At 50.0% G+C, this 52,532-nt stretch overlaps 5 protein-coding genes and 1 non-coding gene across 25 annotated transcripts; 1 reads left to right on the top strand and 5 right to left on the bottom strand.

Moving 5' to 3' along the window:
- Positions 1 to 599: 599 nt before the first annotated feature.
- On the bottom strand, positions 600 to 16,245 carry Dennd4b (DENN/MADD domain containing 4B). 5 transcript variants are annotated; one of them, XM_006501355.4, is made up of 28 exons: positions 16,227 to 16,245; positions 13,513 to 13,852; positions 12,770 to 13,022; positions 12,448 to 12,517; positions 12,108 to 12,277; positions 11,787 to 12,031; positions 11,144 to 11,210; positions 10,994 to 11,052; positions 10,674 to 10,818; positions 10,261 to 10,436; positions 10,031 to 10,131; positions 9,483 to 9,698; positions 8,864 to 9,009; positions 8,411 to 8,550; positions 8,202 to 8,328; positions 7,255 to 7,461; positions 6,848 to 6,976; positions 5,621 to 5,819; positions 4,875 to 5,042; positions 3,997 to 4,385; positions 3,722 to 3,844; positions 3,361 to 3,530; positions 3,136 to 3,277; positions 2,718 to 2,954; positions 1,979 to 2,105; positions 1,722 to 1,887; positions 1,581 to 1,645; positions 600 to 1,488 (listed from the first exon to the last, which is right to left on the bottom strand). In XM_006501355.4, the coding sequence occupies exons 2-28, from the start codon at positions 13,827 to 13,829 to the stop codon at positions 1,343 to 1,345; spliced, it is 4,500 nt and encodes a 1,499-aa protein (XP_006501418.1). In that variant the 5' UTR covers positions 13,830 to 13,852; positions 16,227 to 16,245; the 3' UTR covers positions 600 to 1,342. The 5 variants fall into 5 exon arrangements, 4 of the variants coding, with proteins under 4 accessions (XP_006501418.1, NP_001343412.1, NP_958809.3 ...); NM_001356483.1 differs by lacking the exon at positions 16,227 to 16,245 and adding an exon at positions 15,704 to 16,030; NM_201407.4 differs by lacking the exon at positions 16,227 to 16,245 and adding an exon at positions 14,599 to 14,751.
- On the bottom strand, positions 11,053 to 11,116 carry Mir7012 (microRNA 7012). The gene has a single exon (NR_105979.1). It is a non-coding gene; the product is annotated as a microRNA 7012 (primary transcript).
- Positions 16,246 to 17,139: 894 nt separating the features above from the next.
- On the bottom strand, positions 17,140 to 27,407 carry Crtc2 (CREB regulated transcription coactivator 2). 8 transcript variants are annotated; one of them, XR_001783761.1, is made up of 15 exons: positions 26,707 to 27,097; positions 24,047 to 24,148; positions 23,854 to 23,970; positions 22,739 to 22,800; positions 22,043 to 22,111; positions 21,773 to 21,879; positions 21,653 to 21,682; positions 21,438 to 21,502; positions 21,262 to 21,311; positions 20,895 to 21,139; positions 20,162 to 20,568; positions 18,551 to 18,814; positions 18,285 to 18,428; positions 17,908 to 18,094; positions 17,140 to 17,785 (listed from the first exon to the last, which is right to left on the bottom strand). XR_001783761.1 is itself a non-coding variant. In NM_028881.3 (14 exons), exons 1-14 carry the CDS (start codon positions 26,857 to 26,859, stop codon positions 17,565 to 17,567), a joined length of 2,079 nt encoding a protein of 692 aa, NP_083157.1. In that variant the 5' UTR covers positions 26,860 to 27,407; the 3' UTR covers positions 17,140 to 17,564. The 8 variants fall into 8 exon arrangements, 4 of the variants coding, with proteins under 4 accessions (NP_083157.1, XP_006502216.1, XP_006502215.1 ...); XR_375593.1 differs by having other exon boundaries at positions 18,285 to 18,351; NR_151631.1 differs by lacking the exon at positions 20,162 to 20,568 and having other exon boundaries at positions 18,285 to 18,351; positions 26,707 to 27,407.
- A 244-nt stretch (positions 27,408 to 27,651) lies between these two features.
- On the bottom strand, positions 27,652 to 33,075 carry Slc39a1 (solute carrier family 39 (zinc transporter), member 1). Of its 2 annotated transcripts, none has more exons than XM_006501560.4 (4): positions 33,006 to 33,075; positions 32,102 to 32,333; positions 31,809 to 31,939; positions 27,652 to 29,579 (listed from the first exon to the last, which is right to left on the bottom strand). In XM_006501560.4, the coding sequence occupies exons 2-4, from the start codon at positions 32,286 to 32,288 to the stop codon at positions 28,923 to 28,925; spliced, it is 975 nt and encodes a 324-aa protein (XP_006501623.1). In that variant the 5' UTR covers positions 32,289 to 32,333; positions 33,006 to 33,075; the 3' UTR covers positions 27,652 to 28,922. The 2 variants fall into 2 exon arrangements, with proteins under 2 accessions (XP_006501623.1, NP_038929.2); NM_013901.2 differs by having other exon boundaries at positions 27,653 to 29,579; positions 32,102 to 32,319; positions 33,006 to 33,073.
- Positions 33,076 to 36,682: 3,607 nt separating this feature from the next.
- Creb3l4 (cAMP responsive element binding protein 3-like 4) lies at positions 36,683 to 43,767 on the top strand. Of its 8 annotated transcripts, none has more exons than XM_017319808.2 (10): positions 36,683 to 36,832; positions 38,429 to 38,543; positions 38,820 to 39,054; positions 39,212 to 39,333; positions 42,286 to 42,381; positions 42,514 to 42,620; positions 42,714 to 42,782; positions 42,869 to 42,953; positions 43,119 to 43,215; positions 43,344 to 43,719. In XM_017319808.2, exons 2-10 carry the CDS (start codon positions 38,433 to 38,435, stop codon positions 43,532 to 43,534), a joined length of 1,113 nt encoding a protein of 370 aa, XP_017175297.1. In that variant the 5' UTR covers positions 36,683 to 36,832; positions 38,429 to 38,432; the 3' UTR covers positions 43,535 to 43,719. The 8 variants fall into 8 exon arrangements, with proteins under 8 accessions (XP_017175297.1, XP_006502374.4, XP_006502373.4 ...); XM_006502311.4 differs by lacking the exon at positions 36,683 to 36,832 and adding an exon at positions 37,742 to 37,959 and having other exon boundaries at positions 38,429 to 38,528; XM_006502310.4 differs by lacking the exon at positions 36,683 to 36,832 and adding an exon at positions 37,742 to 37,959.
- Positions 43,768 to 45,424: 1,657 nt separating this feature from the next.
- Jtb (jumping translocation breakpoint) lies at positions 45,425 to 49,668 on the bottom strand. Its single transcript, NM_206924.2, has 5 exons — positions 49,225 to 49,668; positions 49,033 to 49,070; positions 48,754 to 48,836; positions 47,263 to 47,342; positions 45,425 to 45,882 (listed from the first exon to the last, which is right to left on the bottom strand). The coding sequence occupies exons 1-5, from the start codon at positions 49,305 to 49,307 to the stop codon at positions 45,726 to 45,728; spliced, it is 441 nt and encodes a 146-aa protein (NP_996807.1). The 5' UTR covers positions 49,308 to 49,668; the 3' UTR covers positions 45,425 to 45,725.
- Positions 49,669 to 52,532: the final 2,864 nt, after the last annotated feature.

Raw genomic sequence — 52,532 nt, 5'->3', positions numbered from 1 at the left:
TACATGTAGTGCATATGTATACTCTAAACACACACACACACACACACACACACACACACACACACCACATATATACACATAAAATAGTCTAAAAAATAAAATAAAGAAAAAATGATGCCCATCTTCCTGGCATTCACACGTAGCAAGTTTAGCCCACAGTGAGGTACACTGGAGCTAGACTGACTAGAGAGCTGGGATGATCGCCATGCTTCTGAGATACAGAAGGGCCGCAGACAGCAACCAGTGAGGAGGGCTGTCATCTCCGTGAAGGTACTAAAGAAGCGGGGTCAGGGAGGGAACAGGAGGCAAGGAAATAAGGCAAAGATGAGCTCAGGGCCCCCAGAGAATGGAGCCTTTGTGTGGGGTACAGATGAGGGACAAGGGGGTGATTGTGTCGGAGGGCCGGAAGTGCCATGCAGACTGGCACTGCCATAGCCGGCACTGGCTTCATCCTTCTGCTCAGAGAACTCCCGATATATCAAGTGGCCAGGAAAAGTAGGGTATACCTGATGGTTATAAAACGTGGAAAGGCAGAAAAGAGAATGTGCAGCCAGGAAAAGTAAGGTGTCACCCCAAATCCAGAGAACAGGAGGCAGAAGAAAAAAAAGACAGAAGCAGCTTTTACTATATTTACATCCAAAAAAACTTTGCAGAGAACAATCCTTATTGCACAGGTCAAGGCCATGGATGGGAGAGGTGTTCCCCAAGGTGGAGTGGACAAGAGGATCAGGACTAGAAGAGGCACCAGTTCTTCCTAAGGGAAGCTTGGGACTCCTCTGGGTCCCAGAGCATGGCTCTCAAGGTGCTACAAATCTAATTCCCTTCTTTCTCACGCTCCTTGAGACTCCCATAAGTATAGGAGCTGTGGCCTCAGAATAAATAACTAAATAGAATACAACACTAAGATTGCCTTGGGCTCCTTTAGCAATGTCAGGGAAGAGACGTGGGGAATGAAATTCCTCCCTTCCACTCAGGGCAAAGGCTCAGGAGCTCTGAGTTTTTCCAGTTGTTTTTTAAAACAAAAACTTCTAAGTCTACCAGGGCACTGCGGATCTGAGGACACCCTGGAAAGGAGACCCTGGAATGGGATGGAGAAAGACGGAGTTGTGTCAACTTCCCTAGCTCTCCCCCACATCAGCATGAACAAACAGGGCAGGGTGGAGATAGGAGAATTGTGACTTTGGGTAACAGTGAGTCCCTCTTTCTACTATTCCCACTTGGAGCCTAGGCTGAACATCCTGTTCCCAATTCCTCTGTGAAGGGAACAGGGAGTCAGGCTATGTCTAGAATCCACTCTTCCGCACCTCTCCACTCAAGGCTGGAGAGGGGAGCTTAAGGGTCCCTAGCATTCCAGAGGTGCTCCAAAACACTTTCGGCAGTCGATGGCCTTGGGAGTGGGCATCTGTGCCCGCCGCTGCCTCAGTTCCTCCTTGCCCATGCTGCTGGCCAGCTTGTTAAAGGCAGACTTGTACTTCTTGTCGAAGGCCACTAGGATAGAGGATGGAAACCGATGCATTAGGACCTCCTTTCATACCTGGTCTCAAATCCCTTATCTCCTCAGTACCTGACTGTACCCTTACCTATATCCACGTGGTCCTTGCCCAGAGCAGCCATGGTCAGGAATAAGATCTCACGGTAGATTCCCCTGTAGTAGACATAGGAGGGGGTCAAAGAAAGGTACAAAGGACATGTCAAGGGTCACCTAGATGAGAGCGTCCTACCTCTGTAGGTGCAGGCCGGTGGGAGGGGGCCCTAGCGTCTCCAGCAGAAGCCCAACAGCTTTATGAACCTCGTTGAGTCCGACGTGGCGCAGCACTGACTCCAGTAATGCCAAGCTAAGACATGAGGGTACTGGGCCTGGCCACACCACCCGCTGTGGGATCTGGCCTGGATGAAAAGAAGGAAGGGTCACCAGGGTCACCAAACTCTTTAGGTGAGGAGCCTAGCCCATGAGCTCCTACATCAAGTACCAACTCACTGTGGACCCTCCAGAGCACGTAGAGAGGTGGGCAGCTGTTGGGATCAGGGGTCAGGACATCCCACAGCAGATGCACATGCACAGAAGCTGGATCAGGGGTTAGCCATGGAGATGGTCCCTGGGAGAGCTGAGATAGGAAGCAAGGTCAGAATGATGAGAGGTGGAGAACGAGAAACAGACACATATGACTGGAGATAATAAAGGAAAAAAGGGAAAGAACTTACTTTTGCCGTTACTGTTATTTGAGACAAGGTCTCACTATGTAGTTTTGGAAGACCGGAACTCACTAAACAGACTAGGCAGGCCTTGAACTCATAGAGATCTACCCGAATGCCTCCTCTTGGGTGTTGGGATTAAAGACAAAAGCCACCATGTTCCAAGGGAAAGAAATTCTTATCTCCCAGGTCTTATGAGTAAGGACTTTGTTTCACTTTGTTATATGCCTAGCACCTGAAACCTAATATGTATGCAGCAAATATTGGTGGAATAAACAGAAAAACGTAAGCCATTTTCTAGGTACTAGTCACTATATCAAGTACCTGTCCTGTTAGATCACTGCTTGTGCTATTTGACAGATGATAAAATGGAGGGTCAGAGTTGTAAGTGTGCTGACAAAATGGCCAAGCACAAGGGACTCCACAGCCTGTGCTCTGCCACACTGCCAAGGACAGAGACAAGACTAGGAGACAAGGAGCTGAGAGAAGCAGTAGGGAGACAAGGACTACGTCAGGGCACTGACCTGGCTGGGTGGGGGCCCATTACAGGAGGCCAACACCAGGCCTGGTAGAACACTAGGCAGGCGTAGCCGTTGGAAATACCACAGGAGGTTCCAGAAGATGATAGGGTGGGCAGCAGGCAGTTCAGGTAACGCCAGCACCTCGCTGCCCTCATTCTCTACCAGGGACTCCAGTTCCTTACGCAGCACCAGAGGGCTCAGGTACGCCCATGCCCCATTCTCAACTCGCCGGGAAGCACTCTGCAGACATAGGAGGAGAGCAGACAGAGTACATACTAAAGGCCCACAACCAGGAACTTGCCTCTCAATACATCAGCGATGCCCCTTCTCCTCCATGCCCGTCTGCCCGGCACCCCTTTATCTCGCCCTTCAATAGATAACACATGCCCCACTGCTTCATGGTCCTCTTGCCCAGTCTTACCCCCATATGCCCATTGCAGAGCTGGGGCTGATCCAGGGCAAGGCAGAACCTCCGGTCACTGAGCACAGGGCCAGGGCCCCCAGGGGCAGGAGCATCTTTGCAGCCACTGGCGCCAGCAAGGGAAGACTTTGGACTAGGTGCACTGTAGGGAACAGCGGGGAGCGTCAGCTCTCTCGGAGCACCATCTGCCTATCCCTCCCATAACACTTGCCCTGCTCCAGGCACCTGGGTCGAGAATCAAGAGTCTGGACACTGAGCAGGGGCACAAAGTGACAGGCGCAGAAGGGACAAGTTGTATTAAGGTTAGAGTCATCCGGTGCCCAGCCAGCCATGATTTCCTCATCGTACACCAGGGAATCACAGGCATGACACAAGGAACAGCTAGACATCAGAATCTGTAGACAAGGAGACCCCAGGAAATGAGCCTCATTGGGTTCCAATGCCCCAAAGCCCATGCCCTTCCCTGTCCCTTCCACATCAAAACTCCAGCCAGGCCTACTTCCACCTCCCCCGCCCCCCTGTCTCCTGCCTTTCCAGGGAGATAAGGTGTGTGTTCCAGCACTACTGTGTAGAGAGGTATGCTCACTTCCAGAGAGGGTGGCTGGAAAGCCCCAGGGGTGTCACTGAGACGCTCTGAGGAACGGCGGAGACTCAGGCTGCTGAGGGAAGACTCTGAGATATCCCACTCACTGCCCAGAGAAGCAGAGCTCTGTCATTATAAAAGAAACCACAATCAGCCAGTTCCTCTCAATCTAAATGCTGGTTCCAGTTACTCTCAGAGTCACCTTTGGGGCATTCTCCCAGTCAGCAGCCCCCCCCCCAGCCCCCCATGATAAGGTATCTCCTCTCTTAACTGGCTACCTCAGAAGCAGTGGATCCGGGGCGTTCTCGGGGCCACAGAAGGCTATCCATGGGACTTCGGCGGGCCGCAGGAGGCAGGTCAGAGGGCAACTCAGGTGGGGGGATGCGGGAAGCAGAGGCGCGGCGGGAAGGGGTGAGCAGCTGTTGGAGGCGGGCACCCAGCCCTTTTCTGGGAGTGCCCACCTCCTCCTGACATCCACTAGTTTTGGAACCCCGCCCACTTATCCCTTCTAGGGCCTCAGTGGACTGGGCACTCAGGGCGGAGCCTGAGCCCCCAGGGCTGCCTCCAGGTGCCATTTCTTCCCCTGTCAGACTCAGGTCTGAGAGGCTTCCGTCCTGCCAAGGCACAGGTGATCCGCGGGGTTCCAGGACCCCCAAGGCCTCTATCACTGCAGGTCAAAAGAGAATTGAAAGATGGAGCCTGGCACTCTTGCAGCGGCTCCATTCCTGAGTAAACACAATTCTTGCAGCCAAACATCCTGCAGCATCAGTGACGGGACAGATGGCTCAGCAGTTAAGAGCACTGTCTTTCAGGGGACCTGGGTTCAACTCCTAGCACCCACGTGGCAACTCACAAACCAACTATAACTCCAGTTCCTAGGGATCTGATGCTTCCTTCCGGCTTCCATGGGCACCAGGCACACAAGCGGTGCACAGACATACATGCAAGCAAAACACTCATTTAAAATGCAAACTATATAAAGCCACAACCTCTACAATCACAACTCACCATAACATTTGGGCAAGTTTGCCTCGGAGCCTACAGGGCCACTAACGTGGAGCTAGCCTAACAGTGGCTCTAGTCCTCTCCTCTCTAGCTGAAAAGTTGTTAGGAAAACTCAGTGAGAAGAGGAGGGAGGTCAGATGAGGGTACTCACTGTGAGCCACACCAGCCTCCACCGTGGGCTGTGTCCCACGGGCACTGCCTAGGCTACCACTCTTGACCAGGCGCCCCATGGGTGAAGATGGTTCCCGTAGACTTCGCCCAGCCCAAGTAGTCTGGCGCTGAAGAGGGCGCGTTGGGGAGGGACGCTCCAGATAGGGCTCTGTAGAAAGCAGAGAAATTTGGCCGCAGACTGAAGCAGTCTCTTGGGTGGACCAGAGTTTTGGAAGGTTTCTCCCAAGTAGAACTCTACACCTCTGCTACCAAACACATGTGGTTTATCCACACACAGAAAGGCCCCTACAGTTTCCCAGTTCTCTTCCCATTGAAATCTAACTACTTCATCTAGCTCTGACTTTTAAAAAAATTTTTCTTTTGATACAAAGTCTCACTGAAAATTTTTCTTTTGATACAAAGTCTCACTATAGCCGGGAGTGGTGGCGCACGTCTTTAATCCCAGCACTCGGGAGGCAGAGGCAGGTGGATCTCCGAGTTCGAGGCCAGCCTGGTCTACAAAGTGAGTTCCAGGACAGCCAGGGCTATACAGAGAAACTCTGTCTCGAAAAACAAAAAAACAAAACAAAACAAAGTCTCACTATGTGTTCCAATCTGGCCTGGACCTCACTATATAGTACAAGGTATGTAACAATCAACCATCCTGTCTTAACTCCACAAGTGCTAGGGATGCAGGTGTGAACCATCATATCGGGAACCAAGGCTACCTTGCCAGTCCCTACCCACCTGTCTGAGAGCTGCCCGACTTTTGCTGCTCGGCCACCTGTTGCTTCTGCTGCTGCTGCTGCTGCTGCTGCTGCTGTTGCTGCCTTCGGTCCTTTAAGGGCTGGCGGAACTGAGCAGCCCCCAGGACAACATTCCGGAGCTTGGCCCAGCGTAGGCGTCCACCCGGAGTACCAGATGGCCATTTGCTTTCCAGCACTGCCTGCCAAACACAGGGACGGCCAGGATGGCCTAGTGATGCCTTTGCTGCCTGTCCTGAACCCCAAGGGCCACCTTTTTCTGCAGACTTGCTGTCTAGGACTGTCTGACCAGTGGCTCACCCAGAAACAAAAGCCGCAAAGAGACATGGTCAGTAGTAATGGGGAAAAGTATATTTAGACCATTCTACTTGTTTGTTTAAGTATTTATGTACTTATTTAGGCAGGGTCTCACTAAGTAGTCCTGGCTGGCCTGGAACTCACTATGTAGATCAGGCTGGACTTGAACTCAAGATAGCCTCCTGAGTGCTGGGATTAAAGTTGTGTATCATCATGCCCATGCCCAGCTAGACTCTATAAACTGAATAGCTTTGAAGAAATTACCTCAACTATTTGACTATTTAGGTTTTTTATCTGAAAAACAGAAGACAGTTTAGCATCACGGTTAAGAAGCTGAATTCTGAGCTGGGCTGGTGGCGCATGCCTTAAATCCCAGCACTCAGGAGGCAAAGGCAGGCAAATTTCTGAGTCCGAGGCCAGCCTGGTCCACAGAGTGAGTTCCAGGGCAGCCAGGGCTACAAAGAGAAACCCTGTCTCGAAAAACAAACAAACAAACAAACAAACAGCTGAATTCTGGATAAAAATTTGCTTATATTTTGACTCCTTAACATGCTTATGGGCAAATTTTTTAATTCTCTAGAACCTCAATTCCTGTAATATAGAAAATGACCATTTTATGCCCTGGGGCACTGTGGAGGTAAAGTTATTTAAAATGTATAATTAATCTGGAACAGTATGGCATGGAGTTTAAGGTTGTGGTAAATAAGAATCAAAATAGCTAAGTCTGAAAAAACAAAAACAAACAAAACCCTCAGTCTGTGCAAAGGCAACAAAGGATGACAATGGCTACAGGACCAGGTAGAATTGCAAGCCTAATCTCCAAGGAATGGGGACAGCAGCAGCTCTCAGAGTACCCTCCCCACACAGGCCGGAGTATACACTGCCATTCTACCTCTAATCCCCAGTTAAGTACCTTGTTGTAGTAACCGTAAGTGATGGTGTTGGGCACAATGCCTGCCCGTCGCATCTCTAGCATGACTCGCACAGACAGAACGGGCTGCCCATAGTGTGAGCAGAGCTGCATCAGCACGCGGTAACACACCTAGGCCAAGAGAGGCACAGGATGGAGGAGACCAAATCTCAGCAAGCATCTTCTTCCAGCCTTCCAATTCTCCCAGGACTCGCCCGCTCCCGGAAGTCTCCACTGTTTTCTCCTGCACGTGCCCATGCACTTTGCGATTGTTGATGGTGAAGCTACTTAACCCTGGGCTACCCACCCACTTTAACTGGTCTCCACCTCTCCCTTCTCACAGTCCCTCCAGTCGCATATCCTGGCTGGGATCGCAGGCGGGTATGAACACGCAGGGAGTGGGCGCCTACCTCATCAGGGAGCACCACCTTGCGGTTCTCCATTTCCCGTAACACGTGGTAGGCCGTATGTAATGCACGCACCCGGGAGGGTACGGAACGCACGTAGGCGGGCAGGCATAAGAACCACAGTCCGTAGCAGTGACCCAGCAGGCACCGGGCCCACAGCTCAGGCACAGTGGCTGACTTCTGTGCCATTCGCTGTGCAACCTTCATCTCCTAGGTGGGGTTAGAAACACACCAAGATAAGTATAATGCCGAGGCAGATCTTTTCTTATTTTGATATTTTTCTGAGATAGGGTCTTGTCATATACCCTAGGCTGAACTCAAACACTACATCTTGCCTCAGCCTCCTGATTACCGGTCAGTGTGGGAAGTAACGCTTTTCCCGAGAGAGGGTCTGTGTTCTAAGGAGGCAGGAGAACTGAGGCACAGCCGAAGCTACAACCCTCCCGGGAACGTCAGTAGGGCAAGCAGCCTGGCCCTGGAGCATGAGTGAACACCTTGCAAGATGTAGCCAGCTTCCATGTCCCCAGAATGCTCAGGGATGAAGATGAGGAGGAGGGCAAATGACATGCTAACAGAGGCTAATGTTTGTACAGCATTTTGTTGTTGTTTGTCTTTTTTGTTTTTGTTTTTTTTGTTTTTTTGTTTTTTGTTTTTGAGACAGGGACTCACTACGTAGCTCTGGCAGTCTTGGAACTCACTCTGTAGATCAGGCTGCCTCATAGAGATCCTCCTGCCTCTGCCTCCCGAGTGCTGGGATTAAAGGCATGTGCCACCAACACCTGGTTGTTCAGTATTTTATTTTATTTTATTTTATTTTATTTTATTTTATTTTATTGTTAATGTGCCAAGCTCCCAGCAGCTTTATGGGATAAGCACCATGGTTATCCTGATCTGACCATGAAGCAACCGCCCTTGTGTCAGGTTCTCCTCCAAGGCCCACCACCGGTTACCTGTTTGGTTCGGCGAGGTGCAGGACTGCTGGGAGCACTCCGGGATGGGCCTGGCACAGGGAGGGCCCCCTGTTGTTCCTGAGGAGACTCAAATAGCTCAGCCTTTAGCTCTGGAAACCCATCATAACTGGAGGGACAGAGACCGTGCAGACAGTTAGCACAGAGCTAAGCGTTGGACATTGGGGCAGGATGATAGAAGACCCTCTTACCAGTACTGAGGAGTAGACTCACTGCCTTCCAGTACTGGTGGTTCCTCTGGGGGTGTGATAAAGACAGTGAGCTCACTTCCTGATAGTTCCTCCAGCTCCACTAAGGGTGTTGGTTCGGGCTTCTCCTGCTCTGGGTGAACCTGGACCAGGACAGACGGTAAGAATAAGAGTTAAGATGATGAGCAAGGTAGGGAGCCAGGGTGCCCAGAAGATGGCTTCTCCCAGAGACACACAGTCATAGGAAAGGAGTCCTAGAGATCTATCTGGAGGTGCAGAGTCAGGAATGAAAGTAAACGTAAACGAACCATGTATGGCTGCACAGGTTGTACTGTGCCTGATTCCAGCCAATGCTGTCACCACTGACATACACAGTTAGTGGCCTGAGGGTAACAGAGACAAGTAGGAGGAACTCACTGGTCAGTTGGCACTCACAGAGGGGATATTGCCCATTACCTTGTCAACACAAGAGTCAAAGAATTCCAGGGCTGCGTGCCGGGCGGAGCCAAAAGAGCATTCCTCGATGAACTGTGAGAACATCTGTGTGTGCAGCAGCTGAGAGTACAGCTTGTGGCTTGAGCGTTCCCGGGACTTGAGGAAACCTGAGGGGGTAAGGATGGGTCAGGAACAGGGTTACCATGGTTACCACAGCTCTCTGCTCACAGCCATCTCCTCCCTGCACCGAGCTTTTAGCTCTTGCCATTTAGGATCTATGGCTCTCACAGCACTCCCATAGAACAATTTAGCTCTCCGGCACTATAGCTCCATGGAGTCCTTTGCGTTTGTCTGTTTCTATCTACTGCTGCAGACTGGGAATTATCCAATGGACACATCCCTCGTCAAGTTATACTCATGGCTGCTGCTCACTACCAGGGTGACTACGTTCATGTTATGCTAAGGGATCCCAGACAGTAGGACACATTCACCCACATACCCTTATTCCCTCCAAAACCAGAGTTGTGGAGGAGGAAGGAGCAATCTACTCCTCCCAGCCTTCCCATGGAGCCCTGCACCCCCCCCCCCCACACCCTCCCTCTGATCCTTTTGCAAACCAAAACAGAGCCTCTTTATTTACCCTGAAGGTAAAAAAGGTTGTCAACATCTCGAGACCCCTCAGAGGGGGCCTGCGTGAGAGGACGGAGGAAGTTCCGGTAACCTTTGAGCAGACAGGCCATGAAGCGCAGGAAGGCTCCCTGGACTTCCCGTTCCAGGCGAGTCCTGCGGCCACACACAGCCTCATAGTCTGTCAGCAGGAATTCCAGGGAGGCCTCTTCCTCTGGTCCAGTGTAAGCTGGGGAACAACATGTCTGAGAGTCAAAGGTAGCAATGGAGGGGCTTGTCTCACTCTGTTTTTCACACAAATGTCTCATCTTCACCACCAGCTTCTGACAGATCTTGCACCAGGGGTGGCCAAAAATTTATGGTTGGGTACCAGTTTCAAGGCTCTCCAGTGGGATGCTCAACCTCCTTGGTAAGCTCAGAAATGCTGCTTCCCCTACCCCTGCTCCTAGCTTCATTTTATTCCCAACTCAGCCACTTCAGAGAAGGTCTGTTGCCCCCTGGACCCTCCCTTCAAACTGCAGATTTGAGGCCAACAACCTCCCAAGCCCACCAGCTTCTCACTCTGGTCCAGCTGCTGGTACAGACTTGTCAGGGTGGCCAATAAAAGCTTGTATGGTCTTCGGGGCAGGGTCCTAGCGGAGAGGGGCTTCTTTTCCTCCTTTCTGAGAGATAACATACAGAGAAAGGATGTTGGGGCTCCTACCAAAAGCTCTATGAGCCAATAAAACCCCACACATCAGCCCTTGGATGTCCATTCTCCTCTAGCCCTCAGATGGTACTTAGCCTCTTACTGGAAGAGCGTGTTGGTATCAAGATCAACACAGATGACGTCAGCAGGTGGGTCATGCAGATCGAAATAACTGGAGTGGATACCCACAATGAAGGGCACGGGGGCACTCAGCACATCCGCCAGCACTAGCGGGCACAATGGGATGTAGGGACACTGCCAATGCAGAGGGAAGATCATCTGAAACATGAAGGAGTGAGAACTGGTGAGTATGGGGCACTGGCCTTGGGGAGGAGGGGCCTACTGAAAGAAGCCTTTGAGCTAATCTTGAAGAAAGATCCCGTGTCTGACAACTGTACCCAGGTGGAAACACCGAAGACCCTTTCCGTACGGAAGGAGGAGAGTCCAGATCTGGGTGAGGGGGCACCAGAAAAGACAGCAGTTCTGGAGAAGCAGACTAGATAATGTGACACTCACTGAGACAAGGGCCTCGCACACGCTGGTGAGCAGATCTGGCCGCAGCGAGTGGACCAGCAGTTTGTGCTCTGTGAGCACAGCCAGCAGCAATGTAATAGCCAGTTCTGGGCCCAGGTTCTGCAGCAGCTGCAAAAAGCTAGCACCACTGCAGGAAGCAGAAAAATAAAGGGTCACAAGAGACTCTTTCCCAGACACTGGACACAGACCACCAGGGCTAATCTGCAAAGATCTCGACAGCTAGAGTCATCTGAGGCCTATGCGTCTCCTATTATATCTCATGTTGTCAAAGCCTCCCCCAACCCCGCCATTGAGGCACATACCTGAGGGGCAGGGGTGAGGAGACAGGTTGACAGAGGAGCAGGTTGTCATAGGGAGACATCTGGGAGAGGAGCCACAGGTCAGGATGCTCATAGCTAGTCCCTGCCAACTCCTCTCCTTCCGTCCAGCCCAGCCCTAGGCTCACCTCTCACCTGCACTAGGATGCGTGGTCTCTGTGGGGATGGGAATGGGACGTTGTGAATGAAGTGGGAGATGTGCCTAGGGAGAGAGGAAAAGGGTGAGGTCGACTCTCCAATCCGTCCCCGGTCTTGTCACCCCACACAGTCTTATCACTTCTAGCCTCAAGACCCTCATTCCTCCCTAAAGCCCACCTCTTGACAGGGACCAGCTTTATACACAGGCCTTATGTGTATTAGAGAAGAGATCACTTTGCCTGAAATGGAGGCACATATCTACAACACAATGAAATCCAAGCCAGCCAGGGCTATATAGTGAGCCCTGCCTCAAAAGTAAGTAAGTACTCGAAAAACAAAACAAAACAAAAGTTAAAAAAAGTAAATAAATAAGTGAATGAAAGAATGAATGAATGGACAAATGAACGAACAAAATATATATCTGTTGGACATACACAGGTCTATCTAATTAACAAGTGCAGGCTAGATTCCAGGCTCTGCTTACCGCTAGCCAGAAGTTTAAATGGACAAACTATATAACCAGGTACTGCGTCACTGTCCCTTAGGTGCTCAGTGAAGCTCCCCCAATTCCATTCTAGTGTCTCCCATTTATCCTCTCTAGTGCATCATAACCCCCCAGTGTCAGGAGAGCCGTGCTCACGCTTCCAAGGGCAGACGATGGGGGCCTGAGACGGAGTATCGGTAAAGGAAGGTGAGGAAGGCTCGGAAGGCTGGGAAGGCAGGCCAGCGGGACAGCACAGCTATGGCTCGTCGGCTGCGCACAGCTCGGCCTCCCAGCGCCCGGCCCCGTTCCACGGCACTCATCAGGCCCAGTGCCCGTGCCTGCCTCTCTGACAGCCTGGCCCTCGGGAACGCTTCATAGAACTGCAAAGCAGCACCATACACCTGGTGGGGATATAGGGATAATCAGAGGGGCCCCCTCTGCATTATGTGGACCCCTTATCACACTCCACACACCCACCTTATCACCAGCAGCGCCTGTGAGCACAAAGGTGGAGAAGACAGGTACTGGGTACTTGGTCTGGGCAGGCCAGCACTCAATAGTGGCCCCCATGGGCAGACAGAAGACAGGGACTGACTCGGGCAGCGGAAACGCCTCATTGTCTTCCTCTGGGTAGCGGCCCAGCAGCTCTATACCCCAGCAGGATTAAGAGTACATATTAGAGCGAAAGGTCCATTTGATTCCAGGTAAAGAAACTCGAGTATCCCAAAGAAGGGCTAAGTGGCAAAGAGATGTAAGTTCTAGGGTCACTGAAGTTGCCAGAGGGTCAAAGGGTAGGACATAAAAAGAAGCCACTCACCTGCCTCATACACCAGTGTGTTGGCCTTGGCCAGGCCTACCTTGTAGCACAGGTACACTGCTGGGCCCCACTGTCCCCAGAAATGACAAGAGATAAGCAGACACATCACTAACATCGGTTTCTGGATTCATCTTCTCTCTACTTCCCTTTAGTTATCTTTTGTCTTCAAAGATGTTCCTAATTCCAGTCCTCCCACCAAGTCACTTCTGATCTGGCCTGGTGTCAATGGCCTCGGCCCCCAAATACCCTTTGTGCCGCCCCATGTCCATACCCTTACACTAGTTCTTCAGGTTTCAGCTCTCAATACCTCAGCACCACTCACCATGCCAGGGTTGAGGTTGCGGGGTAGCCGGCAGTAAGTATGAGGAGTACCCTCACCCTTGCTGGGCAGAACCAGGCAGAGGTCAGTGATGCCCAGGGCATGCAGCCCTGCCCCTTCTGCTGCCCGCCGATACATGAGGTAGGTGCGGGGGTGCCCGGGGCCTGGAGGGGCCAGATTGGCTGAGTGGCTATACGGTGTCGTGTCAAGCACTTGGAACCCAAGCTTGGGTCGTTCCTTCCCTTCATATAACACCCTGGCACAGAGGGTAGAGACATCAAGGGGTTAGGATAGAAAGAGTCTTGGATCCTGCTGGATCTTCCTACCTGGTCTCCTAAACCTGCCATGCTCTCTTAGCCTTGTCAAACCCTGGTAGTATAGCCCACCACTTCCTACTTAGGTCTGTGCTCTAGGATCCCTTCAGTCAGTAACCATCCCTTCAACCCATACCTTCCATAGCTCTCAAGAGTAAGCACTCAGAACCAACAGGCTCTGCAAAGTTCAAAGTTCCTCACACGGGTTACTTCATTTAATATTCTGAGCCAGCCAGAGAGGAGCCACTATCCTCATTTTGCAGATGAGGAAACGTTGACCGCAGCAAAGGCAGTGAGCCCATTCTCTTGACCTCTAGCCTATTCCGCTGTGGTCCCCACATTCCTCCTCTTGACCCATATCCCTACCTCTTCTAGCTCATTCAAAGGTCCCTCCCAGCTTCCTCTAGTGCCAGCGTGGATAGGGGTACGTACCCCAGCTCAACGAGGGGGGGCTTGTCACGCCCCCTGCGGTAGCAGATGACTGGTTGAGTTCCACCCAGGAGCCCAGCACTGAGCTCCAAGGGGTGGCCACCCGCAGAAGTCTGAATGCATGTATAGCCCTGGGGCACCTCCTCGCCCAGTGCCCTAGCGATGACTGCCACATCTGTAATAGGTTCAGCTGGCCGGGGAGGGCGCAGGGGCCCGGTAGGCTCGGGAACCCACTTCTCCTCAGGTATAGGCGCTCCATTTCCTGCAAGCCCAGCCACCACAAAGTAATCCACCAACCGGGGAGGCCGCTCCTCTGCCATGGCCTCTGCTTCACTCACTGCATCTGGAATGGTCAATCGAGGAAGAGATGGAGCAAGAGAGGATAATGTTCCCATGGCAACGATAGTGGACACCCCCCCTTCTTCTTCCTAGTTCTTCTAAGGAAAGGATAAATGATCAGCCAATCTTGAATTCTTCCACCTGTGACATCACCAAACTCTCATATTCCACCACAGCTCCTTAGAGACCACTAGGTCCTTCCTTCTTAGTGACATCAGCCCTTTTTTCCCAAAGAACCCAAACTCCACTCTACAACACACAACTGACATATTCCTCACCTATTCCTTTAAAGGCCTGCCTCTCCTTGCCCGCTACAATTACGTCTCAGAGAACACAGTATTTTCTGTAATGGCCTGCAATGACATCATTCACTCTGGCTACCACATTACACCAACTTTTGCTTTGTCAAAGGTCTCTGCTCTTGTAGCAACACCACAAGAACCTTCCGATGCAGCTAATGTTCTTAAAGCACCCATCCTTTCATTTCTAGAAGACTTTACAGATGCCTAGGAAGGCTTACAAAACCCAAGATTTAGCTTCTGCTCATCAGATTTCAAGTATCCTTTTTTTTCCCTAGCTTAACTTTACCTAGTTGGCCAAGCAACCAGGACTTTCCCATCTCCAGGATCCTTAGGTGTCTGTAGTTAGGCACAAAGGGACTGTAGGAGTCAGCTCCAGTCATGCCATGCCCGCGCCACCCAGCCCAAGACAGAATCGGGGCCACAACAGCCTATTGGTAACTTATCTCACCTGCCTCCATGGCCTGACCCTGGGGAGTGGAAGCCCCAAGAGTCCTGAGGTGCCCCAGGGTGCTGAAGGTGGGAAGAAGCCTGGCGGGTAGCTTGCAAGGGGCTAGAGGCTGAGAGAGTGCTTCAGAGGGGAAGGGAGGCTACTTCCTGAAATGGCTGCGAAGGGGAAGCTGTCGCTAGCTCAGCATAAGTCAGCCTATGGGTGTGTGGTATCGCTGGGGGGGCGGGGGGGATAGTACTGTTTAAGGTGCCAGCACAGCATCAGACCAACGCAGACCTCCCACTAAGGGTCCTGTGCAAGGCAGGGAAGCTTTTAGTGTCTCCAGGATGCACAGTCTATTTAACCTCCCGCTCTTCCTCAGAGAACTAGAGCCAAACCGACTGTCTTCTCAACCTGGCCTCTGGACACACATGCCCCAACTCAAGCTAAATTTAGCTTGAGCTTCTCTACATCTGAGAGGTGAAGCCAGGAGTCAGCGTCAGCCTCCTGATTTAACTCCAGGACACAGCTCACTCTCTCATCCACTGCAGGCCAATAGTAGTTCTGTGCTCCAGACAGTAGGCAAAAGCCGTTAGATGAGACCCTCTATAGGCAAGTGGGTGGTCCCGGATCAACAGGACTTGTGTGTCCAGGCCTTCCCTTATCCAGCCAGGGAAGAGTCCTATAGAATGCAGCCCCTTCTCCCTTGGGGGAAAACAACGGCACTGGAGCCACTTTGGGTCCCAACGCCCACATGCCGAATGACGGGAAGTCGGGGCTAGGGCAGAGGGCGCGGCGCGGGGGAGGTGGCTGAGCAAGAGGCCGGAGGGCCGAGAGAAGCGCGCGCGGGGACTGCCGAGGACGTGACGGCAGCAGCGCCAGCAGCCGCGTGACCCAGGCGGGAAGGAGGGGTGCTCTGGCTTGAGCGCCCGCGGGAGCTCCAGGTTGTAGGATGTCGAGCACAGCTAGCTAGCTCTGGGTTGCGCCCTCCCCTCCACTTTCACTTCTCTGGGAGGGAGGAAGCGGAACCAGATGCGCAGCGTAGAACAGCTGGGGACAGTCCCTGGAGCCGCCCGCCCTCCGCCCGCCCTAACCCGCCCGCCGCCCCGCCCGGTCCGGCCCCTACCTGCCTGCCCTGGGACTCCCCAGCCGGCCCGCTGGCGGGTGGCTCTGAGGGCGGGCTGGCGGGCCGGCGGGCGGCTGGGCTGCTATCCAGCCCCGGACATGGCGCACTCGACTTAGGAGCCGCTCGCGCCCGGGCTGAAGGAAGAAGCAGCAGCCGAGGGCGCCGGGCACGGTGGAAGAAGATCTGGGCGGTCCCAGCGTCCCCGCGCGCTGCGCCACGCGGGGACTGCTGCCACACCACACCGCTAGTTCCAGCCGCGCGGTCCTCCCGGCTCCCACGTTGCTGGGGACCCCAAGCTCTTCAACGCGCCCTGCTTTCTCCACTCATACCCGCCCCCCACCCCCCCAGGAGCCGCGGGCGCCTCCGCTATTCTGCCCCCCCCCACACACCCGGGCCTGCGGCCGTGACCCTGGCTAGCGCCGGCCCAACACCCTGCCGCCTGCAGTGCGACCCCTGGTGGCTGGGAGGGCCCCCTGCAACCAAGCGGATTCCCACCACCCGGAGGAAAAAGCAAGACACTGACCCCAGATGGCCCCGAAGTCAGAGTCGGTGCTCCTGTCCTGCCCTACCGTCAGATGTGGCCACTGTGCCACAGCGAAGGCCCTGAAGACCTAGACCTGGGAAACCCAGGTGACTCCCCACTTCCACGTTTAGAACCCACTGGCCAGAGCCAGAAACTCTCAGTTCTTCTTTCGAGAAATGACAAGAACATTGAAAAAGAGGAAGAAAGGCATGAAGCCGAATAGTGGAGGTGTAGCACTCCTTTCACTATGCTGGGTGAAGTCTAACAAAGCCTTCGTGGAACATGGTTGTCTCCCAAGGATCTATTGCGTTAAACCCAAATGGAGCAGTGAAATGGATGAATCGACATACAGTCCTCAGAACATGAGATTGCTTAGGTCCCCCAAACATAAACCAAGTAAGCCAGCTAGGCCTGCTTACTTCTCTCTAGAAGCATCAACACTGGCAATAGCCTCCTCCAGGAGAGGGGAGGATTTTCTAACAGAAACAACTGTGACTTGGGACAACAGCCTCTCCTTACCCAGGGCTTCAGAAGAGTAACTTGTCAGGCTAGTCACGGTGCCCCATCCCCTGATGCTGCAGCAGGCAGGGCCTTAAACAAACAAGGGCACATAAGGTGACTTCCTGCTGCCTCGGTGAAGTCTGTATAGGCTTTAGGATACATCCAGTTTGGGACCTAAATCTGAGAATGGTGCTTCCGCACAAGCACAAAAGTTCTGAGAGGATTAACGCACACCCGTAGCCCTAGCACTAAGGAAGCCAAGGTGCCAACGGGCACGTGTGACTTCTAGGTAGTCTGCCCTATGTAAGAGAAATCCTGTCAAAAAACAAACAAACAAAAATGCAACACAAAAGAACCTATGGCACCAAACCTCCTTAGGTCCCCAGCCATGTACCAAATAGCCAAGCACACAAAAGGTTTAATAGGATTTTTTATTAACATATAATATATTTAATAAAAAATAATATCCATTCTGGCTCTCTCTTCCATTGCAAGGGGAAGAGAAATAGGGAGGGGCTGGTAGTGCCCATCCCTTCTGGACAAGCCCTCTCTCCAAGATTTCCCTCTACACCTTGCTTCCCAACAGGCTCTGACCTCCAGACAGACGGTTTTCAAAGTTACAAGTGCTTTTAGGCCCTCCCTTGAATTCCCCCAAGCCCACCAGACATACAGCATTCAGGGGCCACCTGGCCAAGCCCCTTCCCTTTCCTCAGTTTTAGGATCCTTCATTCATATTAGAAAAAGGATCTGGGGGCAGAGAGTAGTCTCTACTGGCCAGGGGGAAGGGATGAAGACTGATGGGACAGGGCCATGAAGAAGGATGGCAGTGAGGTCCCCTCACTGTAGCCGATCACTACGGAATGAGTCCTCCACAGCAGGGTCAGGCAGCAGGGCACAGGGGTCACTCAGCATAGTTAGTCCTTCCAGGCCCAGTGGCTCCATGCGCAGCTCATCTTCTAGCCCCAGGCCCAGCTCCAACCCAGATGCTGACACCTCAAAGCCAGGCACTCCAGCCAGGGCTGCTGCAATCTCCTTAGAGAAACCTGGGGAAGAGTCTCCTGTGTGTACAAGAGGTGGGTAAGGATCTCAGGCCACACCTCCAGACCCCTCAAGCTCCTATCACAGCAGTGAGGCTGTCAACTCTTCCTGCCAGTCTCCACCAGCACCCACACTCCCTTACCTGTGAGTATGATATTAGGTCCTGAGCCATGGCGGGAACAGTGGGTCAAGTTCTGGTGGTTGAGGACGTGAGGGTCCTGGGGGCCACTCATTGATCCCTCACTCCCTAAAAATCCAGGACCTTCAGAAAAGGCAGGGGGATCCAGCACCAGGCTGGTTGATGGGCTCTCCATGTTGAATTGCTCCAGCTAGGGACACACAGACAGACCTTAAGGAAGTGGGCTTCAGAACAGGGTGTCCTGCCTAGCTCTGCTGATATGTCCCCTTTGCCTAGCAAGCCCCATCCACCCAGGAAGAGAGGCAAAGACAGAAGGAGGTGATAGCAAGCAGAGCCAACAGAAGCGAGCACGGGGCCCGAAGAAAGTGTGGGCACCGTACCTGCTGGGCCAGAGCATGTGCATGCCAGGAAGAGAACGGGTCAAGGCAGGAGTCATCAAAGAGCAAGCTGAGCAGAAACAGAGGGGCAGGAGTAGGGGTCAAACACAGGAAGACAGGAGCCCCAAGCTGGCATTGCTATGTTACCTAGGGGAAAAAGAGGTCCACCCATATCTCCCAATTCAGCATACCAGTGACCACTCAAGTAACTGACCCACCCTCAGCCCACCCCCATCCCCCATTTCAGAACTATGAGTTTGCATACTCACATTCCCCAAGCTGAAGTCATTTATTGGGCGGTGGTAAGGCTGTTGCCCATGTCCACTGGACCCAGGTGGGTACAGTGCCCCATAATGTGGCTGCCTGCCTGGAGGCTGTCCACCTGAGGGCTGCACTAAGCAGGCCTGAGAGGGCAACTGCTGTAGAGACTTTGGGGTGGGTGGATGGGTGGGTATAACTAGACTTGGGGGGCTATATGGGTATGGGGGCAATCGCTGGTCAGTAGGCAATTTACTGGTATCCAAGGGAACGCCCTGAAAAGGGAGAAAATTTATTCTTTAGTGTGATCCCCCAAAAGAACTCTTAAGAGTTCCCCACCTTGTAAGCTGTACCTGTCCTCAATACAAACATAACAATGCTCCAAGCCATGTGTACTGGTGCGGCCCCTGTAACCTCAGCACTCTGGAGGCAAGAGCACTGCCTCTGCTTGTCTCCCCACTCTCCCCCAAGCCAACACCACCCTAGGCTTCCACGCACATCTCTGGGGTTGGTGGAAATTACACAAAATGCCTATTAAAATGTAGGTGCTCAGTGAGGCTAAGCCCAGCAAGGTTAATCTTAAACCCGTTCCGTAAGTGACTGTTCCTAATCCCCGGTACCTGGTATCAGTAACTGGTTCCTTGTGACAGCTCACTAGAGACTGACTGTTAATGCCACAGGGAGGATGACCACTACTGTTCTGAAGCCCTGGAGGGGCTTCACGGACCAGAGGGGAGGAGAGGAAGAAGTAGAGGAGATGTGGAAGGAGAAGTGCCCTCCCTGGCATGGCTTCCCTACAGGAGAGGGTACAGATGGAACACAGAACATACATCCAGGAAACAGCCATGGAGTAGGGCAGAGGACGGCAGAGAGGAGGAAAAGAATAAGGGGAAGGAAGAACAGGAGAAAGATTTGAAAACTTTAGCACGGAGGCAAGTCTGAAAAGAAAAAGGAAAAGAAAGCTAGGCAAGGTAGCTCATGCCTGTAGTCCAAGCTCTTAGGAGGCAGATGCAGCAAGGATCAGATGCTCCAGGTCAGCCTCAACTATATCCTGAGTTCAAGGCCAGATGAACTACATGAGACACCATCTCCACCATTTGCGCAAATGTTGGGAAATTACTTTCAGTTCAGGCACCAAGTTTTTCACTTATACAGAGTGAAAGGACTGAGCTCTGTGGTCTGAGACTCTCGGGCTCTATGAGTTCCACTGACGTAGGGGAAATAGGAGAGGGATGAGCCAGAACAGAAGTGATGGGGGATGAGCGGAACTGGCAAAGGAAGGATAAGAACAAAGACAGGCCAATGGATAAGCTACACTGGCACCTGTGCTATGCCCGATGCCGAATACTCAGTGTATGTTACTGCATCCGATGTTCACAAAACCATGAAACTGCTGAGGCTCAGAGAAGTTCAATAACGTGAACAAAGCCAAGTATCAAGAGGCAGAACTATGATGTGAAACCAAAAGGTGTAATGGCAGAGCTTGTACTCTTAAGCGAAGAAGGGAAAGAGAGATACAAGATGGGTTGGGACAGGGCAGAGGAACGGAAGGGGATGGATGAGACAGGGGCAGGCACGGGAAGGAGAAGGGAGACATATGGAGGGAAGGTGGCCACGCATACCTGAGTGATGGAAGACAAGGTGGGTGACATTGTTGGCGAAAACTGTTTGGGCAGCTGCTGTTGGGACCTTCTGGCGTCGGCTGGGCCCGCGGGCAAGCTCAGGGGGCTGAGGGGCACACGACGGTGGCGGGGAGAGGCCCCAGGAGTAGAAGCTGGGTAAGGGGGAGCACTCAGGACAGGAGATGAAGTGGACGAAGAGGAAGAGGAGGAGGAAAGGGCTGGGGCACTAAGTGACGGGTGGCCCAGGGAGGTGGTGGGCAGTGCATGGTGGGCCAAGGAGGAGGCAGGCAGTGATGGGTGACTATGGGAGCCCTGGAGCTGGGGTTGAGGACTACTTAGGGAAGCCTGGAGGTTGGGATTGCTTAGGGAGGACTGCAGGGATGGGTGGCTAAGAGGTGAGTGAAGTCCTGCAGACACAGACAAAAAACCAGAGATGCCAACATTACCGATGGGAACTCAAACCCCTTTCCGACCAGAATGGGTAGCAGTGACCAGACTATGGCGACAAAGGTCCTCCCTACTCTGTCCCTGACCATGAGATCGGCACTACTCATTTGGGGGTTATTGTCCGTCTTTTTTTCTAGGAAAAGCCACACCTACTCATTCTTGCTTGGTGAGAATTACAATGAGGAGATATGAGGTGCAGGGTCTGTGGGCAGTCACAGGATCCCAGGCACCATTCTAGCCTCTCAATACCTTGTGGTAACATAACCAGGATAAGGTAGCCACTCACCTGGTACATCATAGCTGGGGCCCAAGCCCAGACCTCCACTGATGCCCAAATGGGTCATAGTATGGGTCAAATTGGTGGTACTGTTGCCCCCACTCAGGCTGGGATAGACTGTCTCCTCAGGGTCCAGGGGTGTGGGCAGTGGAGGAGGGAAGTGTAGGTTGGTGAGGTCAGGTAGGGAGCCTCCTGTGTTCATGGCAGGTGGGAGGACAGGCACATTAGCAGGCTGGTCAGGAGATGGAAAGATGCTAGGGAAGACAGAAGAAGAAAGACAGGTAAAGAGAAAGTGGTCAGAGAAGAGCAGAAATCAGTCTTTCTATCGGCTTCCTTTCTCCCCTCCATCTCACTCCAGCTTTACAGGGCTGCTTACTTGATTCCAGGGACTTCACAGGATCGAGGTCGAGAGGAAGATGAGGACAGCTGAGAAGAGAAGGAAGGGGGTTAGAAATGAGGACAGATCTCAGTGGGAGCCCTGGAAGGGCTGTCTCAGGGAAGGAGGAGAGCAGAGAGATAGAGGAGGACACCCACCCGGCAGCCCATACCTACCTTCTTAGCATCCCAAGGTTTCAGCAGATGCTTGTCATCTACCACGTTCTCCTCAATAGCAGGGACTTGAAAGAGAAAGACTGGTGAGGGCAAAGCTGGAGAAGAATCCAGGAAGGCAGGACAAGAAGCAAAGGCAGCCAAGACTATTCCCTGACCCAATACAAAGTCCCAGACATCTGGCATTCGTTTACCCACAGCTGGTAAGGAACACATACCTTTAGCATCCATCTCACCATCCAGAAAACCTGCATGGGATACAACAGGGGTGGCTGCAGTGCCTACTTATTTGTCTGCTTCAGTAAAAAGCTCCACAGTTACTCCCTGGGGCCACCTACCTCCTCCTCGGCGGCTGGGCAGGACACTGGGAGGTGTGGGGCCTGGATAAGTGTCTTGGGGGTTAGGGTTCATCACACTTGTGTGAAGAGCAGAGTCAGAGCTTGTCCTGTTGGAGGAGTAGAAATGAGTAGCAGTAATAGTCTTCCAGATACCAAAACACTGCCTGGCAGTGGAATATTCAAACTGGTCTAGAAAAGGGGATGAAGTAGAGTAGGGCCCCCAGACAGTACAGGGAAGAGATGTGGACTAAGGAAGTCAAGGGCCATCACCTGTTAAGTGCAGACGGCAGTCTAAACAACTGCCCCTTCTCAGCTGGGAGGTTGCCCCAGGGCATCATCCTAGGATAGAAAAGTTATGAGGAGGAAGAAGGCGCTGGCAATGGATGAGAAAGGCATGGGGGTGGGAAAACGTATGGCAGCCAGGGTGGATACGGAAAGGCCTTGGCACCCAGTATCGTGCCTCTTTCTGCTTTTCTGATGCCCTTGATCCATAAGCCTCCCACCCCTGCTCAATCTAAGAGATCTGGATACAGAAACTCCTCTCTGCCAAGACAAGCTGAATAGAAATGCTGAAGCCTACCAAGTTTTCTGGATACAAATATTGGAGGCGAGATGGAGAAAGGAGGGGCTCAAAGACATGACATGGTTACAGCATTACACCTGGCATCTACTACTGTGAAAAAGGAGCCATTTTCACCTGCCACTCTCCCCTCCCCGCCCCCTACACACACCCCAGCTTGGCTACAATTCCATTGGTTCTGCTAGCTGGATTAGGAGGCTTGGCCACTCATGTCAACATGGCCAAGACTGGACTCTGACCACCTACCCTGCCGCCCCACCCTCCCAGCTTGGCCCTTACAAGAGGAGGTACCTTTGATACCTTAGCCTAGTACCTAGCCCACCTCAGCCCCTCTAGAACATGTCAGAGACTGAATGGGTGAGAAATTCTACCTGCTCTGGACTCACCTTCGCCAGCCAGACTCTGGGGGAGGAGATAAATAGGCAGGGCTATATGGAGAACTGTCAATGTAGATAACTATAGTTAAGGAAAAAAAGTAGAGAGAACAGATGACAGAATAAGGGAGACAGTGTGTGGCAATACAAGTAAGTCACATATAGTGGCTCACTGCTGTAATCCCAACATAGTGAGATGTCGTGTCTCTACACATACACACACATACACACACACACACACACAGACACACACACACACACACACACAAGAACAGAAGGAAAGAAGAAGGACGAGAAACCAGGGTTACATCTCAATGAAGGCCACCTAATTTGTTAGGCCCTGGACCACAAAAATAAGCAAACAATAAAATGGAATAAATGCAGGCATGGTGGTCTACACTTGTGATCCCAGTACTTAGGAGGCTGTGCCAAGGACGTCACCAAAAGTTTGAACCCTACCTCATTTTTCTGTCAAGTTTCAGAAAAATCCCAGACTGCAGGATTAAACCATCTCAAAACAGAACCAAAACCAAACAAACAAAAAAGAAAACCAGGCCTGGCACACCTCTTTAATCTTAGCACTCAGGAAGCAGAGGAGGAGGATGTCTACCTAGTCTACATAGGCCAGCCTGGACAAGCTCCAGCACAACCAGAACTACATAGAGAGATGCTCAGAAAGTCAAGTAAATAAGTAAACAAACAAATAAACAAACAAATAAATAGGGGGAAAAATCAGGCCAAGCATAGTAGAGGTGGAACAACCTAAGCAAATGCCTGAGTAGGGTAAGGGACACAAACATGGTAGCGTCTCTAGGAATCAAAGTTCACAACAGAATGAGAAAAGGGACTGAATCTCCTGCCCAGGTGACAGGGAGCCCTGCTTTACAATCAAGTGAGCAAAAGTAAGGCCAGCCAAGACCAGCACTGAGGAGGGCACAACCACAGAAACACCAGCTGCCCATCACAACAGTCTGTGCTGACACACAGGTTGTAGTCACTTTTCACGACTGGGTAAAAGAACTGCAGAAAGATGAACATGAGCATATAAGGAGAAAGCGCCTCCCCTCTGTGAGTCTCTAAAGAGCCCCTTCCTGTTCCTTTGCCCTTAAATCACTCTTGAAGGATATGTGGCGGGGGTATCGGCGGAGTGGGGACACCATTCTGCGGGCATCTCGTTGTACCCGTTCCACCAACCCATGGTGCCGAGTGCTCCGAGATGAATCCAAAGGTGAGTGAAGGGGGCTCTGCCAAAAGGACAGGTGAATCAGCAGGGGAAGCAGCCTGAGAGCCTACACTCCTCCTTGGCTGGTGTCCACTCACCTGGAACTCAGCCAGGCCACAGCCAATCTGGTTAACATTGGGCAGAGAACCACCATAATGGGAGCTCCTTGTATAAGCCAGTCGCAGTTTTTGGGCCTGTAACTGAGATAAAAGAGAGAAATAGGTATGTCAAGGAAGGTTTTAAGTACTGTTCCCTTTGGCCACCTCTGCCACCAGAATGCACTGCTGTTTTCTAAGATATCTGCCAGTACAAAGGCAGTGATGGGGAAAAGCAAGACCCATACAAACAACCCACCCCAGCCCCTCTGCGGCTTCCTAATCAATGAGCTCCTACTGCCTGAAAAGCCCCGATGGCCAAGGCCTGTCTCTCGGGAATCCCCACGGAGGCAAGTCACAGATAGAGGGGTGGCCTAGTCGGCGCTTTCTGCCTTCACTTCCAGACGTGTCCAAGATTAATTAGAAGATGAGAAGACAGGAGTCGATAACAAAGTTTCGCTATTGCCAGTTTCTTTCCTTCACACTCTGAAGACCATTAAGTTTCTGGGATCTGCTTCTTTCCCAGCTTTAGAACCAGGCTGCACAGAGTCTGCACATCCCAGACTATAAAACCCAAAGAGTGATGATGACGGTTCTGCTAAAAGAAAGGTAAGCAACCCAAGTATTCTTGTACTGGATGCTAAGAAGACTGAACTGGTAGAGGAGGGAGAGGGCACAGTAGCCTATTCCAACTTCGGGCAGGGCCATCTCCTGCCAGTTTGTAGAGATGTCTGCTAAGGAAGTGAGACAAAAGAACCCTCCGTTGGCCATAGTGTTAGCCTCTCTCTATGTCACATGGACCTCTGTATGAGACATACGTAACTACTGCCAAGGCTCAGACACAGCTCGCAGCCAAACAGAGCTGGGATACGGGCACGGGAAGGAGGAAAGTACTCGAGGAAGGGTAAACTCTGATGCTCAGAACTGATCAGAACCAGTCTTCTACTCCAGATCAGCTCGGTGATGCCAGTGGGTAGTGATGCTCATCTCTGGGCTTAATGAATAGACTCCAAGTCCTCAGAGGTCTATGCCACCATGGCCGTCTCTGCCTCTAGCACACCCTCCCAGTCAGCCAGGTAGGTAGCAAGGCAAGCCTTTCACGCCAAACTCAAGATCCTTGTATATCTAGGCTCTGGCCATGTATGGTCACTCCATTTTGCCATGCCGCAGAGAAGTTAATCGGCAAGAGAAAACTAGGTAGGAAAGCGCTACGAAAGCACCACACAGACAGACGGCCCAGCCTCTCGTTCCTCACGTGCACACACTCGCTCTGGTCCACAGTACAGAGCCTCAAGCTCTCCACTGGAAATAAACCTCTCTCCCATCTTCTTAACTCTACCCCCACCATAATCAAAAGCTCTTAAAGGGAGCAGTCAATAGTTCATAATCCTCATGGTGGTTAAGAGGAGGTTATAAACACACACACACACACACACACACACACACACACACACACACCAGATTTGCATCTCTATTTATCTATCTTGAACTCTCATAAACTAGAACATGTGGTCTCTAGAAAAATCAAAGGGGAAACACACACAGGACTCAAAGAGTAGAGGGAGATACACACATAAATACAGTCAGTCAGTCATATATAGAACTAAAGAGCTTTGAAATATGGTATTTATGCTCCATCATCTCCCCTTAGTTTCCTTCAAGCTCTTTATTATGAAAGATACTGCAATATCCCTCACCTGCTGTTTTAAAAATAATTGTGTCCCTAAGTTGGGGCTGCTTACCTGCAAACTCTTGAGTGTTTACCCTAATTCCCTCACAACCTGCCCTGGGAAGCAAGAAACCAAGGCAGGGGTCAGGGGTGTGCTTCCAAAAACAACTTGTCTGAGGCCCGATGCTTCTTTGTGTAACTTCCTAGGAAGGAGTATTTCCCACACATACAGGACTCTAGAAAGCATTCCAGACACTGAGCCACAGGTAGCACCACCTGCCTAGAGAGTTCAGCACATCCCCAGTCAAAGGAAAGGGTGATTCTTTAGCCCAATTAGGCGATTCAAAGCTCTACCTTTCCTCACAGTCGCCCAGAGCCATACACCAAGACCCATACTGTGCGCAATGGTCTTCACCTTGACTCAAGTCAGGAAACCACACGAAATATTTGAAAAAGGAAGCAAAGGGAAGGGACACAGGAGGGGACTTCCTGTCCCAATATACCCAGCACAGCCCGATCAAACCACTCGAGGGGCCCTTTCCCCTTGGAACCTAGTTGTCCCATAAGAGCACAGGCACTGTGATCACAGATTCAGAAAGGGTCAGATTAGGGATAAAACAAACTATGCTCCCAACACATAATCCAAGATTGAGGATGCTTCGGTGGAGTACCTGAAAGGACTCGGCTGGGGATAGACAAGGGCCATTCCCCTGCCGATGGACTTTCGGCGGTCCATCTCCTCCTGCGACCCCTGTTTCATATGTAAATAACTCCAACCCAGTCTTTACTACTCCCACGACTTCTCCAGTGTGTTCACCTCTTCCCGGCAAAATTCATCTAACTGACCCTGGGCCCTCACCCCACGCCACCCAGACGGCGGCGCCCGCTGTCCCAGCAGTGTTCCGCCTCCTGCCCTGCGGCTCCCGCCCCCGCCCCGCCTCTCCGCTCCGGGACCCGCTCCTCAGTGATCGGGCTCCCAGGCATGACCCCTTACCCGTGTGGAGCCGATGTCCATCATCACCTCCTCGAAGGCCGCCGTCTCCTCGGCCTGACGCTGCTTCTGCAGCGCAATCTTCTCACTAAACTTGCGTGGATTGGACGCTGAGGCTGTGGCGGAACCCGGCCCGTTCGCCCCTGACGTCGCCATCTTACCCCCGCGTCCGTCCCCGCCACCTTCCCAGTTCCAGCCACGGCCTCTGCCGCGGGCCCGGCCCGGCTCCTTCAGCCTTAGCAGCAGCCGCCGCCGCCTCCGCGAGCCCGGCGGCTCGGCCCCAGCCTACTCCAGACTCCGGACGCACCGCCTTCTGGGACTTGTAGTTTGTTTACGGGCTTCCTCTACGCCCTCAGACACGCAGGGAGGGCAGGAAGCGGACATCACTTCCCAGCAGTCGTGTGACCCCGGGAGGCAGGCACGCACGCCACCCCTCACCTACTCCCGGCGCACAGCAAGCCGGGAAAGGTAGTTCTACAACAGTCCCGAGCCTACGAACGGGAAAGGGAGAGGGATTCCCCAAGGAAGCTGAAGAAAAAACGAGGAAGGGAAGGGGTGGAGACAGAAAGGAAGAGAAAAAAGAGAAATTTGGTCATCCTCAGGAAAGGTGAGAAGTGGGGTGAGTGAAAACAAGGATCTTAAATCAACTGTATGCAACTGAGATTCATATCCTCTACGACTGGCCATCACACACACACACACACACACACACACACACACACACGACTGGCCATCACACATACACACACACGACTGGCCATCTCTCTCTCTCTCTCTCACACACACACACACACACACACACACACACACACACACACAGACCATCTCTCTCTCTCTCTCTCTCTCACACACACACACACACACAGACCATCTCTTCTCTCTCTCTCTCTCTCACACACACACACACACACACACACACACACACACACAGAATCAGATACCATAGAAGTGTATAGAAACATCTTTTATTTGGGTAACATATCCCAAAACAGGTCAGTTAGTAAAATAGATTCTACAGAGTACAGACCTATGCACAGCCCTCCCTCCCCAAAAATAATCCTGGGGGAGGGAGTCTGTCTCCCTCCACCCCGGACTCCTCAGATATAAAGTTTTGGCAGGTTATTGGTTTTTTTCTAGGTATGGACCACCATGTCCACTTTCTGTAGTGTCTGGTGTCAGTACCTACTTTTCTCTCACTCCAGACCAGTTCAGCAAATATTTCTTCCCCACCCCAAACTATGGGGCCTAAATAAAAGAGCAAATAGGTCTCCACTGAGGTGCTAGGCAGGCCCCAGCACCTCAGCACTGTGCTTTCAAAAAGGGGGCAGGTGAGCAATACATGTGCTACACACCTTTAATCCCAGTGCTCAGGAGGCAGAGGCAGACTGAGCTCTGAGTTTGAGGCCAGGACAACCAGGGTTATACAGAGAAACCCTGTCAAAAAAAAAAAAAAAAAAAAAAAAAAAAAAAAGCAAACAAACCTAAAGGGTGGGTGGGTGGGTATTTGGCACTTTAACAACAGACTAGTGAGCTAGGCAGTGGTGGCATGGCACCCCTTTAGTCCCAGCATTAAGGAGGCAGAGGCAGAGACAGGTGGAGCTCTGTAAACTCAAGCCCAGCCTGGTTTACAAGAGTGAGTTCCAGGACAGCCAAGGCTACACAGAGCAACCCAAAAAGGTGAGGACAGGAGAGGCCAGATAAATTACGAAAACTGGCAGAGAGACCATTTGGCACTAGTCCCTTAGTGGAAGACAAGAGAGAAATATAAGAGTAGGAGGGAAGAAAGGAGGAGGAACCATTTCAGCCATCAGAGTGGTGAGATGGGCTAGAACCAACAGGATACTGGCTTTGACTTACAGCCTCTGTATCTTTATCGCAAAGAGGCTGGATGCCTAACTCTCAGTTCTTCTGTCAGCTTGTCTCTGAGATGTACTGCCTGGCCTCTGACTGTAGCAGTCTGCCTCCTTCTAATGTCCCTGACCACGTCTGTAGTAACTTCGCTATCTCTTATTCTTTGGGTCTGGGGCTAGCCTCTTCTCTGCCCACTTCCATCTCATTATTCATAGTCCAAATGTCCCATCCCTATATCTAAGAGAACTCTTTGGTCCTCACTACTTCCCTTCTCCACTTCTTTCTATTTCCCACCAATTGAGAAGGGTAGGGAGGGAGGACAGGGGCACCTGATAGCCAACCTCCCCTGCCCTTTCTCTTGAAGCACCTTAGATTTGGACAAAGAGAAGGCCAGTGAGCAGGGCAAAGCCTGCTAGGAGCAGAATGACCTTGAGGATCCTCTGCTCAGAAGTGGCCAGTTCCTGGGGTAGAATTTCCAGGAAGGTGATATAGAGGAAGGTGCCAGCTGCCATGCCCTCTAGAACAGATTGGGCCAGCTGGTGCAGAGGCCCAGCTGACTCTGCCAGAGCTGCACCCAACCCGATGCCCAGAGGTGTCATACATGAGAAGAGGATCCCGCAGCCAGCCACCACCTGCACACGTAGGTGGCTCTGTAGCAGCCGCAGGGACAGGCTGACTGCCAGAATGCCTTTGTGAAGCAGCAGAGCTAGGCACAGCTCCATTGCCCGAGCCCTGTCTCGCTGCAACCCTACAGCCAGGCCCTCAAATACTGAGTGCAAGGCTAAGGAGAAGACCAGGACACAAGCACGCAGGGCTGAGGGAGCTGCTGGAGTTCCGCCGGCCTGGGGGATCCCTGGTCCATCGTGCCAGTGCTGAGGCCCACCATTCACTGTGCCCAGTAGAGCCCTTGTCTCTTCCGGGTGGGGTGGACTGGTCTGTTCCTTGTAAGCCAGCGTGATCTGCTCCATCACCAGGACCAGGAAGAAACCCATGGCCAAGATGAACTCTTGCAAGGGGAACTGAAGCTGTGAACAGAGGTGGCAACAAGAGTTCAGGAAATCAGAAGAAATCAGATGCAAAGCCTGGTAGAGGCTCTGTTATACACATCTGACGTCCCACACAGACAAGCCCCCTGTGGTCACACCATGATGAAGTCCGTTGGCGGCACAACCACAGAACAACACTTAATGGAACAGCTAATGGTATCCAAAGTATTACATGCAGACCAACTTTGGCACTAATAATATTTTGGGGTAAATATCTCTGCCATCACTGTCATGCATACTGTAAGTAAGCAGCATCTCTGGCTTCTACCCATCAGATGTGAGTCACAAACACAGTATCACCAACACTAAGCTGTGACCACCAAGAATGTCTCCACACATTACCCAGTCAGTCCTTCCTAAGGGTCAAGACTTCCCGAAGCTGAATCATGGATGTATATGCACACAGTGTTGTTACATGTAAGCATACAAAGGGGCACATCTGGGCCTGCCACAAATGTTCACATACAAAGCTACATGTCACAGGGACATTCACAGTCATATGAAGACAAAGGTCGCTCAGTCACAGGTATACAGGGGTCACGACCCATTACTACTTCCTCAGTCACAAGGGAAAAAAGATGACTTCGCTGAACAACCGTCTCAGGTTTTCCTAAGCTGAGTTCTTTGGAATGTTGCTGTTTGGGAGGCAGGCAGGGGTTGAGACAGTCTCGCTGTGAAGCCCAGACTAGCCAAGAAAAACACTTCATAGTTCAAGCTGGCCTCCAACTCCTTGTGATCATTCTGCCCCAGCCTTGCAAGTGCTGGGACTGCACTGCTTCCAACTCTGTATCAGACTTCCTTGCCTTGAACCCCACATCCCACTTTCTTGAGAACATCTGGCCCCGGGGAATTGCTTCCTATGCTGCCAGATCTGCAGTGATCTGTCTCCAGCTCGCTGGTGAATACCTGTAACCCAGGAAATTGAAGAGGGAGAACCAAGAGCTTAGCGCAGTCTACATTACGTAGATAGACCCTACTGGAAAAAAGGCGCCCTCGCTCGTGTTCATGTAAGTGACCCTAATTAAACTCATGGAGTCAAGCACTCGTCTCACACACACACACACACACACACACACACACACACACACACACCCCACTCACACTCAAAAGAGAGATCAGAAGAGGATGATCAGTGGGAGGGAAACAAGAAATCTAATAGGAGTGAATATAGTTAGAATACTTTATGTGTGTATGAAAATGTAATAATAAAGCCCATTACTATGTATAATATGTGCAAATAAGAAAAACAAGGAGGGCTGGGCAGTGGTGGCTCACGCCTTTAATCCCAGCACTTGAGAGGCAGAGGCAGGCAGATTTCTGAGTTTGAGGCCAGCCTTGTCTACAGAGTGAGTTCCAGGACAGCCAGGGCTACACAGAGAAACCCTGTCTCAAAAAACCAAAAATAAATAAATAAATAAAATTTAGAAAGAAAAATAAGAAAGAGAATGTGGGGTGAGGTAGCACAACCCTGTAATTCAGCATCTGGGAGGCAGAGGCAAGAAGATCACTGCAAAGTTGAGGCAGGTCTACAAAACAAGTGCCAGGCCTACACAGTGAGAACCTGTCTCAAAAAAGAAAAGGAGAAGCCGGGCGTGGTGGCTCACGCCTTTAATCCCAGCACTCGGGAGGCAGAGGCAGGCGGATTTCTGAGTTCGAGGCCAGCCTGGTCTACAAAGTGAGTTCCAGGACAGCCAGGGCTACACAGAGAAACCCTGTCTCGAAAAACCAAAAAAAAAGAAAAAGAGGAGGGAAGGAGACAGAGAATGAAGGAGGGACAAGCAAATAAGTGTATGAAATGTGATTCTTGGAACATTGTTAACTTCCTGGGAATTGCAACCCAGAGTAGTTCACACACCTGATGAGGCTGCTCACATTATATCAAGGAATATAGAGAGGTCACACAGAGTTTAGTATCAGGGAAAGAATGCACAGTAAGAATATCCTGTTGCTGAAATCCATAATTCACAGACTCACATACCAAGGCCTTCCGCAGCCCTGAGGTGACCCCTGAAGAGATCTATATAACCATGTTTGTCTTTTTCTTTTTTGGTTTTTCCAGTCAGGGTTTCTCTGTGTAGCCCTGGTTGTCCTGGAACTTGCTGGCTTCCAACTCACAGGTGGTGTGCCACCACCGCCCAGGTTATAGCTCTGTTTTCTATTAGCTGTTCTATAATATACTCTTGGTCACATGTTGAAGTCAATGCTTACCGTCACATGCAGGGCCTCCAAGGCCTCATCTATGGCAGCCAGGTAGTCAGGCAGCAGGTCCAGAAGACATGTAGCCAAAAAGACTCCTCCTGCGAAGCAGCTGACGAGGCTCAGGGCTTTCTGGCCCGAGGCTAAACAAGAGTGAAGTACAAAAGGGGTTATATATAACCAAATGAATCTCTTCAAAGTCCTTCTACCCCAACAGAAGCCATGACCACTCCTGCTCCCCCCCCCCGCCGCCCCCCCCCCCACCCCAGTCACCTCGCCCAACCTCCGAAGCAGAAAAGACTCACCTGAAGCTTCATGGTTAGCACCTGACCTTCGAAGCACACAGACAGGTACCAGGCTGCAGATGAGTGTCAGCAGCAGCAGCAGCACCAGGGCCCCCAGCTTCACTTCCAGCCCTACTGGCACCGAGGGCTCCGATGCGACTGCTTCTGGGCGCCACACCAGGAGCTCTGGCTCCCCCCAGGGCCCCATGGTGGCTGTGATAACTCGGTGACTCTTGGACCTATACAGAGAAAACTAGCATGGGTGGGAATGGTCACAGGAAAGAAGGGGTCACGGAAAAGGGAAGGCTGGTCAGCGGAATGCACTTCCCCTCAGCCCAGCCACTTTCTGGCCTTTCCCAGCTGAAGTGACTCATCCACGCCAACATCAGGATTGCATTTCCTCCTTCGAATTTCTCTCCCCAAGTTCAGCGAACCATCAAGGAGGAAACTGAGGCACGCGAAGGCCAATATAGATCTCACATTACTCTTTCACCTGGAGCACGCAGAAAATGAGGTGCAGACTCCAGGTAGGACCTGCACCTGGAGCTGGGGTTCCCTAAGGAAGGCAGACCACTCTCTCAGTCTGCTAAGTGCATGTAGCAAAGGGAGGTTGGAGCTGAAGAGAAGTCCCGGATGGCTTCACCGATGATTTGAAACAGGGGAACTTCGGGGCTGGCTGACTCTCTTAACTACCCACTCCCCAGGGCCATTTCCCGGAAATAACAGGTAGTCTCGGCATATAGCCAAAGAGGGGCTTGGGACGAGCTTTGCCCGCACTGGGCGGCGTCTGGAAGTCTCGGAGACCAGGTCGGAGGCCGCCAGCGTCGCAGGAAGCAGAGGAAATGTTAACACGGAGACCCCAGCTCCTAGCCTGGGAGGCCTCAGAAGCTGCCTTTGACCCTGCGACCAGCGAGGCCTCACTCACCTCCCGAGGGTCTCACTCCATTGCTGTCGCTCGGTTCCGGCCTCGCGTCGGGAATTCCCACCCCCTCCCCACCCCTCTCCCCTCCCCCCCGCCGCCTCCGCGTACCCGCACGAGGCTGCCAATGACTGAGCTCAGTGGGAGGAGCCTAGCCTAGAGTGACGTGCGCTGCGAGCAATTAGAGTCTGAAAACTAGAGAAAGCTAGGCTGGCGGCGAGCTGAGACGAAGCCAGAACCGGGAGGGGACTAGCGGGAAGACCCGAGGGCGGTGGGCCCCCTGAGCTGCCATGGACTAGCAGGCCGCTGGGGCCAGCCAGTCAGAAAGAGTTTGATAGAAGTGGGAGCTAGGAACTCTGCGAGCAAGGCCGGTTCTCTATCCTTACTCCAAGTATTTCTTCCTACATTTCTCAGGGTATCTGTCTGGCCTTGGCCCCAGACACTTAACAGCTCAGGCTCTTTTAGTGCCTAACTGGGCCAAAGGGTAATCATTCCCTTTTTGGGACAAATTTCCTTGCCTGGCTTGCCTAGCCAGTCTCTACAGAAAAGACGATGAGAGGGCTGTGGTGGCTCACACCTTTACTCCCAACACTCTGGAGGCAGAGGCAGGTGGATCTTGAGGCCAGCTTAGTCTACAGAGTGACAGTGTTTGAGGACAGCCAAAGCTACAAAGAGAAACCCTGTCTAAGGAAAAAAAAAGTTTTATAAAAAAAAAAGTAGGAAGAATGGATGCATGAAATAAAAGCCATCCTTTCTACAAATTAACTTATGATTAAAAAAACAAAACAAGGTGGGGGGTCTGGGGGACTTTTGGGATAGCATTGGAAATGTAAATGAAGAAAATACCTAATTTTTTAAAATAATTTTTTTAACTTTTTATTAGGTATTTTCCTCATTTACATTTCCAATGCTATCCCAAAAGTTCCCCAGACCCTCCCACCCACTCCCCTACCCACCCACTCCCACTTTTTGGCCCTGGCGTTCCCCTGTACTGGGGCATATAAAGTTTGCAAGTCCAATGGGCCTCTCTTTCCAGTGATGGCCGACTAGGCCATCTTTTGATACATATGCAGCTAGAGTCAAGAGCTCCGGGGTACTGGTTAGTTCATAATGTTGTTCTACCTATAGGGTTGCAGATCCCTTTAACTCCTTGGGTACTTTATCTAGCTCTTCCATTGGGGGCCCAAAAATAAATTTAAAAAATTAAAAAACAAAACAAAAAACGATTTTTCCTAGACTCCTGTGGCTTATTTGATTTCTAAACATGGGCATGTAACCTCAGCACTTGGGAGGCTGAAGCAGGATTGGCCGGAGCCACGGATGGTGGTTTTTGGCAGAATCAGGAAAAGCAAATCCAGTGTTTTCTCCAATAAGAACAAAACATTGTCCTTTCCATGGAGGAAGTGTCCAGTGTCGTCAACCTGCCACCAGGTTGCTGGCTGGTCACCTCAAGGAATGGTGCAGTATCTAGGGCTCAGCGTTGGTCCCTGCTGTTGGCAGATCTGGCGTTCAGCGGCAGCTGTAACCAGGTCACTGCTTATCTATTTCTTTTTGTCTTAGAACTCACACCAGGAGGTAGAAAGAGAGATCCAACTTCCACAAGTTATTCTCTGGCTTCCAAATATGTGTCCAGTAGCACCAAACACACACAAATAAAAATAAATTAACATTTGCTGAGTTCAAGGATCTTTATGAATTTGAGGCCAGTTCTGGCTCAACAATTAGGAGCAGACAGTGCTGTTTGCAGCACTTTGTCCCAGGACCAGCACACATGTCAGGCAGCTCATACTGCTTCTAACTTTAGTTCCATGGGGACCAAATAAATATGGCTTCCTCCTGCCTGTGTACATACCCACACATAAAAGTACACATAATTTAAAACAAATCTTTTAAAAGTTGAATAGGGGACTGGAAAGAGACCAGCTAAACATTTGAGAGCGTTTGCTGTTCTTCCAGAGAATGCAAGTTTGATTCTCAGCAATCAAATCAGTCTGTAAACTGGGCGTGGTGGCACACGCCTTTAATCCCAGCATTTGGGAGGCAGAGGCTCTGAATTTGAGGCTAGCCTGGTCTACAGAGTGAGTTCCAGGACAGCCAGGGCTACACAGAGAAACCCTGTCTCGAAAAACCAAAAAAGAAAGAAAGAAAGAAAGAAAAAGAAAGAAAGAAAGAAAGAAAGAAAGAAAGAAAGAAAGAAAGAAAGAAAGAAAAAATGTTGGGCAGAATTCTTGAGAGTAGGAGATTCTCCAACAGAAGAGTATCATCTCAGTGACGTTGAACTGTAAACTGCATCCATCATTATTGACTCTCGTCTCCATGTTAAACAGATCTGTTGAACTTGACCTTCATCTGACTAAGGAAGTTATTTTTTCCTCTGCAAAACTTGATCCTTTAGGGAAAAGAGGGATGTTAAGTGAGATGAAGACAGAAGTTCCATCCAGTCCTAGCAGGAACAGAAGCCTGGTTTATTTCCCACTGAATCATCTCTGCATGTAGCAGCCTGTCTGGAAGCCTCGGCCTCTTGAAGTGCATTTAACCACCTTTCTTTCTTTTTTTCTTTCTTCTTTTTTTCTTTATCCTCCCCCCTCCCTGCACCACCTGCCACCTTTTTTTTTTTTTCTTACTTTTTTTCTTTATCCCCCTGTACTCCCAAACAGGGTTTCTCTGTATAGTCTTGGCTGGCCTGTAACGTTCTCTGTCTTGAAAAACCAAAGCAAAACAAAACAAAAACAAACAAAGAAGCTAAGCTGTATTGCTATGAGAGCAATATGAGAAAGTGAAAGTGCTTATATATAATAGTTGTTGCTCAGCTGTCAGCACACACTAGCTCCCTTCCAGTTTGTACCAGTGGCTTAGTCAAATATTCTTTTTTTTTTTTTTTCTTTTTCTTTTTAGTTTTTTTCGAGACAGGGTTTCTCTGTATAGTCCTGGCTGCCCTGGAACTCACTTTGTAGACCAGGCTGGCCTCCAACTCAGAAATCTGCCAGCCTCTGCCTAAGTGCTGGGATTAAAGGCGTGCGCCACCACGCCCGGCTTCACTGTTTTTCTTGAAGTGCATAACTCTGATGACACTAGCTCAAGGCAAAACAAACCCTGAATCTTAGAATCACTATTTTTTTGTCATGAGCATCTGATTCTTTATTAAAACTGACAAAATACTCCATGCTCTTTGAGCCGTAGAGCTGTTTGTTGTACATCACAAGACAGAACAATGCTGATGAAAACAATTTTTTCAAACAGGTGTCATCACTCATTCCAGCTCTTGGGAGGCTGAAGCAGGAGAATTTCCACAATGAAGCCAGCCTTGGTAACAAGAGTAAAATCTCGTCTCAAAAGAACCAAATAAACAAATAGAAAAGATGCCAGGTTAGCTCAGTGGTTAAGCCACCTAACTTCACAATACCCAGTATCCACATGGTTAAAAGAGAAGATTGACATCTGAGAGCTGTCCTCTGGCCTCCATGGTGATCAGTGAGTGGCACGTGAGCCATCTCCCCTCTACTGCCTGTGAGTGTCTGCCCTTACACTAAAAGAAAAGAGAAAGGAGGAAGGAAAAGGAAATTATAATGATCTCACAACTCCAGTGAGACCCTGCCTCAACCAACCCAAACAACAACAGACAAACAAGTTAGGAACACACAGTGATACCTTGCCTCAAAAAAACAAAACTAATGAACAAGCCAGAATAAACAATGAAATCCTGCTTTAAAAAAAAATGAACAAGCAAACAGCTCAAAATTAAAGCCTCATTTTCATCAGCTCTCCTCCAACTCTCCTTTAATATTGTTCCACCATCTGATACTTTCTGACAAGAAGGCAGCTGTAAGTGTGAGGTAAGAAAAATAGAACTTATTGGACACATCACTGAATAGATAATTGGTACTTTTGGGTTTTTTTGTTTGTGGTTTTGTTGTTTTGGTTTTTGGTTTTTTTTTTCAAGACAGGGTTTCTCTGTGTACCCTTGGCTGTCCTGGAACTCACTTTGTAGACCTTGAGGCCAGAGCAGTCTGCCTCTGCCTCTTGAATGCTGGGATTAATTGAAACAGGATCTTATGTAGCCCAGGCTGGCCTTGGCAGCAGAGACACTTCTGGTAAGCCTCTTGGGCATGAAAATTACTGGCATGCACTCCCACACAACCTCTGAAACAGGTTTCAAGCTACACTGATACAGTATCAGCTACTCAGGAGGCCACCCTGAGAAATGAGACCTCCTCACTCCTGTTTCAAAACACAAAACTATACATAAAACTAATAGTTTAAGGAAACAATAAGATTTCAAACCAAAAGTAAATGTTTGGCTAATGTATGGCAGTTTCCCTGTCCTGTGTCCCCCCGCATGGGTTAGCAGGGTCCCCAAAGTGCAGCAATGTGTAACCCGGTTCCTGGATCCACATAGGCCGATTGCACAGGTAGCTGCCAGAAAGTGGAATCCTGGTCCACAGGCTACAGGTCTGCCTAAGTAATAACTTGGGGCCTCAGAACCACGAGGTAAACAAACTCAAACCCAAACAACCTCTGTGCGGTTCCTACCCTCAGCACGGAAGCTTTAGCTCAACTTTCCTACAATATAAGTAGGGGCCTCTGGCTGGAACCCGGAGCCCTGCCAAATTACTTCTGGGATTCTTTTCTGCTGGTCTATTGTTGCTAACCGCGAGGGCGTGAGCCTCGAGATAGTCAGCCATTGGCTAGAAACCCGGTCCTAAGTCTTCAATGCCCAATTAGGATTCACCAGTGGAAGAATGCCTTGTGGCGCAGGGGGCCGGAGCTGGGATGGAGGATGCCTTCAAAATCTTGGTTTCTTTCTCTACCCTGAGATGGGTCTCCCACTTGTAAAGATTGTGGCTTCGAAACAGACACCTGGGAATCCTGTGTACCAGTCACTACTATCTCAACTCTTTGCTGACGAGACATCAAGCCCGCAGCAAGATCTACTAGCACTGAGAAAACTGACAGAAAGGGTGTGGGTACCTATAGTTTTATTTCTGTTTGCACATGGACAGTGTCTTAATATTACTCCCAGATGCAGGTCCCGACAGTGGTTCCTGGCCAGGTGCAACCCAACCCTCTCCCTTCCCCCACCCTTTCCTACCCCAAACTCCACGGACAGCGTAGTGGGCGGGGCCTGATTGGGCAGGACCAGGATACAGATCCTGGTGGAAAGAAAAGGTGTAGTGTTTGGGGCTTCAGCGGGCTAGGCTGGTTTGGCAGAGCAAAGTTCTCCGAACAACAACTAAAGAGAATAAAACAGGTAATACCCAGTGGGGCTATTTTTCTGAACCCAAAGATAAGGCCTGAAGTGTGTTCTCCTCCGAGGGGCTGCCTCATGAGAGCAGAGGAAAAGAGTAACTAACGGAGAAAATGCCGAGGAGCCCGTAGCTTCAGAGGCGAGGGCAGCCACCACCTTCCTTATAACTTTCCCTCCCATGCAGAAACATGGAGCTCGGGTGCCCTGAGTTGCTGGAACCCCCAGAAGATATCTTCTCGACGGGATCCTTCCTGGAGCTGGGATTCAACGGTCCCGCGTCAAAGGTCCCGGTGACCAGGGTACAAGAACAGGGGCTGCAAAGCTGGGAGATGAGTAGGGGCTGTAGCCCAGGCTGTTCAATGGAAGTGGGAGTTAGGTTGAGAGAACTCTGACTAGAAGCCTTAAGTCGTCACAAAGAAAGAGTTCTCATAATAGAGCCCACGAAATAGACGCGTATTGTTACTCTTCCTATGTCCAAGAAGGGATAGCATTGAAGCATTAAGGATCTAAGACTACTGTCAGGTAAGACTGTCAAGGTACTTCTTTGCAGACATGCGTACCCTCTCCTCCTATAGGGCCTTCAGAAGAGTGAACCTGACGATTTCCTGAACCTCTTTATCGATCCCAATATGATACACTGCTCAGAAACATCTCCTGGTAGGGACAGTGGGGTCTCTGAAGATCCTGGCTCCCCTGCCCAACAGGCTTCCAGTTCCCCTGCCCTCTATGAGGTTGTCTATGATTCAGGGACCCTACAGGGAACTCAGCGGGAAGCTGGGCCAACCTTCGGACTCATCTCTATTCAGATAGGTCAGTGTACTTTTTGGAAATAGGGCAACGCCCCTTTCAGGCCCAGCCCTGGTGGTGAGATTAAGGGGAGAAGGTTCCCAAACTGTGCCACTGCCCAGTCCCCGCCCTTACCACAGCCTTCTGACTCCTTTGTCCCAGTCTCTGTATCTTTTTTCAGATCAGTGGACCCCTGCACTTATGGTCCCTGATGCATGCACAGTCAGTGGACTGCCCTCCGATTCGCATAGACATATCCTGCCTAGGGTCAGCACCAGAGCCCCAGCACCTCCTGCAGCCATGGTAAGTCTCGACGCCAACCAGAACTGATGTTCCCCCAGTATACATGCCCTCATATGAGTGGGGGCATGGGGGAAAAGGGAGGAGACACTAATGAGGAACTGGTTTGCCCCACTTTTGGTAGCAGTGGTTTTGAAGGCCAAGGAGAAACAAGCAATTCTAAGAGCCGGAAAGTGTAGGGGCTGGAGAACTATAGGGGATCAGGGTGGTAAGGAATCATTTAAGTCTTAGCAGGTGCGATGAGGGAGCCTGCTGTCAGAGCTCAAGACCCAGTGTGCATTAACATTCAGTCAGAGCTACTTTCTCTGCCTTGCTCAGGAAAGGGAACTGGGACAGGACCCCTGGGAATCCACCTGGCTAATGAGGACAGGGTGATAGCGATAGCGAAGCAGCAGCAGGTGCTTGCACTAGAAGAACTGCCCTGTGGCCAGTGCTGTAGTGGAGTACCCTATCATGTCCCTTTCCAAGATAGGCTAGACATTCCTGCTGTGCAGACCAAGAGAGGCCAGTCTCAGGCCATAGTCCTCTCTCTACCCTGTGTACCTTGTGTCCAAAGGCAGGGAGCAGAGTCCTAGCCAACCTCTAAAACCATGCTTGAAGCTGGGACCAGAAGCCACAGTAGGGGTGTGTATATCAGCACAGGGTCTGTGCTTGTTTTATTTCTAGATGAAGCCCTCTATGCTTCATTCTCATGAGATCTTGGTTAGAGAGATTGGAAGAAACATGCTATCAAAACACTTGGAGGGGAAATTTTTTCCTTTAGGAAAGGAAGTGATTTAGCCAAGAGCCAAAAGCCATCAGAAAGCAAAAGTCAGAGGCAGAGAGCTGGGTCACGAGGCGAGAGGCCTTGCATGTAAGCACGAGGACCGGAGCTGGGAGGTCAGATCCCCAGCAAGCACATAAGCGACCATACAGTCCCTTAACCCCATGCTATGAGGGATTGAAACGGGACCATAGGGGCTTGCTGGTTGCCAGGCTAGCTCTGGGGCCAGCAAGAAGCTCAGTCACAAAGGAACAAGGTGGAGACTGATACAGCAGGGTACCTGTGGAATCTCTTTGGCCTCTGGTCACATGCACCATGATCTCCCCCCCTCCCCCTGCCAACACACACACATTTATTATTGTATCTTATATGAGAGGGAGGAGGACAGCACACATATGCCATGGCTTATGTGGCAGTCAGGACCACTTTGGACTTGGCCCTCTCCTTCCACCTTTAAATGGATTCCAGAGATTGAACTCAGACTGTATGTAAGTCTTGTGTGGCAAATGTTTTATCTGCCGAGCCATCTTGCCAGCCCCAAACCCCAAACTAAGTTACTTTTTTTTGTTTGTTTGTTTGTTTGTCTTTCAAGACAGGGTTTCTCTGTGTAGCCCTGGCTGTCCTGGAAATCACTCTGTAGACCAGGCTGGCCTCGAACTCAGAAATCCGCCAGCCTCTGCCTCCCGAGTGCTGGGATTACAGGTGTGTGCCACCACTGCCCGGCCTAAGTTACTCTTAAATTACAAAGTGAAGTGTAAGCTAAGTGTGGTGGCACACACTGGAAACCTCTGCACTGGGGACGTCGAGGCAGGAAGAGCACCACAAAGTCAGGGCCAGCCTACTCTACACAGAGACAGCTTATCTCAAACCAACCAACCCAGGGCTGGAGAGATGGCTCAGTGGTTAAGACCACTGACTGCTTTGCCAGGAGACCCAGGTTCAAGTCCAGTTCACAATCATCTGTAACTTCAGTCCCAAGGATCCAACATCTTCTGGCCTCCGTGGGCATCAGGCATACAAGTAAACACTCATACACATAAAATTAAAAAAAAAAAAGCTGGGCATGGTGGTACAATCCTTTAATCCTAGTACTCAGGAGGCAGAGGCAGGCGGATTTCTGAGTTTGAGGGCAGTCTGCTCTACAGAGTGAGTTCTAGGACATCTGGGACTACACAGAGGAACTCTGTCTTGAAAAACTATACCAAAACAACAACAAAAAGTTGCAAACATTGTAAATCTTTCAAAGAGGAATATTAGGACCAGCCAGATGGTTTAGTGGTTAAAGGCACTAGCTGCAAAGCCTTTCAAGTTCATTTTGATCCCTAGAACCCACATGGTAGAAGAAATCTCATTTCTGAAAGTTACCTTTTAGTCTCCACAAATGCCCACACAGATATACAAAAACACACACACATGAAATGAATAACTGGATTGTCAGTGAGAAGGCAAGTTCTTCAGCTGATGGCTCCGTTTAACCAGAAACCATCTACGCTTCCCACACACTCTGCTTGAGAAGTCAGCCTGGCTGACTCCTTTTCTTGGGGCTGGAGAGATGGTGGCTCAGTGGTTGCGAGCATGAGGATCCTGGCTCCATTTCCAGCTCCCACATGGCAGCTCACACCTGCCTGTAACTCCAGTTCCAGGGGATCTGACACCATCACACAGACATATATGCAGGCAAAATGCCAATGCACATAAAATAAAAATAAATGGAAGGATGGAAGGAAAGTCCTTGTCTGAGGGTGAGTGGCTCGACCTAACAGGTGGAGCTTAGAGCCCAGGAATGATAAACTGCACGCACCTGCCCTTGTCAGGCTACCACATGGTTTACTGAACAGAAGTTAATGGCTAAATTGTTTACCTGATATAAGGAAACCCAACCAAGCTCACCATAGTGAATTCAAAGTTCTCTTCTGATTGTCCCAAGATACCAGAAGAGGCCTTCTCTAGCTTGCCTGTAATGTAATGCCAAGATTCTGTGTGGACAAAAACCTTCACTCTACCTCCTCAGCTTCAGGGAGGCCCTTTGGCTTGCCACGGAACCTTCCTGAATGACCTTTCTGCTCTGACCTTACCTTATCACTCGGTGCAGACAGAAAGCCCTCTTCTGAAAGCAGGTTGGGGCAGAAGGGCAGTTTGAGCTTTGGAAGCAGGTGACCTTGACCCCACTCTTCTTCTGCCACTCCTCCCAGCCGTCCTGCCAACATCATCTGTTCCTGACAGATGAAGAAAAGCAACTGCTGGCACAAGAAGGGATTACTCTGCCCTCTCACCTGCCCCTCACCAAGGTAACAATGGTCCCCAAAAGGGTGTCCCCATCACAGAGGCTCCACTCAACCTGTAGAGAGCCTGGATCCCAGGGAACATCTGGGGAGTTGTGGGAGGCTAAGGGTCTAGCACTGAACACCCTGAACCTCCAGGCAGAGGAGAGAATACTCAAGAAGATCAGGAGGAAAATCCGCAACAAGCAGTCGGCTCAGGACAGCCGGCGGCGGAAGAAAGAATACTTAGATGGGCTGGAGAGCAGGTATGCTTGGGTGGTGTCTGGGCCCCCTTTCTCTCACCAAAGCATGTTAAGGGGCCATCTGCCAAGCCTGCTCTGCTTCTCCACACTCCCTAGAGTGGCGGCCTGTTCGGAACAGAATCAGAAACTACAGAGAAAGGTCCAGGAGCTGGAGAGGCAGAACATGTGAGTGATAGTGTCTGGATGAAGGAGAGGGCAGGAGCCAGTCACAGGGAAGCCGTTCTCAGGCTGACTCTCCCTCCTTCTCCTAGCTTCTTGATGGAACAGGTCCGCCAGTTACAGAAGCTCACTGCTCAGACCTCCAGCAGAGCTGCCCAGACCAGCACCTGTGTTCTGGTACCATCAGCATGTTCCTTACTTCCCATCTGCCACCCTCCACACTTCCACCTAACACCTGCCCAGCCCTGTTCTCCAAACTGTGACACCTCTATGACCCTCTATTCCCTATGCCTTCATCCTCTGTTGTCCCCAAAGCCCAAGTACCTTCCTGTTCCTTTTCAGATTCTTCTTTTTTCACTGGCTCTCATCATCCTGCCCAGTTTCAGCCCCTTTCAGGGTCAATCAGAAGCTAGGCCCGAGGATTATCAGCTTCATGGAGGTAAGAGGCAAGGGTACAGCAGCCCCAAGGATGAGCCACGAAACAATTCTCCAAAACAGTCAACAAGTAGGAGTTCTGGGCCAGTCTCCTACCCAAGCAAATGGTCTACCATCACCCTCTCTCCTCAGTGATTTCCAGAAATATCTTGACTCACGAGAACGTAACAGAAAACCTGGAGAGTCCAGTGCTAAAGTCCAAACTGGAGGAGCTACCTGAAGCCCCAACTACAAATGGTTCAACAAAGACACATCTGAAGATGCGAGTGAAGGCGAGACCCCCTGGACAGATCAGGGGAATGGTGCATACAGATGAGATGTAAGCCAATCACACAAGACACCACACAGGCTTCCCTATCACCTTTTATCATGTGGCAGGGCACCTCAAATGCTTGTCATACATTTGTGATTTCATTTCTTCTTTGTGGTAAGGTCAAAGGGAAACAAGTTTTAACTTGGAAATAAACTTCCTAGCTCAAATTCTATCCCAAGTTTTTCACTATGTAAACTAAGCTGGTCTCAAACTCTTGACTTGCCTACAAGTATATAGTACCACATCCAGCTTGGAAATTGTGTTTATTATTGTGTATAAGTAGGGTGTGTAATATATATATAGTATAATATACATGTGAAGGTCCAAGGGCAACTTTTGGGTTCTTTCTTCTCACCACGTATTCTAAGAATCAAACTTAGGTCATCAGGCCTATGCAACAGAATTTTTTTTTAACATTTTTATTTATGTGTATGTGTTTCTATGTGAATCCATAACATATGGGCAATGGATTCCCCTGGAGCTGGTAGCCGTAGCCGTGAGCCAAGTACAGTCCTCTGAGAAAGTAGCACGTTGTCTTAACTGCAGCCATCTCTCTAGCCACTGCACCAAAGCATCTTTAGTACCTGAGCCCTCTGCCAGCCCAGAAACTTTATATAAAAGATGGCAGACTGGCTCAGTAGCTAAGAACATTTGTTGTTACACAGAAGACCTGGATCTGGTTCATAGCACTTTCTGGGTGACTCTTAGCCATCTATAACTTCAGTTCCCAAAGACCCAATGTCCTGTTCTTACGGCACCAGCCAGACATGCAAATGGTCCATGTGCATGCAGGTAAACCATTTGCACACACAAAAGATAAATAAATCTAAAACAATTTTAAAGCAATAAAAGGGAGAGGTAATAGTTAACTCTCGAAATCGTTTCTCTTCTCTCACTGTACCCAGGTCTTCTTTCCCCATATTAAAGTACTATTTTTTAAAAAGGTTTATTCATTTGGTGGCTGAAGAAGTGGTTAAGAACATTTATTCCTCTTTCAGAGGACTCATATTCAAGCTCCTACACCATGCAGCAGCTCAGGATTTGGTATCCTCTTCTGGACTCCATGTGTACCAGACACACACACACCGTACAGACAAATGGCTTAGATACATGGAAAGACTATATCCAAGAAGGGAAGTACTCGTTTTTCCTTGTATGTATGTCTGTTTCTGCATGAGTTTATCTGTGTCACTTACTGCAAGCCCATAGAAGCCACAGGGTATCACAGCTCCTGAAGCTAGGATTATAAGTGACTGTGAGCCACAGGGCTTGGGAGCTGGGAACCAAACCCTTATCCTGGGTAAGAGCAGCAAGTGCTTTTTTTTCTTTTTTTTTAAAGATTTGTTTTATGCATATGAGTACACTATAACTGTCTTCAGACACACCAGAAGAGAGCATCAGACCCTATTACAGATGGTTGTGAGCCACCATGTGGTTGCTGAGAACTGAACTCAGGACCTCTGGAAGAGCAGTCAGCGTAGTCATCTCTCCAGCCCCCAGCAAGTGATCTTTAGCACTGAGCCAACTCACCAACCCTTTTTAATTTAATTAATATTTTTTCTTTTTTGTTGTTTTTTTTTTTTCGAGACAGGGTTTCTCTGTATAGCCCTGGCTGTCCTGGAACTCACTTTGTAGATCAGGGTAGCCTCCAACTCAGAAATCCGCCTGCCTCTGCCTCCCGAGTGCTGGGATTAAAGATGTGTGCTACCACCGCCCGGCTTTTAATTAATTTTTTGAGACAGGGTCTTACTAAGTATTCCTTGCTGGCCTGGAGCTCCATATGTCGTCCAAGCTGGTCTTGAACTCACAGAGATCTGCCTCTCTCTGCTGCCCAAGTGCTAGGATTTAAGGCATCTCCCACCTCCCCCAGTCTTCCCCAAGCCAAATGATTACACTAAAGGAAACTCTTTACTCCTTTATTATTTCCGTTTTCTCTTTAAAGACAGGCTTACTATGTAGTTCAGCCTAGTCGGCCTACAAAGTTACCAAGGATCCTCCTGCCTCATTCTCTCAAGTGCTGGGATTCCAAGTCTGTGTCATGTCCAGCTCTATTTTACTTTTTATTGTGCTCATTAATGGTCTAGAAGAGGAAGTCATTGAAAATGCTACTACCACAGGTTTACGAGTGCAAATTAGCCGCTGAACTTTCTCCATCTGAGATACAGTCCGTAAAGAGCCACCATAATACAGTAGAAATTCAGCTATATGGACTCAATTTGCTTCCTGACTTTTTCAAGAGCCTTTCTGTCCAGTTGTCGCTGACGAACGATGACAAGGCAGGCGAAGACTAAAGCTACAGCCACCACAACGCCTTCAAATTTCCAGAATAAGTGTTGTTCCAGTAGAGCCGAACGGCAGCTGAGGGCAGAAAAGGACAGTCACTCCCAGGGAAAGTCAGTTTCTCTTAATTACCATTCTTCATGGCAGCCCACCCAAAACACTATCTGAAAATAAGAGAAACTAGTTAGTCTGTAGTTAATCTGTAGCCTCCGATGAGATAAACAGAGCAGCATTAACCAGTTTGATTGCTTTTTTTTTTTTCTGATAAAGTTTCACCGGGTGCTGGTGGTGGTGGTGGTCCATGCCTTTAATCCCAGCACTGGGGAGGCAAAGGTAGAGAGATCTGAGTTCAAAGCCAGCCTGGACTACACAGCAAGTTCTAGGAGAGCCAGATCCATACAAAGAAACCCTATCTCAAAAACAAAACAAACAAAAAAGTCTCAGGTAGTTCAAGCTGCCCTTGAACTCCCAACTCCCCTGCCTCCACTTCCCAAATGCTAGGATTATAAGGTGTACTACCACGCCCAGCTCTTCTTCCTTTTTTAAAAAGAAGTTATATTTGTTTTTTATATTTTGTGTGTGCATACTCATGCCAAGGAAGAGGTTGCCATTGTCCCTGTCTGAAAACACACACACACAAACACACACACACACACACACAAACAACCAATTAGAAGACAACTTGCTGAAATGAGTTCTATACTTCTAGCATCCATATGTGTGCTTAATGCCCAAGGAGGCCAAAAGAGGGTGCTGGCAGATACCTGGGAACTGGAGTCAGACCAACTTTGTAGGTGCTGAGAACTGAAACAGGGTTCTCTGCAATAGTGCTAAGTGCCTTCAATCACTGAAGCATCTAATCAGGCTCTCTTAGAAATATGTCTGCCGGGGCTGGTGAGATGGCTCAGTGGGTAAGAGCACCCGACTGCTCTTCCAAAGGTCCAGAGTTCAAATCCCAGCAACCACATGGTGGCTTACAACCATCCGTAACGAGATGACTTACATATAATAATAAATAAATCTTAAAAAAAAAAAAAAAAGAAAGAAATATGTCTGCCTCTGCCTTCTGAGAGTGCTGAGATCAAAGATGTGTGTTATCACACCTGGCTTTGCTGCCTGCTTACTTGAGAATAGGTACTTATGATATAGCCTTGACCCACTAAACTCCTCCCCTACATAGACCAGGCTGGTGTTGATCTCAGCCTGCTTCTGCCTCCTGAGAGCTGGGAGTCAAGGAATAACCCACCCTAGCACTTTACTAATGGGCTACATTCCCCATGTCCTGACCAAATTATTTGATCAGAGAATATAACCAATAACATAGTGCTGAAGACCGGGGTTAGGAACTAGGGGTAATCTGGCTCCCCTCTCCTCCTCTGCCAAACTACACCAAGACTGGGAGATAGCTTCCTAATAGGATCAGAAGAGGTTACCACAGGGTAGAGAAACAACTCTTACCTTTTGAATTCATTCCTCTTAGATGAGCTGCATGTGATTTTTTCCACATACCCTGTAGAACCACACTCAGGTGTTGTTTTCTACCAAAAGAAATATCCAAAAGCACATTAGGAAGAAGTAAACAAGAAACAGAAGGCCTGCGGGCCAGAAAGAGCCAGAGCTGGCGGAGGACAGCACAGAGCTAATAGATGGTGGAGGTGGTTGGTGGAAGGAGGAACAATTACGACATAAAGAGAAATTCCAGAATTTATTATGTATTAAAAATTATGGTGAGGCTATGCCGGGGCCTGGCAAACACAGAAGTGGATGTTCACAGTCAGCTACTGGATGGAACACAGGGCCCCCAATGGAGGAGCTAGAGAAAGTACCCAAGGAGCTACAGGGGTCTGCAACCCTATAGGTAGAACAACAATATGAACTAACCAGTCCCCCCGGGGCTCGTGTCTCTAGCTGCATATGTATCAGAAGATGGCCTAGTCGGCCATCATTGGGAAGAGAGGCCCCTTGGTCTTGCAAACTTTATATGCCCCAGTACAGGGGAACGCCAGGGCCAAGAAGTGGGAGTGGGTGGGTAGGGGGGTGGGGGGGAGGTGGAGAGGGTCTGGGGGACTTTTGGGATAGCATTTGAAATGTAAATGAAGAAAATACCTAATTAAAAAAATAAATTAAAAAAATTTATGAACAGAGCAGGACACTGCCATCAGTGTGGAAAAGGCCTATTTTCAGAGGGAAATTAAGTTCAAGTTTGAGGGCTGCTGAGATGCCTCTGTGGGTAAAGATATCTGTAGTGAAGATTAGCAAATTGCATCTATGTGGTGGGAAGAGAGAAAGTTGTCCTCTGACTTCTGTGGCACATGACCCACAGAAAACGAATACAATGTTCAAAACCAGCCTGGCCTACATGGTGAGTTGTTCCAGACCAGACAGTGCTACATAGTGAGACACTGTCTCAAAATAAAATAAATAAATAAAATGAGGGCTGGAGATATGGCTCGGTGGTGAAGAACACTGGTTGCTGGTTGCTCTTAGAGAGAACAGGGTTCCATTCCCAGCACCCACATTGGAACTCAATCTTTTCTAACTCTGATTCTAGGAGATCTGATGACCTCTTCTGGATTTTTAGGGCATCTCTCCCACCCCAAATACATATGCAAGCAGGCAAAATACCTATATACATAAAATGAAACAGACCAAAAAAAAAAAAATGATTTGAGCATAACCTAAGAGTCTGGGAAGAAAGGAAGAAAGACACATTAATGGCATGCTTTTGGTTTGGTTTGGTTTGGTTTGGTTTGGTTTTTCGAGAAAGGGTTTCTCTATGTAGCCCTCCCTGGCTGTCCTGGAACTCACTCTGTAGACTAGGATGGCCTCGAACTCAGAAATCCTCCTGCCTCTGCCTCCCAAGTGCTGGGAATAAAGGTGTGCACCACCACTGCCCAGCCATTAATGGAATGCTTACCAAAACAACAAACAAACAACCCAAATACTCACAATCTGGAAGTTAGAACACGGAGTACACTCTTCAGTCACCACAAACTCTTCTGCCAACCAACATGGCGAAGTTGAAGTGCTCACTAAAAGGAGAGAGAGAAAAACGGCCAGCCGAAGACCATTCAAAAAACATTTCTCTCAAAGGCTCTGCCCATCTAGCTTCCCAACACAGTGCTTGCCCTCATTCCATGTGGCACCTTATTTTTCTGTGTTCTGGGTATACTAAAAAGACATTAGAAACAAGCCATAGAGGTACAGGGTTCTCGGGCAATCACCCACCTGATAGCTTCTCCTCGCGCACCGGAGCCTCTGCCTCGCTGCAGGAAGGGGAAGGGGGTAAGAACAACAGTGAGCTCGCAGAAGACAGCGCATACCCACTTTGGACGTCTGTGGATGAGGTGTCCTGGTTTCTGGGGCGTAGACTATGGGGTTCGCCTGCGATCTCCTTTCCTCTCCCCAGTACCCACTTACCAGAGTTTTAAGGTGAAAGCGCACAGCAGCCAACAGAGGTGGCCGGCCCGGGGGAGGCCACGCCTCCCCGCGCCCGCGAGCATGGAGCGGTCAGGGTCGCACCTGTTGCAGCAGACCTCCCTGAGGTTCCAGCTCCGAGCAGCCAGATGCCAGAGTTCTCAGTCTGGGCCAACTAGAGCGCTATAGGAACGGCCTCGTGACCACAGCGAGAATAATCCATGCGGGTGTCTTGCTAGAAGCACGAGGTCTTTGTGGGGACGCAGGCGTCCGGGAAAGGGGTACGCGGGTCCGGACCTAGTGCCCGTGCCCCTCGGCCTCGGTCTCGGGAGCGGCCATCTTGCTCGCGGAGGCTCCTGGTCCCGGCACTGGCGACGCCGACTCTTCCCGGGTGCTCTCGTCTGTTTGCTGCTGTTGTCGTTCCGGACTCGGTGGCAACTGCATCTCACTGCGTTTGCGCAGGATCACGCGACTCTTCAGCTGGGCGCCGCGCGGCAGTGTGGTCCTTGTAGTGTTTGCAGAGCCGGCGGGACCGGTGGTAGAGGCGATCTCATTTGTTCTGGGTTCGCTTCTCCCTGATAACACAGCTGCTTGTCTGTTTAGAACCAGGAGAGCCGGGAGGAATAAAAAGGGGCCAAATGCCGCTCTGTCTGTACTTGGGTCCTTCATCAAAACTTTGGGCTCACCATTAGGTGACACCCTCCCCATTTCTGGTTTAACACCCTGGCCATCCTTGACACCTTGGGTTCCGGAAATCTGATGGGAAGAGAAACTGCATCGCATTTGAAACTTGCTCTTGTCCCTGGACTCCCACCCGACTCTACGCAAATGAACGGTGTCTGTTTCCCCTTCTGTGAGTGTGAAACTGCTTCACAGAGCTATTCCTTTGAAAAACCTCAGTAGTTCTCACCTCGTCCTTGCTCCTACAAATAAGGAAATGATCTCAAGGCTAAGAGCACAGATTTTTAATATTTATTTGGTTGGTTGGTTGATACTTATATTTTTTAATTTTATGTTGCTGTTGTTGTTGTTATTATTTTGAGGAAGGGTTTCTCTGTGTAGTTCTCTCCTGGAACTTGTTTTGTAGACCAAGCTGGCTTCAAGACCCAAGAGCTGGGATTAAAGGCCTGTCACCTCTTTACCTGATTAGAGCGTAGAGATTTTAAATTGAAAGTATTATTGGAATTAGATTTAGGAGCTTGTCAGCGACTCGATTGGTGGTGTGGTGGCTCAAGCCTTTAGTCCTAGTACTCAGGAGGTAGGTAGAGTTTGAGACCAGCCTTGAAAACATAGCAAGTTTCAGGCCAGCCAGAATTAGATGATGACAGAATTGAATTTCTGTCCAGAAAGAAACAAAGGAAGGAAGAAAGAAAAAAAAAAGAAAGAAAGAAGAAAGAGAGAGAGAAAAAAATCTGTTCTTCTGAAGAGGTGGCTCAGTAGTTAAGAGTCTAGATGGTCTTCCAGAGGATCCAGGTTTGATTCCCAGCGCCCACAGGGACTCAAACCTACAGTTAGTTGCAGGAGGTTACACACTCTCTTTTGGACACCACCGGTACCAGACATGCACAGGATGTACACCAAAGCACACACACAAACACACACACACACACACACACGAAATAATTTTTTTTTTTTTTTTGAGACAGGGTTTCTCTGTGTAGTCCTGGCTGTCCTGGAACTCACTTTGTAGACCAGGCTGGCCTCGAACTCAGAAATCCACCTGTCTCTACCTCCCAAGTGCTGGGATTAAAGGCATGCGCCACCACTGCCCGGCGAAATAATTTTTTTAATAAAAAAATTCTTCCCTGGGATGTGACTAAGATGTTAATCTTGCTGGGCATGGTGGCACAGCCCTTGAATGCCAGCACTCAGGGGGCAGAGGCAGGTAGATCTTTGAGTTTGATGCCAGCCTGGTTTACAGAGTAAGTTCCAGGACCACTAGGGCTAATCAGAGAAACCATGTTTAGAAAAACAAAACAAGAAGCTGGTATTTTCCTTGGGGGTCACTGTCTTTTTGCTGCTTGAATTTAAGGCAGGGTCTTAATGTGGAGCACTGGTTGCCCTTCAGCCTGTAGCAGCTCTGCCTTTGCCTCCTACATGTCGACTCCAGAGTAAACAAGACCCTATCTCAAAAACTAAGTAAATCAATGAAGTAAAAAGAAATAAATAATTCCAGATTTGAGGTAGACCAAATGTGCCAAAGTTTATCTAGAGCCTAGCGTTAGTGGCACATTCCTTTAATTCCAGCATTTGGAAGGCAGAGGCAAGTGGATCTCTGAGTTCAAGGCCAGCCTCCTCTACAGAGCAAATTCCAAGACAGCCAAGAGCTGCACAGAGAAACCTTGTTGGAAGGGAGGGAAGGGAGGGAAGGAAGGAGAGGGGAGGGAGGGAGGGAGGGAGGGAGGGAGGGAGGAAGGAAGGAAGGAAGGAAGGAAGGAAGGAACTTTACTGAGGCAGTATCTCACAGGGCTACAGCTGTGTCGTTTTGGAAGTTAACCTGATTTTCTGTGTTACTCAGAAAAGTGTGGCTGTCCCTTTTCTATCTCTGTTTTAAGCATGTTTTCTCAAATACTTTGGACATCTTACTCTTCCTAACGCTCCTGTCCCCACCTCGTGGCAGCTTGTCCATGCAGACTTAAACAAAATAGCATTTCCGCCCTACACTGAATCTTACAGCGTCTGCCCCAGGAAACATTTAACCCTAATAAAGTTGCCCTTGAACTTAAGGGGAAGCAGGAGTTTTCCCCCATAAGTGAGAGCTCTGTCTCAAAAATCTTTATGTTGTGTGGGTTTGTGTGAGTGCTTTTGTGCCACGTGTGCTTGTGGAGGTCCAGGAACAACTTTCTAGAAGTTTCTTTTCACCTTAAGGCAGGATCTTTTTCCCGAGTTATGTTCTTCCTGGCAATTCTCCTGTTTCCACCTCCCACCTCGTCTAGGAGTGCTGTGGTTGTAGATGTGACTCAGCACCTGGCTCTTTACAAGGTTGGGCCAGCCTGTGCCCTCCGACCCTATGTCTTGTCTGAACTCGTGTTGTGAGGCTTCCTGGCTGACACTTTTACCCATCTTCTCAGCAGTTCATTTTGTTTATTGAAGACCACAGATCGTTGTGTAGTGCATGCTGAGATAAAGAGCTGAGGTATGGGATTCCCATGGATGAGACCAGACTAAGCCATGTCAGGAAACAGTCTCAAAGAGGACAATAAAAGAGAGTGAAAGAGGGTAAAGTACAGTCAGGGTCAGTGAATCCAGCCTGAACTTACTGATTTTTGTGTGTCTATAGTATTATCTCCTTTATTTTTCAGGAATTAAAT

This window comes from Mus musculus, chromosome 3 (assembly GCF_000001635.26).
Source record: "Mus musculus strain C57BL/6J chromosome 3, GRCm38.p6 C57BL/6J".
NCBI lineage: Eukaryota > Metazoa > Chordata > Mammalia > Rodentia > Muridae > Mus > Mus musculus.
Note: the sequence above shows the minus strand (reverse complement) of the source record. Positions and strands in the feature narration are given on the sequence as shown.

Excerpts from the sequence above, each read along its gene's own strand:
- Slc39a1 (XM_006501560.4), bottom strand. The coding sequence starts at position 32,288 with ATGGGGCCCTGGGGGGAGCCAGAGCTCCTGGTGTGGCGCCCAGAAGCA. Across the intron at positions 31,940-32,101 it reads TGCTAACCATGAAGCTTCAG|CCTCGGGCCAGAAAGCCCTG; the intron begins GTGAGTCTTTTC and ends ACTCTTGTTTAG. Across the intron at positions 29,580-31,808 it reads TGGAGGCCCTGCATGTGACG|CTTCAGTTCCCCTTGCAAGA; the intron begins GTAAGCATTGAC and ends CTCTGTTCACAG.
- Creb3l4 (XM_006502310.4), top strand. The coding sequence starts at position 37,814 with ATGGGTCTCCCACTTGTAAAGATTGTGGCTTCGAAACAGACACCTGGG. Across the intron at positions 39,334-42,285 it reads CAGCACCTCCTGCAGCCATG|CCGTCCTGCCAACATCATCT; the intron begins GTAAGTCTCGAC and ends CACTCCTCCCAG. Across the intron at positions 42,621-42,713 it reads TTAGATGGGCTGGAGAGCAG|AGTGGCGGCCTGTTCGGAAC; the intron begins GTATGCTTGGGT and ends CACACTCCCTAG.
- Crtc2 (NM_028881.3), bottom strand. The coding sequence starts at position 26,859 with ATGGCGACGTCAGGGGCGAACGGGCCGGGTTCCGCCACAGCCTCAGCG. Across the intron at positions 24,149-26,706 it reads TGGACATCGGCTCCACACGG|TTACAGGCCCAAAAACTGCG; the intron begins GTAAGGGGTCAT and ends CTTTTATCTCAG. Across the intron at positions 17,786-17,907 it reads ACCTAATATCATACTCACAG|GAGACTCTTCCCCAGGTTTC; the intron begins GTAAGGGAGTGT and ends TTGTACACACAG.
- Dennd4b (XM_017319543.2), bottom strand. The coding sequence starts at position 13,904 with ATGGGAACATTATCCTCTCTTGCTCCATCTCTTCCTCGATTGACCATT. Across the intron at positions 11,211-11,786 it reads CATCGTCTGCCCTTGGAAGC|GCACATCTCCCACTTCATTC; the intron begins GTGAGCACGGCT and ends CTCTCTCCCTAG. Across the intron at positions 9,010-9,482 it reads CAACCTTTTTTACCTTCAGG|GTTTCCTCAAGTCCCGGGAA; the intron begins GTAAATAAAGAG and ends TTACCCCCTCAG.
- Jtb (NM_206924.2), bottom strand. The coding sequence starts at position 49,307 with ATGCTCGCGGGCGCGGGGAGGCGTGGCCTCCCCCGGGCCGGCCACCTC. Across the intron at positions 49,071-49,224 it reads GCTTTCACCTTAAAACTCTG|CGAGGCAGAGGCTCCGGTGC; the intron begins GTAAGTGGGTAC and ends CCCTTCCTGCAG. Across the intron at positions 45,883-47,262 it reads AAGAGGAATGAATTCAAAAG|CTGCCGTTCGGCTCTACTGG; the intron begins GTAAGAGTTGTT and ends TTCTGCCCTCAG.